We start from the raw sequence: 72089 nt of genomic DNA on the forward strand, positions 1-72089 counted from the left end.
ATAATCCTGGTTGACAATGATCCGGATTTTTGCTATTGATCCGGGCATTGGGCGGTGGAATTTGAAAAGTTTGGGATTTGTAACGTCTTTCAGTTCATTCCCTCCCACGAATTTGAATTTTTGGGCAGTTACTTTGCTCGATAATCGGACCATAATGATGACTTGATTTAAATATGCTTTATGTGTATATATTAATATACATATATATTTTTTTTTGTAACTGCTGGGATAACCAACCCATGGCTGCCACGTGGCGGGGGTGGTTTCTCTCCCCCTTCTCCTATAAAAGCCGCAACCCCCTTTCTTTCTTCCTTCTTATTTTCATTCTCCCAAATTCTAAAAAACCCAACAGTCTCTTCTTTCTTTTTTCTTATCTTTTCTCTGATTTCTTCTAGCTTTTTCTTTCTGGTTGCTTCTGTCTCCTTCTTGCTAGGCTCCTTTTGATTCTTTTTTGCCTTAGCCCCAATTCGGTCGAAGACAGATCTCCTGGATTGCTGAGAGTTCCCCGGACTCTTCTTGCTCATCATCTTGCTCAAATTCCATCTAAGCCCGGGCTTGTTCATCTCTGTAGAGCCTGATTGCTTCAGCGAGTTCATGGCTTGTTAAGTTAGCCATATGCTCCTCTGCAACTGGAACATTGGTGTACTTGTACTGATTTAGCTCTATGACATTTCTAGCATCCCTGATTAGAGTATGCTGTGTCAGTGGTTGCTCCTGGAAGGTCTCCCTGTCTCCCCCAGGTTCTTGAACTTGAGAGGGGTCTTGATCCTGAATGTGGGTACTGGCGGAGGGCCTACCAGCTGTACTTTTTCCTACTCTTGCCATTACCACAAATGTACAAACAACTGACCAAGATTTGAGGCTACAAATGTGGATCTGAGGTTGCTTTTTTGAAGATTACAAAAAATTTCCAGAATAACAGCAAGCAAATTTTCTGGGTTTTGCTAACGACAATACTAAGCAAGAACAGCAGGCTCTTGAACACAAAAGAAAATATGCAAGCTAAAACAGTTCTGGGTTTTAAAATCACCAAGACTATCAAACCCCAGGCTTCAAGATTACCAAGATTATCAAACCCTAAACAACTAAAACTTAACAAACAAGAGCGGGCTCACACAAACTTGGCCTAAAGCAACAAGCTCATACAAACGTGGCTAAAATGAAAACTCATATTCAAGAAAGGGTTTGGTTGTTTATGTTCTTACAGGTTTGAAAGTGGACTCTCTCAAGAGTTTGCTGATGAAGATGAATCCAGGGGCACCGAGACCCAAGGATGGAGCCCCCTCCTTCTAGCGCCAAATGATAACTCCGGTGAGCGGGCGGCTCCGTCCGACGGCGTTCCTGGACCTTCTATGCGTGGATGGGGTGTAGCTGCTGGTTGGGCGCCTGCAAAACGACACCGGAAGGGGGGTTTGGCTCCCACGGCGCCTCCGGTGTGAGAATGAGAACAGGCTTTGGAGAAGATGAAGGGATATATGTTTATGTAATTTAGAGGCTGCTGTGTATGTGTGTTTATATGTGATGGCTGCTGTATGTTTTTGAGTGTATGAGAGTGTGTGAGTGTAAGAGTAAAAATATTTTCCAACCCCTAAACCCTTCAGCCTTGGGGGTATATATAGTCCCAAGGTAGGGTTTAGGGGTAGTTACCTCTAAATCTGGGCCGTTGGATCTTGGGACCAGAGGACGCCTGACTTGGGTGGATTGCTTACATGTGTCCAGGGGAGGACCACCTCCAGAGCGTCCTAACGGCCCCTGACACGCGCCGTGCTTGTCTGGTGCGCAGGTTGTTGATAGCTGTCATAGTCACGTGCCCGCGTACCTTTATTTGGTGGGTTGTGGGATGTGCATGTGTTTGCTGGGACCCCCCTCACTGTGGTTTTGGCCCCGATCCGGATCCGGGTATGCAGGTGGATCCGGATCCGGGGAGTAGGATAGGCCCGGGCCTGGGCTCCTATGCTTGACTGGCCTGGGAGAGGGGGGTCTTAGCAGGTCGGTTGAGCCTGCCTCCCTTTAGTCCAGGTTGACGCCTATCCGGGTCTCTTATACCCTATCACATATCATTGTTAACTGGCATGTCAGTTTAGTTATTAATAAATAAAAATCGCCATTAAATCCTAGTTTGTCATGTTAAATTTTCGTAGCCACTACTGACTGGTACCCTACTTTCCTTGTCCAACTAGTTTGATTGTTCATTATGTGCATGTTTTAGTTTACTTAATTAATCTTTAGATCTCGTAATTTAAAGTATGCCTCATTTAAATAGTGTTTTACTTCTTGTGATTAAATCCAGTTTGTAGTTTTACTCATTAATTGGTTAATTAAGTACTAGTTAATTAATTTTAATATTCACCTAGTTTTTCTTTAATCATTAATTGTTCATTTAAGTAATAGTTTATTACGTAGCCTTTTCTTTTTATTACTAGTTTTGTTATCTTGGGCTTTTAATCTTTCTACCCCAACTTCTTTTTTGTCAAGGTTAAAATTTAAGTATCACACTATTTCATATTTCTTGTTCATGGCCCATTTAATTCACGAGCCCATGTTCTCTCCTGGCCCATTTCTTAATTCATGTTTTTGTCTAGTACGTAGTGTTAGTAACTAGGAGTCAATTACTTTGAATTAATCCTTGTTCCATTCCCTAAATTGGTAGTTAATTAATATTTTAGGGGTCTTAATTAGCATAGTTAGTTGTCATCATTATCTGTTAAGTTTCCACTTCATCGTTATTATATCTAATTGATGTTTGCAGGGTCTATTAATAATTACTTTAGTAATGTATGTATTTAGATTAATTACTACTTTCAAATAAATCATTGTTTTACTTCTCTGTCCCATCTCCCACACTGTTTCTGCCTTAGATTCAAAATATTAACATGCTTGCTATGCTCTTCTTTATTTACTTCTACTGACAAGCTTAGATCCTAGTTTATTTTATCGTTAGTAACTTTTGTCGTATTTTATTAATTTAAAATAATTTAAAATCCATTTAAAAATCTTTCTTTTAGTTTACCTAAGTTAAAAATTAAGAATTGCGAAAAATATATAGTCCTTGTGGAACGAATCTCAAAATATTAAAACGAAAATTGAGCGCTTGCAATTTAAAATGCATATTTTTGGCACATCAAGTTTTTGGCGCCGCTGCCGGGGACTATAACTATTTTTTGCGCCTTAATTTTTAATTTTTCGAATTAGTTGTACTTGCTCTCTTTGTTTAATTTTTTTTATTAAATTGAAGATTTGGAAAGCTCGTTTGAACTCCGAAAATCGCCGAGGCTCGAAGGAATTTTTGGAAGCTTGCTTGGGTAACCCGTATCTCTCTCTTTTCGTATTTTTCACTAGTTAAAAAAATCACAAAAAAATGAAAATTCAAAAAAAAAATTAGTTAGTTAAATACATAATTGCTGCATCATGCATTTGTTCACCTAGGAGGACCCAAGGTACGTTAAATTTCTTCTTTTATTTAGTTAGGACACGTAGTTTAAAGCATCCATAATTGTTTATCGCTTTTATATCTCGTTGTGTGTTGCATCATTTAAATAAACTTTAAGGGAAAAACCACATCACAAGATAAGGGGAGGGATTTCATCACTCTTTCCTTAGCCCACAACCATTAAATCCATCATTTTGCATATCACAGCCTTTTTAATAAAATTAAGTAGACATTAGCCCCTAGGACTTCGCGCTCAACTAGGAAGAAAACCTGAAACGATCAAATCTCTAAGTATTCATTCTTTCGTGTCTAGGCTAGCGAAAGCTTACCTGGCCATTTAGATTGATGACTAGGCTGGTGTTTAGCCTCTTGGCAATGCTTGCACCTACCTGGCCAATCAAAAAGAATACTTTTAGTTTTGTGAATTTTATTAATATCTTTTTGTTAGGAGCAAGTCTAGAGTTTTTTAGGGAACCATAGATTTAGAATTTTTCTTTCGATTTTTCACCCTTTCTTTTGCGTGTTTTAAATTCTTGCACTTATTTGCTACTTGTTTCCTATCATGTTTATGCGTACTACGTGGATTAGAGATAATTCCTCTAGGTTAGTGAGACCAATTCAGCGTACTTCCTCATCGCAATCAGAACCCGTAGAAATTCTTGAACCCGTAGTAAACATGGCAGTTTCTCTTAAGGATCGTTGTTACCCCCGCCCGTTCGGCCCAAACCTTCTTGTATTACTCTTCCACCGGTTAATGGTAATAATTTTGAAATTAAAGGTCATCATATTAGCATGTTACCTAAATTTACCGGGAGTGAAGGTGAGGATCTGTATCTACTCCAGCAATTGACCGAGGATTCCATTAGGCTTAGACTAATCAATTTCGCTCTTAAAGAAAATGCTAAAAAGTGGTTATATAGCCTACCGGTTAATTCTATTTCAACTTGGGAGGGATTCGTAGTAATTTCCTAAAAAAATATTTTCCAAATCATAAGACTACGAGACTTACAAATGAGATTAATCAATTTCATCAAAAGGAAAACGAGTCTTTTTGGAAATATTTTGAAAGATTTAAAAATCTTTTGTCCCAATGTCCCCACCACGGAATAGAAAAGTGGAGACTTTGTAAGATTGTTTACGAGGCCTTAGATAGTTCTACAACTGCGTTGTTAGAGTCTATATGTCAAGGCAAATTCATGGAAAAAGACGAGGATCAGGGTTGGGAATTTTTCGAGAAATTAGCGGAAAAGACCATGTTGTGGGAGTCTATTAGGGAGCCGAATAGGGAGCCTAGTAAGCACAATGAAACACTCGGTTCATTAGCTAACAAAGGCTTGCATTTAGTTGGTAATTTTATAGCAACCAAAGCGAAGTTAGCTACTCTCACTAGAAGATTAGAAACTTTAGAAACCACTAATGCCCCTTCCCAAGCGTCTATGTGTGTGACCTATAACTCTCATAGTCATGGACCTCAAAACTTTTAAGAGTTTGAGCAAGTGAATGCTATGTTTCAACCTAGACCTAGAAATGACCCTTTTGCACCCACATACAATCCCGGGTGGAAGAACCACCCGAATTTCTCATGGACCCAAGGATAAAACTACCAATCTTCTCAACCCACATTTCAAAAGCCTAATCCAAATTCTTACCCCACTTCTAGTCAAAATCCTTATCCAAACCCAATTCAAGCACCCTTGAATCCTCCCGGGTTTAATGATTCAGATAAGAGACTTAATTCCTTAGAAAATAGTATTGAGGTTTTGCTAAAATCTCAAACTAATTTGACTCAATCTCAACAAGCCTTCATGCAAACCATGACCCAAGATAGGAAATTATTGAATTCCATTGCCCAAGCCATATCTATGTTAGAGGTTCAAATGAGTCAATTAGCTAACACGATTTGTGAGCGCGAGAAGAATAAGTTTCCAAGTCAGCCTGAGGTGAATCCTAAATTTCCGCTTAATCAAAGACCTCATTATGTGAACGCCGTCATCTCTCTACGGTTTGGAAATAAAGTGAGAAATCGAGTTGGTGTTGATGCTAATGAAGAAGAGAATTCGAGTCCGGAACTTAATCCCTCACCTTTGAGTCCGAGTATAGATCACTCGAAGCAACCCGAGAATTTCGAGTCTAGCGAAACACCTCATTCGATTGCACCATCTTCGAAACCTAGCCCCGATTCGTCTCACGAAAGAGTCTTTACGCCGAAAGCTCCGTATCCTCAACGACTTATTTCGAACAAATAATCGGCTCAAGTAGACAAGATCTTAGAAGTTTTCAAGCAAGTTAAGGTCAACATTCCTCTTTTAGATGCCATTCAACAAATTCCTTCGTATGCTAAGTTTCTAAAAGAGTTGTGTACTCATAAACGAACCACTCATGTTCCGAAGAAAGCCTTTTTGACATCTCAAGTTAGTTCAATTCTCTCGAATGAAATTCCCGTGAAATATAAGGACCCCGATTGTCCTACTATTTCTTGTATCATAGGCAACACTTTTGTTGACAAAGCTTTACTGACTTAGGTGCTAGTGTGAATCTTCTTCCGTATTCTGTCTACCAAGAATTAGGTCTAGGTGAACTTCAAAAGACCAATGTCACACTTCAATTAGCTGACCGTTCTATCAAAATTCCTAAGGGGATAATTGAAGACGTGTTGATTAAGGTTGGTGATTTTGTTTTTCCCGTTGATTTTATGGTCCTAGAAACTGAACCGGTCAAAAATCCTAAAAATCAAATCCCGATCATTCTATGAAGACCTTTTCTAGCCACATCCAAGGCTTTGATTAATTGTTGGAACGGTTTAATGAAACTAACATTTGGAAATATGACCAGTGATCTCAATATTTTTCATGTCGGAAATCAACCCAATGACTATTTTGACTAACACATGGAAATTAATTTAATTGATAAAATGCTTGATCATGAAACCATGAGTGTCGATGATGCTCTTGAGTTTTGCTTAAATCATTTTGGTCAAAATTGGGTTGATTCCGATTACACTAATGAGGTCAATAAGATGTTAGAGTCCACCATTCCTATAACTAACCAAGAGCTTGAACCACTCCCTTTGTCCCTTTATTAAGCTAGTGAACCAGTTGAGCCAAGTCCACCAGAATTAGAACTCAAACCTCTTCCTAACACTCTTAAGTACAAGTTTCTTGGTCCTAATAAATCTTTTCCCGTCATAATTGCGTCTAATTTGACCCCATCTCAAGAAGAGGAACTTTTAAGTGTGCTTAAAGAGAATAAGGAAGCCATAGGTTGGAGTATTTCTGATATTAAAGGAATTAGTCCGGCAATTGTCTAACATAGGATTCACTTGGTTGATGATGCTAAACCAGTTAGGGAGCCACAAAGGAGGTTGAACCCAACTTTGATGGAAGTTGTTAGGAAGGAAATTCTTAAGTTCCTAGATAATGGGATCATCTTTCCCATTTCTGATAGCTCGTGGGTGAGTCTGATTCAAGTAGTACCTAAGAAATCGGGTATTACTGTAGTGACCAACGAGAATGACGAGCAAGTTCCCACTCGTGTTCAATCTGGTTGGAGAGTGTCTATAGATTATAGGAAACTCAATTCTGCCACTAGAAAAGATCACTTTCCTTTACCATTCATCGATCAAATGTTAGAAAGGTTAGCGGGTCATTCCTATTATTATTTCCTAGATGGTTTTTCCGGCTATTTTCAAATCTCTATTGCTCCTGAAGATTAAGAAAAGACCACGTTCACATGTCCTTTTGGAACGTTCGCTTATCGTTGTCTAGCTTTTCGTTTGACCACGACCCCTGCTACATTTCAACGATGCATGATGAGTATTTTTTTCGATATGGTAGGTGAATTCCTAGAAATTTTCATAGATGACTTTTCCATCTTTGGTTCTTCTTTTCATCAGTGTCTAAACCACTTTGACCTAGTTTTGAAAAGGTGTAAAAAAGCGAACCTCATTCTTAATTGGGAAAAATGTCATTTCATGGTTAAAGAAGGAATCGTCCTTGGTCATAAAATCTCGGAAAAGGGAATTGAAGTTGATAAAGCTAAAATTGATCTCATTGTTAGTCTCCCTCCACCAAAATTGGTCAAAGCAATTCGCTCATTTTTAGGACATGCGGGTTTTTACAGGCGTTTCATTAAGGATTTTAGTAAAAAGGCAAGACCCTTGACCACTCTTCTTTCCAAAGATGTCAAATTCGAGTTCAATAGTGATTGTTTACAATCTTTTGAACACCTTAAGAAGTAATTGACTTCATCCCCGATAATTAAATCTCCCGACTGGAATGAGCCTTTTGAGTTTATGTGTGATGCCTCCGACTATGCAGTTGGGGCAGTTTTAGGGCAACGAATCAATAAGATACCTCATGTTATATACTACGCTAGCAAGACCTTAAATGATGCCCAACTTAATTACTCAACTGTAATATCCCATATTTTCAAATATTATTATTATTATTATTTGGAATTATTTATGTGATTTTATGTGAATTTTGGTGAATTATCTGATAATTGGAATTGATGTTTGGGTGTTTATATGTGACATTAATTGAATATTTGAATTTTTATATGTCCAGAATAAAATATAGATAATTGTGATATTTTCCTGGTAATTTTTGGATTGTTATATGATTTTATAATGATTTATGTATTTATTAATTATTTTCTGAATAATTACAAAATTATTTTATAAAGCTGGGAATCGTCCAACTTCAACCGTTTTTACGTTTTTACAACCCGAAACTCTTCCGAAAACTCCTTCCTACCTAATCTGGTAATTCCGGACATTTTCCGTGTTTTGACTTTTTCGATCCGGATTACGGTTTGACCCGTGCGCGGCCCGGCGCAAGATTTTTGATACGATAGTTATTTTGATAAATCAATAAAACTCGTATTCTCGAGTGACGGGATATTTTATATTATTTTCGTATATAGTGTTTTATGAAAAGCCCGGTTTTAATGATTATCCAATTCTGGTATATTAGGTCACACACACTGTAGAACGGGGTTGAATACAGTGTTTAGCACAATCAAATCGAATATATGAACTCAAGTAACAGAAAACAAATTTTATTCAATACAATAGACTCTGTTACAATATGGAACTGTCCTCTCTCAGTGATGAATAAATTATCACGAGAGCTGCTAGAGTTACAAAGAATAATAACTTCGATAATCGTAACACTTATAGTGTAAACTCCATGCCTGTGTTTATATACTACACAGTTACAAGATAATATTATAATTGATATGGAATATAATTCTGCTTCCTAAAATATATCAACTAGTTATCTTTTCTTCCAAGTATTCTATTCTTCATAGAATTCTTTCTTCATGCATATTTATTTCTGTCTTAGTCTCGATCTTTTTCCTTTCAATCAGTCGCCTGCCTTATCTAAAGTCATCTCAAGTCCTGATATTATCTCCTGATAAATATCTTCTGATCACTTAAGTTTTGATAACTTAAGTTCTGATATCTTAAGTTCCGTCTTCAGTATAAGTGCTGATTTCCAGTTAAGTATTGATTTGTCCTGTTAGGTAAGATCTGAAAACTAAATACAAATCATATTACACATGACATTATCAAATATATCTAACAATCTCCCCCAATTTGTAAATTAGCATAATATACAAGTTTAACAGATATTTGATGATGTTAAAAACATTAAGTACAAATGCATGAGAATTTGACTAGATAACTACAACTTACAGTCCTTTCAGCTTTACCATCTATAACTTCTGATAACAGCTTCAGTCTGTATATACTTCAAAATTTAAGCAGTTGTAGATTGTTGGATATAGAAGGAGTTCAAGATTAAAGATAGATTCATCTATGATAACAATGCAGAGGATGATAACTCAACATAGACAGGACTTGCAAATAATCCTATATCCATTGAAACTAGTACGAAGATAGAAGACTTGACATATACACAATGATCTGGAAAGCTACAGTGAAGAAGTCGTCAACAGAAGTTCGAAGGTAGTTCATTAATATGTTCATTCATCGAAGGAATAAGGTTGAAGATATTCGAAGTAGCAATATGGATTGGTGTGAAGGTTATAAGGGTTTCAGTGAAGCTGATTTGATATGGTAGAAGACTTGACAGTGAATTGTATAGTCTATAGTACGAAGGCCTGAGAGTGGAACTAGTCGTTTGTGAACTAGACCATTGCACTAGGCGTCAATGATCCGTGAAAGGAAACTAAATACTATCATTCGAAAGACTGTCAAGTGAGATTCGTATTCAAGAAAACTGTTTGAAGATTGAAGATGAAGCTCAGAAGACAGGAAGACATGAAGTGGTATGACTCAGGGATTGCACAGATCAAGTTTGAGAATGTATAAGAAGTCAAGTACAAGTTCAAAAGGGATTCAAGTCAATATTCCAGGAGTTGTTGGTCAAGCAAATAGCATGTATAAAGATTTGGCCAAGTAAGGAACACTCTAGGAGTAAAATTCGACTACTAGAAGCCAAATGTGGTCCACTAGTCGATTTCTATAGCTACTAGTCGAATTGTGCAAATCATAAATGTTTCTAAGGCAAGATTCAAGCAAAAATCGACTACCATATTCTACTAGTCGATTTTAGCATCCTAAATATCGACTAGTAGCAACTTGGTGTTTTAATCTAAGTCAAATCCCTACCTTGCAATAAAAATCGACTTCTGCTCTATTCAACTTCTAGAAAATCGACTTGTGGAGTAACTTGAAAGCTACTAGTCGATTTCCTTGAGTAAAAATCGACTAGTAGAGTGTTTGAGTAGAAATTCTAGTCAACTCTCCTCTTGGAACATGATTCGACTTCCAGTAATTCAAGGAAACTTTAATTTGACTTGTGGATTTCGACTACTGCACATATTCAGATCTATTTACTTGGACGAGAGCTTGCCACGTCTCCAAGTCTATTCACCTACCTATATCTATCAGTTCAACAGTGAATTGAATAAGCAATCACAATCAGAAACAGTAGCGTTGCTCTCGCTCTTTGGAGATTCGTTCTATCAAATCATCAATTTTCGAAGTGAAGTGCTGCTGAATTTTATACAGAATTCTAGTCTTACATAGGAACACTCAAAAGCATTAAAGCCTTGTATTGATAGCTTGTATCTGATAGGTTATATAGCTTTTTAGAGTGATAGCGATACACACATTTGATAAGTTATCTTTTATAGTGTGTAGAGTTATTGTTGCTTTGTTTATGTTTGTAACAAAGTTTGTAAGCAACCCACTCGGAGATTTTTCTTAATAATATAAGATCAATCCCCCGAAGCTCTTGTGTTTGTGTTTGTTTTTCATATTATCTTTATCCGCTGCGAATTTATTTGAAAAACGAACGATAATACATTCACCCCCCCTCTGTATTAACCTAGTGGACCTAATAATTGATATCAGAGCTTGTTGATCGATATACGGATCAGATCCTTTAGGTTAGGAAGTTTTGTGTTGGATTTTGGTTGAACGGAGACTGGGATAGCTTCTGGTTGTGTAGATTGGATTTCTGTTGATTGGTTGTGTTGTGTGACTGATTGGATAGTTGCAGTTTGAGACCTCATATTGCAAAAATTTTACAGATCTGTAAAAATGAGTTTTCAAAAGATTGGCGGTCTTAAGCTTCCGAAATTCGATAAGGCAAACTACAATCTATGGAAGAAGAGGATGCTTCTTTATCTCAGAGCTGCAGATCACAGATACATTAAGGTCATCGAGAAAGGACCATTTGTATTTGAGATAGAGGATCCAAATGATGATGAGAAGAGAATTCCTAAGAATCCAAATGACTACACTGAGAAGGATATTGAATTGGATAGTCTGGATGCCAAGGTGCAGCACTTGTTGATGGAATCCATGAATGATGACATGAGCCATCAAATTGTTATGTGTGAAAATGCTAAGCATATGTGGCAAACCATAGAGTTGTTAATGGAAGGAACGGAAGACGTTAGAGAAAACAAGCTTGATATTCTGACTACCTAGTACGAGGCATTCAAATCTCTCCCAGGCGAAAACATAACTTCGGTCTTTGAAATATTGAACAAGTTGATAAATGAATTGAACATCTACGGGAAGAGATATGAACAGAAAGAGATAAACAGGAAGTTTATGTTGAAATTGCCCACTCATCTCATAAGTAAAGGAGATTCAGTTCGTGAGCGCTTGGACTTCAAGACTATGTCTCTGGACAAGTTATACGGAAAGATGAAGACTCATGAAGTGGAATTGGAACAGAAAAAGATTATATATAGAAGTGGTGAAGTGGACGTGAAGAATGCTGAGTTACTGAAGACAACTACTCTTGTAGCTAGTAAACACAGGGACTTGGACATAACTGCTGAAAAGCCAAAGACAAATGATCAAGTGCTTTGTGATGCTGAAGTTGATGATGGAAATCTCTCTGGAGATCCAAGGGATTATTATACAATGGAAGAGTTGCAAGATGTGAAGGATCCCACCATGGCCAACATGGCAGCTATGTTTGGAAACCTGAGATTCAGGAGGAAACAAGCCTTCAGGGGATCTGGTAGCAGCAACAGGGGTCAGAAATCTCCATCATATTCAGACTCAGGCTACAAGATAGGGATGGTGGATAGAAAGAATGTCAAGTGTTTCAACTGTGGAGAAATGGGACACTTTGCCACTAAATGAAGAAGGAGTCAACAGGCAAGAGACAAAGGAAAGGTTTATCAAAGGAAAGATTCTGGAGGTTCAAAGAAGTATCCAGTGAAGTCTTACATAGCTGAGGGTAGAAGTTGGGATAATACTGATGATGAGGAAGAGCAGTTTGGAAATCTGGCACTCATGGCTGACACTCCATACTCTTCCAGACATGTAATCCTTTGCTCCTACTCACCTCCATTTCATACTGAAAATCTATGTGAGAATGAACACTGCCTTGCTTTTTGAAAGTCTATCACTATACCTGCTGCATCTTCATTTGATAGTATAAAATTTGAATGCACTGAGAAAGCATGCATTTATAGATATAATTCCATAAATCTGAGCTATTATCACTGTATAGTCTCCTTGAAAAATGCTAATGGTACTGTAGGTGACTTGAAAGAAAAGGTAAAGAAACTACAGGAAGAACTTGATAAGCTAGTTCTTGAGAAAGTTAATGTTGAAGACATTAGGCAAAAACATCACTATCTAGAACTTAAGGCTAATAATCATGTTGAGACCATTGCTCAGAGAGATGAGAAGATAAAGGAATTAGAAGCTAAGTTACAAGCGTATGCCAATTCTGCTAATCTTGCGAAGGAACTCGTATCTAGCCAAGTTGTAAGTGGTAAACTTGGAATTGGGCTAGATTATAATGAGCTTAGAAAATCAAGTAAGAAACGTGTGGTGGAAAATGAAAAAGTTGAAAAAGTAAATAATCCACCTGATACACCACACGTTCTGAAAATGCTAAGGAACCTTTGTACAAGAAAGCATCTTCTGATCCCTTTGATGAGGATAGACTATTCATTGAACATGAGTAGCTTGTTGAGGACCTAAATGAATTAAAAGATAAAAAGGAAAAGGAACCTAGTAAGTCAGCTGACTCAGATAGTGAAACATCTAAGGGTGGACTAGGTTTTAGTTCCAAAACTAAAAGAAGTAGGAATAGAAATGGCAGGATAGGAGGCAATGGCCCTAGAAAGTTATGCAACAATTATGGATCTGCTGGTCATCTTACTCATGCTTGTAGGAAGGCTAAGGTAGATAATGTTAAGAGTGTTAATATGCATAAAATGTCTAGCATGCCTAAATCTCCTAAGTGCAATAATTCTGTTTACATGCCATGTGTTGTTAATTTCATGAACACTTATCTTGATTCCACACACTCGCACAATTCATCGTATAATCATGATATGCATGTACACACACACTGGTAAGTCTAAGACTATCAGCCCTCCTAAGGTTAGGAAAGAGGCACCTGTCACCAAGCCCAGAAGCAAGTCTGCTAGTGCTTCTGTAAGTGACAAAGGGACAGTCAAAGACAATGCACATCATACTAAGCCTGTCAATTCTGTGAAGCAGAATGTTAAATATTCAAATGCTTCTAAGTTCCCTGGACCCAACTTAGTTAGGGTACCAAAGAAAACTTAATCTCTTTTATTTTCAGGGCATTAAGCAGAAGAAGGTCATTTGGATTTTGGACAGTGGATGTTCGAGGCATATGACTGGAGATAGAGCCCTGCTATCAAAGGTGGTTGAGAAAGCTGGCCCGAAAGTTATTTGGAGATGACAGCAAATGTAACACCCCCAAATCCGGGGTCGGGGATCCGGGTTATCACGAGTTCCGTTTCCCTTAATAACACCCAATCTTAATAATTAGTCAACTACTCTGTACTGTGACCCCACAATAAACACACACCACACGTTATAGTCTCAGAGATGATCATCCAAAAAAAAAAATAATCACAAGTCATTTTATTCCATAATTATCTGCCAATACACCTTAAAAGGTTTTCTGAATAAATTTACATTTTCTTTGCCATTATTACAATTCATAAATATACATAAATCTGGTACATCAAAAGTTGAAGCCTAGTCTATTGGTAGTTCCCACCTCAGCTACAGCGACTTCAATGCCTATAGGAAGCTGCGGAACGTTTCCTATCTGCTCGCGAATTGGGAGCTTGGTCATGTTCGTCTTGTCTATCTGATGTTGTGTGATAAAAGAAGAAAGCAAGGGTGAGCAGCAAGCCCACCAAAATAATATATATAATTATTAATAATATATGAGCCTTCTCATAGTACTCATGAAAATCTTGGTAAAAAGAAATGAACCAAGTTGATATCTTAATGCGATGAAGTCACAAAATATTAAGTATATATATATATATACATATATACTTTTCAAAATATTGGAAGTCCTCTTCCATGCATAATACACACAGAGTACCAGTGTATAACTTGTATAAAAATATCGTTGCAAGGTGATCTCATATATCTAACCTTGTCTCAATGTTTTTCTGAAAAACTTTGTCATGCATAAGATAATCATTTACTAGATATAAGTTTAAAAGATGAAGTTACAAGATACTCCAATATACTTATATCTTTTCCAAATACTACTTGAACTACCACCGTTCAAGTTATAATTAGTTTCAAAAGTTCATCACATAGATGAGACTACAAGACCAGATTTGAATAGATTAAATCTTTTAAAATATCATCAAAATACAATGAAGTTACGAGATACTTCATTTGATGCAAACATCATTTTGAAAACTTGACCCTGCCAACACTCAACAATCGCCCAACCGTAGCCTTTCTATCGAAGTGCTCTGGGTAGTGTTGCAGAAATATCCAATTGGATGATGAACTCATTACGGGAGTTTGCTGCGCCAGGAAGACCACTTACGATGATCAGTCGTAGTAGTGCAACCCCACCATTTTCTACATGTAGAGGAGAACCTGTCGGATTTACTTGTCAACCGAACACTGAACTCCTAAGGAATGGACCGCCTTAGCGGAACTTCCAGGCCATTTGGGCCATATAATAAGGCTGGGCCGGCGCCACTCGACCACTTACGCCACTCCTAGTTCAGATGAAATCCATGACTCTGAAACGTAAAGCTCGTCCCCACTTTCCCCAAGTAGAAACTTGTTGATACGGCTCCACCAAGAAGTCGTATCTAGTTGGAAAGCAAAACTCACCGATATTTCCCAGGCGATGCCTGTTAATGGATTAACTTGTTCCAAGAATTTTACTTCCTGAGTGTTGGGTAAGTAATCAATTCATTTAACAAAACAGCAACCTTGTTGCGAATATAAAACACACCACAGAGCCGGATCCCTCAGGTTTTGAGCGAGTATTTAAATCCCCTTCGAAAGGAGGATCTTAAATATAAAAATGAGTTTTGGGATCCGCTCTAACTTTTTTAAAAATCATTTTGAAGACTCGCAAAACCTTTTTAAGAATGTTTGGAGTGATGCTGATTTAACAAAATAAATCAGTCCCAATATATTAGAAAATATCTGAATATTATTATTTAAATAATATTCCCATAAAGAATAATTGAGGTAGAAGTTGGAAAACTTATACTTGAAATGAATAGTAAATAATCAAAGATTTACTTATACGAAAGTAATATCTTTATTTGAATATCAAAAGTAAGTTTGATTATCGAACATTATTCTTTAATAAAATAAAGAATATTAATAAATAATAAGCGGAGTCATAATACCTCGAATGAATATTATAAATAATATTCATTAAAAATAAAGGAGTCATACATATATATTTAAAATCTACTCGGGATCCTCGACTCCCGGTTTTAGAAAATGTTTTCACCTTTGGGTCCCTATACTAAGGGTATATGGAAATTACCGCTATTTCTCTAGCATAGGTATTATCAACTGAACCAACAGATATATATATGGAAAGAATACGAAACAGGCATGCATATATATACCATATCAGCATGCTTCAATATATCGCAAAATTTGCTAATTAACCAACATGCATCTATCACAAGATAATGCATATACATATATACATCACAACAACAGTATAACGGGTAGAAAACTTGCCTGAGTGCTCCCGGATAGACTTAAGCTTAGAGTGGGTCCGATAACCTATGAACAACAACATAAGTCGGAATTAAACCCCGGTCGCTTAAGAAACTAGACTTTAACCATTTAGAGTCCTAACGTTCGCTTTCGCGCTTACTGATTCCCTTAAGTCACTCGAGTACCCTCGGCTCCACTATTTTTAATAATTTAACCATTACGAGTTTTAAGGTGATTCCTTCGCGAGTGTCTTACCAACTGCCTAACACTCTTACCATAATTTATTCCTACTCCAATTAGTCCTTTAAGGTCTTTAACCAAGGTTTCAAGGTAAGGCGAAGGGAAATGTTTCATTCGCGAAACGCCGTTACTTAAAACGGTCGTTTCTCCTAAACCGTACATCGGAATCAAACGAACTACATATCAAAACGAAGCTCGTAACATGAACTATCTAAAAATGGCAATGGTCAAACAGTGAATTCAAGGGTTCTGATGTTATGAACAAAAGCAGTCTAAAGTAAATCGGACATTATGACGGCTATGCTTACGCGATTTCCCAATTTTAAACCATTCAAAAACCATCACAATTCAACCTCAATCCATTCATACAACCAAAGTCCATCCTTATCACATCATAACAGCCCCAATCAATTCAATACTAACATTTATACTTATGCCTAAGCTTAAATTTAACTATACTTAAGTTCTTTTAACCAAAACAACAAGATTAACCATTCCATTTCACTACCACTCCAACCCAAACTCTAAACCACAAGCATTAAGCTACTATATCACCATAATAATCAAAATCATCTTATTATACATAGGAATCTAGGGTTTGGAGATGATATACCTTCCTTGAAGTGGTGGGAGTAGCTAGGAAGCCTTAAGAAGCTTTGAGAAGTCTTAGGGATGCTTGGATCTTAAAGGAAAACAAGAAAAATTCAAGTTAAAAACTTCGAAATCACTATTCATTATCTTCTTCATTGATTTATTGAAGAAGATTGAGAAAGAATTGAAGGCTTAAACTCATGATATAGCCATAACTATGCATAAGGATGATTAGGGAATTATCTTACCAATTTAGGAGGCTTGGATCTTGGATTTTGAAAATTCTTGCCTTTGAAATAGTAAAAAGCCGAGAGCAAGCTTTTGTTGAAGAGAAAGAAATGATTTTGTGTTTTGATGAAAATGATTTGTTTGGCTTGGTTGATTTGGTTTTGTTTTTGTTTTAGTTAATTACCTTTTTAGCCTTGAACTTTGTGTGGTTCTAATTCAACCACATCTCCTTCCTTCCCATGTCATGCTTATGTCATGCTATGATGTCATCTTTCCCTCCTTGTCCTCTTCTCATTGGTTGGTTGACATCATCCTCTCTAATCCCTTTAAATAATTCCCTAATTGTTTGCCTAATGACCGCTGATCTGTTATACAGTTCGCTTAACTTTCGTTTTCGTTTATCGTTTGAGGGATCATACCCGGGATCTTATTACTTAGGTTCCCTTAACCTTTCTCAATATATTATATTCCTTTTATGATCCTCTCTTATAATCCTTTAATTTAAATCCTTTTTATCATGTTACCTTATACTCAATTCTTTCCGTATCTAGTGGATTTCCGGGAAAAATCAAAGTGTTCGGTATTGGATTCTGACGATCTTTACATACACTTATATACCATATAGAGTGCCAATAAAATCTCAAAATATCCATAAAAGAACCCCTACCTAGTGTGGCATGAAAAGTTTTCTCATTCATCAAAAACACTATTCATAAGGGTTTCAAAAATTTTCCAAAAATTGGGGTTATTACAGTCTCCCCTCCTTAAAAGGATTCCGTCCCGGAATCAGATAGAAAATGAATAGGGATACTCTATTAGCATTGCACTTTCTAACTCTCGAGTAAATTTTCCCACATTGGGCTCCTACCACCAAAAATCTGCCTAGTTTGATAACCCTTCTCCTAAGCACTTGTTCCTTTTTACTCTATAACCCTTCCTGGTTGCTCCATATAGGTTACGTCGGGTTGCGTGTCTATGTGCTCATATGCCCCTATTTGTCTAGCATCCGAATTACACTTCCTTAACATTGATACGTGAAACACGTTATGACTTGCTACATGTTCTGGGGTAAGGCTAGCTCATATGCTAACTTCCCAATACTTCTTAATATATCCAAGGGTCCAGCAATTGGTGGACTTAGCTTTCCTTTCTTTCTGAATCTCATTAACCCCTTCCAAGGGAATACCTATAACAACACTAGGTCCCCTACTTCCCATTCCTTGTCCTTTCGTGTCAAATCAACATACTTCTTATGTCCATCTTGGGCTACTACCAGCCGTCCTCTGATTAAATCTATTAAATCCTTGGTCCTTTGGACCACTACCGGCCTGAGCATCTTGCGCTCTGCAACTTCATCCTAACATAAGGGAGATCGACATTGTCTTCCCTCAAGGATCTCATAAGGCGACATCTCGATAATGACATATGATCTATTGTCGTAAGATAACTTAATCCGCGTTAAGTGATCATTCCAAATTCTTTCAAGTCTATTGCACAGACTCTTATTATAGCTTTTAGCATTAAAGCTTTTGCTTCTTAATACCCATTCTTTTCCAGTTCGTAATCGCTACTACCTTCCGTTCCTAATATTACACTGGTTATACTTTTGCCCATTAGCATTCTATAACCCTTTTAATAATCGCGTCAACCTTAGTATCACGAATGTGTTTCCATTCCGAATACCACCAAAATTTTACTACTCCTTTTTCAGCTGTTTCTATCTTCGAAAGTTTAATCCTTCATATAGAAGTAAAAGAATTTATTGAGAGATCACTATGATCATGAACACTTGTTATATCGCATAGCTAGTACAGAAGGTGGCCAGCCTTTAGTACTTGACAAGCAATTAAACAATAGATGGTATCCTACTAGGCTTCAATCACACAGTTAGATAGTCATTCGGCAATACCTCCCCTTCTGGAAGGGTTGTTCTTCTCAGCTTATATGAAATGAAAAGAAGAGAAAAGAACGAATTGAAGAGAATTGTATATACGTAAAAAAAAAATTATTGCCATAAAATATCTGGCTTGGAATCTACCTCTGAACTATAGAGGTCTGTCATAGGAGAACAAAACATATATGTATTTATATCAACATCAAGTATTATAGCATCGTATTTCACATGCCTAAATATTTTTGCTATTCCGTCCATCATTCTATGGACCCATGCTCTCCCTCGAGCTTATACACAATCACCTTTGAAACTCCCTCGATATCGAAAATCGAACCTGGGATCTCATTCTAGACATCATCGTTACTAGAATTCTATGCTTGCACCGCAACCTTCCTCATATAATAATACGACTCTCTATTGATAAGAAGGAATAAATATTCAATAGGTGGATACTCTACTTAATTAGTCTATCAATGATAACTTATACACTACCACGACCCGATTAGTGGTACTTAATCTCAACATCCATTCCAATACAACTCTCACGGTTGTACTCAGCTCATTACTCGCAGAATCATTGCTGCATTACTATGGTCCACTACTGACCTACTGTTGTCATTCACGTTCCATAAAATCTTAATATCTAACCATACGGAGTCCATACATGTCGTATAGAATACTTCTAAGGAGGTAACATGATCACCGTTCATGATTCATGAAGAACACTCCTGAACTTGACGTACATATGACATGAAGCAGATAAAATTGCAGAAGAGTTTCAATCAAAGCAACGATAGCAGGTTAATACCATTCTTAATCATATGCCTTCAATAGAAGACTTAACTCAAATGTTCGTTTAGTCCTTTTTGAAACATGGTCCTGGATCATTCTCAAGATAGGACCTTCTAAGATAGATAGCCCGCTTATGGCGATTATACGAATTAAACCTTTACCAAACTACTATTACGGTTGGGTATTGCACAGTCATCAGAAGGAATGTCAATCTTCCAAACCATAATACAACCTTCACGGCTTTAACCCTTATTACTGTATTCCTCTGGCACAAGTGCCTATAATTATCCTCTTACCTTTAAGGTGTCGGCCACCTCTTTGGCCTTTCCTGATAGTAAAATTTCCTTACAGTCAATGTCATTTTAACCACCTCCAATAAATTTTCTACCTCATTTCAATCACTGCTTATGTGAAAATGCTTTTCTTTAATATCTGATGAGTAAATAAAAAAAATATCACCATTTTTCCATAAGTTATTGCCTCAATCTTTAGAGGTTAATCACTGTCACGACTGACTCTCAATCATACTTAGAATATCTTTTATCTTAGGTCCTAATTACCCTGAACAATTTCGACCTTTACTGGTTCGATCCATACTTTCTCGTGGTTTAACACGTGCCCCACTTGGCATCATTATAATTACGTCATATTTCCTTTATTAACATTTTTATTCTTGAGAACTTTGAATATTACCTTTTTCCTTGTAAAACCTCTAAGGTTATTCTTAAATTCTTCATCCGGTACTCCCTAGGTACAGGGTATATCAAAATACCATTTACTAATACTAGAACCATTGTCTATATACTTCTAAAAATTTCTCCACTGATCCTTAAAGGTTGTTATTACCTTAATCCTTTCCAATTCATACTGTCAAAACTCATGATGTCCCTATTAAGGGTGAAATGCCAACCTTTATGCATTCCCCTAGGATTCGTTTTAAGTTACCGATGTTCTATCCTTAATTCCACCTTTAAAAGGTACCTGCATCCTTCCATGGATAAATCAAGTCATATATCCCTGATAAGGGTGTCTTATTCAATCATTCCCACCTCGATAGTATATGCCTAATTTTCACAATAACATCTGTATTCAAAATGAGGTCAATCAATATGTCCTCCAAAAGATAACAACGGTTATCCGCTTTTCTTGCCTAATTTGGTAACGATAACAAGGATGTTCTGGAAGATATTGGTCGTGTTCAACGCGAACTTCTTCTTAATAATTCCTTACTTACTTTTGTTGTTTATCTCAACAGTCATCTCAATGTTGGGATATCTTTCATACCTGGCGTCTCCCTTTCTGGGTATCATGCCACCGGTCTTACACTTCACCTTCTTGAAAGTCACTTCCTTCATCCAATTTTCCTAATTTCTTACTTCCTTGTCTCCTCAGTCTATCCGTGTCTCATTATTTATCCTTCGAACTATCTCAAGGTTTCCTCGAATCCTCCCAACTTAAAGGGGATAAAATATACATAACTTTTATGCCTTCAACCATCAACTTTAACTCATAGTGAATCACCCTCATCCTGACGATTACATACTTTTCTATTTCTATTGCTACGAGTCTTTAGGGTTTCCTCATACCCAACTCCCGGTTTTAGAAAATGTTTTCACCTTTGGGTCCCTATACTAAGGGTATATGCAAATTACCGTTATTCTCAAGCATAGGTATTATCAACTGAACCAACAGATATATATATATGGCAAGAATACGAAACAGGCATGCATATATATACCATATCAGCATGCTTCAATATATCACAAAATTTGCTAATTAACCAACATGCATCTATCACAAGATAATGCATATACATATATACATCACAACAACAGTATAACGGGTAGAAAACTTGCCTGAGTGCTCCCGGATTGACTTAAGCTTAGAGTGGGTCCGATAACCTATGAACAACAACATAAGTCGGAATTAAACCCCGGTCGCTTAAGAAACTAGACTTTAACTATTTAGAGTCCTAACGTTCGCTTTCGCGCTTACTGATTCCCTTAAGTCACTCGAGTATCCTCGGCTCCACCATTTTTAATAATTTAACCATTACGAGTTTTAAGGCGATTCCTTCGCGAGTGTCTTACCAACTGCCTAACACTCTTACCATAATTGATACCTACTCCAATTAGTCCTTTAAGGTCTTTAACCAAGGTTTCAAGGTAAGGCGAGGGGAAATGTTTCGTTCGCGAAACGCCATTAATTAAAACGGTCGTTTCTCCTAAACCGTACATCAGAATCAAACGAACTACATATCAAAACGAAGCTCGTAACATGAACTATCTAAACATGGCAATGGTCAAACAGTGATTTCAAGGGTTCTGATGTTATGAACAAAAGCAATCTAAAGTACATCGGATATTACGACGGCTATGCTTACGCGATTTCCCAATTTTAAACCATTCAAAAACCATCACAATTCAACCTCAATCCATTCATACAACCAAAGTCCATCCTTATCACATCATAACAGCCCCAATCAATTCAATACTAACATTTATACTTATGCCTAAGCTTGAATTTAACTATACTTAAGTTTTTTTAACCAAAACAACAAGATTCACCATTCCATTTCACTACCACTCCAACCCAAACTCTAAACCACAAGCATTAAGCTACTATATCACCATAATAATCAAAATCATCTTATTATACATAGGAATCTAGGGTTTGGAGATGATATACCTTCCTTGAAGTGGTGGGAGTAGCTAGGAAGCCTTAAGAAGCTTTGAGAAGTCTTAGGGATGCTTGGATCTTAAAGGAAAACAAGAAAAATTCAAGTTAAAAACTTTGAAATCACTATTCATTGTCTTCTTCATTGATTTATTGAAGAATATTGAGAAAGAATTGAAGGCTTAAACTCATGATATAGCCATAACTATGCATAAGGATGATTAGGGAATTATCTTACCAATTTAGGAGGCTTGGATCTTGGATTTTGAAAATTCTTGCCTTTGAAATAGTAAAAAGCCGAGAGCAAGCTTTTGTTGAAGAGAAAGAAATGATTTTGTGTTTTGATGAAAATGATTTGTTTGGCTTGGTTGATTTGGTTTTGTTTTTGTTTTAGTTAATTACCTTTTTAGCCTTGAACTTTGTGTGGTTCTAATTCAACCACATCTCCTTCCTTCCCATGTCATGCTTATGTCATGCTATGATGTCATCTTTCCCTCCTTGTCCTCTTCTCATTGGTTGGGTGACATCATCCTCTCTAATCCCTTTAAATAATTCCCTAATTGTTTGCCTAACGACCGCTGATCTGTTATACGGTTCGCTTAACTTTCATTTTCGTTTATCGTTTGAGGGATCATACCCGGGATCTTATTACTTAGGTTCCCTTAACCTTTCTCAATATATTATATTCCTTTTATGATCCTCTCTTATAATCCTTTAATTTAAATCCTTTTTATCCTGTTACCTTATACTCAATTATTTCCGTATCTAGTGGATTTCCGGGAAAAATCAAAGTGTTCGGTATTGGATTCTGACGATCTTTACATACACTTATATACCATATAGAGTGCCAATAAAATCTCAGAATATCCATAAAAGAACCCCTACCTAGTGTGGCATGAAAATTTTTCTCATTCAGCAAAAACACTATTCATAAGGGTTTCAAAAATTTTCCAAAAATTGGGGTTATTACAGCAAAGGTTATACAACGGGATATGGCTGGTTGGAAATTGGAAATGTCATCATTGAAGATATTTCTCTGGTTGAAGGTCTGATGCATAATCTCCTCAGCATAAGCCAATTCTGTGATAAAGGCTGTGAAGTTTTGTTCAAGAAGGAGAGGTGTTTGATCTCTAATCAGAAGAATCAGAAGCTTACTCTCAATAGAGTGAGAAAGGGTGATTTGTTTGTAGCTGACTAAAATTCTGCTAGAGATGGTAAAGTTATGTGCTTCTATAGTAAAGCTTCTCCAGACGACAGTTGGTTATGGCATAAGAAGCTCTCCCACTTAAACTTCAAGATCATGAATTCTTTGGTTAAGAGGGAATTGGTGAGAGGTATGCCCGAGATGGAATTTTGTCCTGAAGGACTTTGTGAAGCATGTGAGAAGGGAAAGTCAAAGAGAGCATTATATAAGAAGAAGATAGTTTCTGACATTGCTGAGCCCTTATAACTTCTGCATATGGATTTGTTCGGACCAGTCAATGTAATGTCTATGTCGAGAAAAAAATATTGCTTAGTGATTGTTGATGACTATTCCAGATACATCTGGGTGTTATTCTTACATTTAAAGGATGAAGCAGCTCAAATGATCATTGATCACATCAACAAGATTGAGTTAGAAGCTGGCGTGCCTGTAAGATGCATAAGATCAGATAATGGCACAGAATTCAGAAATGCAAAGTTGAATGATTTCTGTGTGGAGAAAGGCATCTCGAGACAGTATTCAACACCAAGGACTCCTCAACAGAATGGAGTGGTAGAAAGAAAGAATCGTACGTTGGCTGAGGCTGCAAGGACAATGCTGAATGAAGCCAATCTTCCTACGTATTTATGGGCTGAAACTGTTAGCACTACGTGTTATACTCAGAATCGAACCCTGATCAACAAGATGTTTGAAAAGACACCATATGAGTTAATGGCCAACAAGAAACCATCCGTGAGTTACTTTCATGTGTTTGGAGGAAAATGATATGTGCTAAAGGACGATGAGCATCTTGGTAAATTTGATGCCAAAGCTGAAGAAGGTATTTTCCTAGGCTATTAATTGGAGTCTAAGGCATACAGGGTGTTTGTGATTGATGATAACAAAGTTGTGGAAAGCCTTAATACTTTTGATGACACCAAGCTCCCGAGTATTCAGAAGGAAGATAGTAATGATCACTTAAGTGTGGAAGATCTTTCTGATGATGAAGACGAACCTGAGTTTGTTCCAAATAGAGATAGCAATGGAGATGATCATCACAATGATCATAATGGTGATTCAGATTCTGATAGAAATGGTGGAGATGGTTCAGATTTGAATGGCAATAGTGGTAACACAATTGTGCATAGTGAGACAGTTTCTGGAACCAATCTTCAAGTGTCAGATTCTATAGATCAAGATGGCAGCAACTCAGGGGGAGCAGAACAAGAAAGAGGATCTGCTAGTCGAACTCAACAGAATGTTAATCAAGCTGAATCATCAAGGGAAAATCTGCCTAGAGCTGTAAAGTAGAGTAGATCTCATTCTGAAGATCTCATTATTGGTAATGCTGGAGCAAAAGTTCAGTTAAGAAGAGCTGCTGCTAATGAATGTCTATTTTCTGGGTTTCTTTCTCAAATGGAACCAAAGAAAGTAGATGAAACTCTTGGAGATCCTCATTGGGTGATTGCTATGCAAGATGAGCTCAATCAATTTGAAAGACAGAAAGTGTGGAAGCTTGTACACAGTCCAAAAGATAAATCTGTTATTGGCACTAAGTGGGTATTCAGGAACAAGCTGGATGAAGATGGAATTGTAACAAGGAACAAGGCGAGACTGGTTGCTAAGGGTTATTCTCAAGAAGAAGGTATTGACTATGATGAGACCTTTGCACCAGTGGCTAGACTTGAAGCCATCAGAATGTTCTTAGCATTTGTTGCTCATTCAAACTTCGAGGTTTATCAAATGGATGTAAAAAGTGCTTTTTTGAATGGTGAGCTTGAAGAAGAGGTCTATGTGGAGCAACCTCCTGGTTTCACAGACCCTGAATTTGAAGATTTTGTGTATCTTCTCTTCAAGGCTCTTTATGGTCTAAAGCAAGCGCCTAGAACATGGTATGACACTCTCTCTGAATTTCTACTTGAGAATGGTTTCATTAGAGGTGTCATAGATAAGGCTCTATTTCATAAAAAGCATAAAAATGATACCATACTTGTGCAAGTTTATGTTGATGATATTATATTTGGGTCTACGAATGATGCACTTTGTGCAAGGTTTGCTAAGCTTATGCAGAGTAGGTATCAGATGAGCATGATGGGTGAGTTGAATTTCTTCCTTGGACTTCAAGTAAGCCAGAAGCCAGATGATATCTTCATTTGTCAAATGAAGTACATCAGGGATCTTCTGAAGAAATATCAGATGGAAGATTCAACACCTGCCAAAACTCCTATGGCAACTGCCACAAAACTTGATCAAGACGAGTCTGGTAAAAAGGTGGACATCACTCACTATAGCGGCATGATTGGATCTCTTCTCTACTTGACTGCAAGTCATCTAGATATAATGTTTGTAACATGCTTGTGTGCGAGGTTCCAAGTTGATCCGAAAGAGTCACATATGATAGCTGTCAAGAGGATCTTTAGGTATTTGAAGGGTACATCGAATCAGGGTATCTGGTATCCTAAAGACACGGGCTTTGATCTCATTGGCTATACGGATTCTGACTATGCTGGTTGTAAGATTGATCGGAAGAGTACTTCAGGAAGCTGTCAGTTTCTTGGAAGAAGATTGGTTTCTTGGTTTAGCAAGAAGCAGCATTCGGTTTCTACATCTACTGATGAGGCTGAGTATATTGCTGTTGGATGTTGCTGTTCTCAAATTCTATGGATGAGAAGCCAACTCTGAGACTATGGACTTGAGTTGAATCATATTCCTATCTATTACGACAGCACAAGTGCCATAACAATCTCAAACAATCCTGTTCAGCACTCGAGGACCAAATATATTGATATAAGGTATCATTTCATAAGAGAGCACATAGTGAATGGTACTGTGGAACTAATTTTTGTTCCCACAGCTGATCAAATTATGGACATTTTCACTAAGCCACTTAATGAAGCTACTTTTAGCAAGTTGGTTAGTGAAATTGGCATGTTAAACTTGTCCACTTAAAATGGAAGTTAACATATTATGTAATTTGATTGGGATAAATTTTACAAATCCTATGATGATGCTTTGAGGCCTTGTAAATTTTATTTACCTATATTCATTATCCATGGATTGAAGCAAATTGATTATCACATATTTTGTATGCTTGTATGCTTAGTGATAATTGGATTTGAGATTTTGATGCTAATTGATTACCATGATCTTACATGTTACATGTTATGTGGTAATTGAGTTAGTTTATCTGGAGCTTTGTATGTACTTGAGATAGGTTAGCACCCCTTCTCTGAAATTTATTCCTAGCATGAATTGTGTTTAATTGTCTTAAATCATAATGTTTATTTGTCCTGTATGTATTAGTTTATCTGGAGCTTTGTATGTACTTGAGATAGGTTAGCACCCCTTCTCTGAAATTTATTCCTAGCATGAATTGTGTTTAATTATCTTAAATCATAATGTTTATTTGTCCTGTATGTATGCACGCTCTTGCTCTGATATATAAAATATTTATGCATGTGTACATACTTGACAAACTACTTGACAAAATATGATTGCTATATGCTAGATAACCCTTTATATTGGTTTAGAACTAAATTGAGTAGAGTATTTCTTCCATCTTTATCACATGTTTCATCCATGTGGCTCTGATACATTCTCTAGAAAGACTTATTCTACTTACTCAATTCTAAATCAATACATGATGCTATTTACCATTGCTACTAACTTTGTTACTATTTAAGTCTTGCGCTGAATATCCAAGCACGGAAAGCAGCTAAGGTAAAGTTCAGGTATGACCAATCTTTCAGAATGTACTTCAAGTTAAAACACCACACAATCACATACTGAATGATCTCTGGTAGTAGATCCTATCATGTGTTCTCTGTGGTTACTTCTAAGGTATCATTCCTTGATCCTTAAGCATTCTGAAACTTTTTGGATTATTCCTAAGGCCCAGTGCTAGTATTCTGAAACTTATAACTGCCCCCAGTGGCTTAGGAAGCTGACTATGAGCCTATCAAACCAATAGGTTCTGATCAAAGTCATAGAACCAAACACTCCTCAAACAGAATTTATCCAAAGCTTTTGCTCTGATACATGAAAACCACATGATCAGTTGCATTATGAACCTTGATAACTGGAGTTGAGTTGAGTGAGGAGGATAGTGCCAAGCAGCACCACATAAGGAAGGAAAGGTCAACCCTACAGCTCTGTCTCTCACAAAGTAGTGGAGTATTCAAATCCTGAGACAACTGTAAAGCCCATTTATATTCTCTCAAAAGAATATAAAGCTGAAAAGGCAATGAAACTGTTACTAGAAGCATTCTCTCAACATATAATATTTTCATTGAAAATTCGCCTGTCAGCCAGGGCATCTGAATGAGAGTCACTACCTTACCTCAAATATTTCAATGCACGTGTGAGTTTCACACACAAGGAATGTTTTGACGGAGCAAGTTTATCAAACCATCTCAAGGTCACTGATAGAACTTGAGATTTAATTTTAATTAAATCTGAGATCCATATGGATTCTAACTCTGATGAGATTCTGGTACTCTGGTTTATCCTAAGACCATTATCTATGATTCATGTCTAAGTGACATAAGAAGAAATCATTGATCCCTAATGGCATATCATTGATCACTGGTTATCTTCCCAGAATTTAAATCTAGATATGATTTTGGCTAAGTCAAAATAGAAACTTGTAAATGAGGACTCAGATATCAACTAACGAGTTTATAAGGTATGCTTCTTCATAGAAGTTGAGGGATATCAGGAATTCTGCCACTTTATAGAATCCTAATTTCCCCTCTCAGAAGGAATATTTATGAATCTCTTGACTGAGAGTTTTCATCCTTGAAGATGGAAGGCAACTTTTCTACGAAAAGGATTTTCTTGCAGGTACATTCATTGTTGGACTTCTGGAGCTCTGAGTGGAGTGAAACACTTGTGAGGATGAGTTCAAACACTTGAGTGTAGAGTGGAGTGAAACACACTGTGAGGACACTAAACAGAAATCACACACTTGCACTGTGAGGAAATTTGTAGCACCTGTTCTTATTCTAGCTTGGTTTTGTTTGTAACATTCTCAAGAATATTGTGATGATCTGGGGTTGAGGACTTTTTCTGTATGAGGTTCTCTCCTGGTTCTGGTTATGGAATTTTGTTTCTTTGAGAGATATAAGGAAGCTGGAAGGGAATTTTTGGTGATATAAGGGTAGTTCTTTTCTTGAGTTGAGAATCCTGGAACTTCTTTTCTCTCTGAATTGTACTTGGTGGGAGATTTAGTTGAGTTGAAGGATTACTCAACTAAGGGGGAAAATAAATATGGCATAACACAAAAAAACTGGTGGATATCCTTATTCAACTAAGGGGGAGCAACCTTATTCAACTTAAAAGAAGACTGGATAGGTCACCTAAGATATTTTTCCTGCCTACTCATGTTGATTATCTAAGGGGGAGAAATACGGAGATTTTGAAGACGTATCTTTTGCATTTCTACTAAAGGGAGAGAAGATGTTGTTCTCTGCTGGAGCTGAATGAGTATGAGTGTAGAAGATATAAGATAGTATTATTTCCAAGTCCAGGACATCAATGTTGAAAGCTGATTGAAGATTTTTGGTTATGGTTAGTTGAGTTATCCTCCAAATTGATACTTCTCTAGTATAAATTTGACTGTCATGTTTAACAGCCAAATAGGGGGAGATTGTTGGATATAGAAGGAGTTGAAGATTAAAGATAGATTCATCTATGACAACAATGCAGAGGATGATAACTCAACATAGACAGGACTTGCAAATAATCCTATATCCATTGAAACCAGTACGAAGATAGAAGACTCGACATATACACAACGATCTGGAAAGCTACAGTGAAGAAGTCGTCAACAGAAGTTCGAAGGAAGTTCATTAATATGTTCATTCATCGAAGGAATAAGGTTGAAGATATTCAAAGTAGCAATCTGGATTGGTGTGAAGGTCATAAGGGTTTCAGTAAAGCTGATTTGATATGGTAGAAGACTTGACAATGAATTGTATAGTCTATAGTACGAAGGCCTGAGAGCAGAACTAGTCATCTGTGAACCAGACCATTGCACTAGGCGTTAGTGATCCGTGAAAGGAAACTAAGTATTATCATTCGAAAGACTGTCAAGTGAGATTCGTATTCAAGAAAACTGTTCGAAGATTGAAGACGAAGCTCAGAAGAGAGGAAGACATGAATTGGTATGACTCAGGGATTGCATAGATCATGTTTGAGAATGTATAAGAAGTCAAGTACAAGTTCAAAAGGGATTCAAGTCAACATTCCAGGAGTTGTTGGTCAAGCAAATAGCATGTATAAAGATTTGGCCAAGTAAGGAACACTCTAGGAGTAAAATTCAACTACTAGAAGTCAAATGTGGTCCACTAGTCGATTTCTATAGCTACTAGTCGAATTGTGCAAATCAGAAATGTTTCTAAGGCAAGATTCAAGCAAAAATTGACTACCATATTCTACTAGTCGATTTTAGCATCCTAAAAATCGACTAGTAGCTACTTGGTGTTTTAATCTAAGTCAAATCGCTACCTTGCAATGAAAATCGACTTCTGCTCTTTTCAACTTCTAGAAAATCGATTTGTGGAGTAAATTGAAAGCTACTAGTCGATTTCCTTGAGTAAAAATCGACTAGTAGAGTGTTTGAGTAGAAATTTTAGTCAACTCTCCTCTTAGAACATGATTCGACTTCCAGTAATTCAAGGCAACTTTAATTCGACTTGTGGATTTTGACTACTGCACATATTCAGATCTATTTACTTGGACGAGAGCTTGCCACGTCTCCAAGTCTATTCACCTACCTATATCTATCAGTTCAACAGTGAATTGAATAAGCAATCACAATCAGAAACAATAGCATTGCTCTCGCTCTTTGGAGATTCGTTCTATCAAATCATCAATTTGCGAAGTGAAGTGCTGCTGAATTTTATACAAAATTCTAGTCTTATATAGGAACACTCAAAAGCATTAAAGCCTTGTATTGATAGCTTGTATCCGATAGGTTATATTGCTTTTTAGAGTGATAGCGATACACACATTTGATAAGTTATCTTTTGTAGTGTGTAGAGTTATTGTTGTGTTGTTTACGTTTATAACAAAGTTTGTAAGTAACCCACTCAGAGATTTTTCTTAATAATATAAGATCAATCCCCCAAATCTCTTGTGTTTGTGTTTGTTTTTCATAGTATCTTTATCCGCTGCGAATTTATTTGAAAAACGAACGATAATACATTCACCCCCCTCTGTATTAACCTAGTGGACCTAACATAGATCTTTGACTTGGCTTCAATTTCTGACCTTTTTGATTTCAGGAGTTGTCCTGAGATAGTTCTTCAACAAACATCTCTCAGCATATTAAGTTCACTGACCATCCTCCTTTTAGCATTTATCAATTCAGCTGTATCTTCTCCAGTTTGAAAAATAGCTGCTCTGAGATCATTTATCTTAGCTTTTCTTATCTCCTGATCTAGTCTAATCAGATATGCCTTGTCAGACTCTAGATTGAATTCGACAGCCTTATAAACCAGAAAAGTAGTTATAATCTTAGCAGAATTAGGCTTCATATCAACAATATCACCTTTGTGATCTCTGTACTTGAGACGGTATGTGCTGTCAGACTTTACCGAATAAAGCTTCTTCTGTCTTTGAATTTGAGACTTTAAATACCCTGCAGTACTATCTGTTAATCTGTCTTTCACTTGAAGTAGGAATAGAACATGTTCCAGTTCCTCAAAATACTTTAGTGGTATAGCATTCTGCTTAATCTGGTATACCCTTCCATCTGTCATAAAATATAACAAGATATGTTCTTTCAAGAAGGTATGGTAAACCATTTGTACAGATTCAAGTCAATTCAATCTTTCAGGAGTTGCTCCAACACCTGGTTCACTTAAGGAAGTTGGATCATTGGTAGTGTTGTGTACTCTTCTTTCATCAGAACTACCCAATCCAGATATATCTCTTGCTTCTTTTCCTGTAACAACTCTTGTTTCAAAACCACTTGTTGCAGTCTTCAAAGGTTGAACCTGTTTTAGCTTTGGTGAATCCTGGTAGGAGTATCTTTGAAGGTTTAACATGAGCAATGTCAGAGGTTTCCTTTTTCTTATCTTCTGATATCAAGCCAACTTGAGCTAAGTCAGAGGTTGCTTGCTTCACTGTCATATCAGAACTTACTAAATATTGACTCTGAACAACATGAGCCATGTCAGAGGTTGTTTGAAAAATCTTCTTATGCATCAGAGTAAGATTAGCATCTTCTTCATCATCGGTTATTTCTTCATCCATGACTGGCATATAAACCTTTACAGGTTCATCAACTTTTTCTTTGCCCTTGGCCCTTGGATCAATTTCCATTTGTGATTTGGCTTTGGTTGCCTCAGAACCTGATCTTTCCTTTATCACAACACCCTTAGGTTTTGGAAATTTCTTTTCAATAACAGAAGCTTTAGATTTTGTCTTGACACCTTCTGCTTTGAGTCTAGCTTCTTCTTCCTTTAGACTCTCAAAGTGCATTCCATGATTTTCTTTAAGAAATAACTCCCTTGAAATTTCTTCATCAAGTTCCAGATGTTCACCAGAACTTATCCTTTTACTAGTATCAGAACTTATTCTTCTCCCAGTATCAAAACTTGTTCCTTGACTTGTAATTCTAGCTTTACTTGATGAAAATCCTTTGCCTTGACCTTGACCTCTACCCTTATCAGAGTTTCCCTGGTCATCATTTCCATCATCCTTTCCTTTCAGTGTCTGAATAGATTTGCATTTGGACTTAATCACTTTCTCCCCCTTTTTGGCATTAGCAGGTAAAAGAAGAGAGACAAGAAATTCCATTGAGGATTGGATCTCATTGAGTTGATGTTGGTCAGAAGCTTGATTCTTCAGAATTTCTTCAATTTGAGTTTGTTACTTCTCCTGAGTTTTCTCAATGTAGGCAATTCTGTCAAATGCTGGCTTGAAAAATCTGTTCTTTTCAAGTTTCACATTCATATCTTGCTGGATCAAGTTTTCTTGAATTTTATTCACCTTGTCATGAGTTATTGAGTGTTGACCTTGAAGGTGCCTTGTACTCAATGCAGTAACTCTCAGTTGTGCCTTGAAATCATCATTTATCAGCATTTCATCAGCTTTTGCAAGATGCTCAGCAAGAATCTTTTCAGAAGGAACAAAACTAACTGAGTTCCATTCTTTAGTCCACTCCTTTCCTCTAGGAGTTTCACTCCAAGGTACCGGTGCTTCCCCTATAACAAATTTCTTGACTAAATCAGCTTTATTAACTGTTTGTTGAGGTGCATGTCCTGATGGACCAGCTGCATCAGCATCTAAATTAGCAGCAGCTTCACCAGTAGTTTCTTCATTAGCAGCATCAGAACTTGTAGAACCTGCAGTATCAGCATCCTATGGTAAAACAGCAGTATGTGAGGCTATAGAGGCTTCAACATCATCCTCTAAATTCTGATCTGTAGCCAGGTTCTGATCAACATCCAAAATTGATTTTGTTGGTGGAGTGAGTTGAATTGGTGAAGCTTCCAAGTACAAAACCTCAAGCACAATCAAGTTATAAATATCAATTTCAGCACTTGTACCTGGTTCTTCAGTATGTACTGGATCAACTATAGGTGATATAGGAGGTGTAGGTATTTTAGCTTGAGCAGTTTCATGTTGTGCAGAAGGAAGTGATTCAATAACAATAGGTTCTGTTGAGATCAGAGATTCCTGATCCCCTTTCTTAGCTTCTTCAACTACATCCTCTGAATCTGACTCAACTATGTCCCTGTGAGCTCTCTGTTTCTTTAACTTCTTCAAAGGTGGAGACACTGTAGGAGCTTTATCATCAGAATTTAACTTTCTAAGCCTTTTGAGGGGCCTAGAACTCCCAGTTACAGTATCTTTCTGAGAAGAAACCTTCTCAGCTTGTACAACAACAGGTTCTGATATTGGAACCTGTTCCTCAGTTGTTTCCTTAAATCAACAGAATTTAATCAAAACATTCATCACAAAATAAAATTAAAAGTCGATGAAGTAAAGATTAATAACTTGCAATTAAACATGTACAGTCACATAATTTGAGAAACAAAGAACAAATCTTGCAATTAAAAAAAATTCATTGATATATCAGATGATTACATTCGATGAAATATATCAATTATATGCAAATATTACAAGATAGTCATATTCTACAATTCCTAACATCAACAGCCTTAGTCCTTGTCTAAGAAGACCTAACGACTAACTCCTTCTGCTGCTGACGAAGAGCACTGCAAGACGGATGATCCGTTCTTGCTGACGGAGAGCTTCTCTCATTTCCTCTTCCAACCTATCAAGATGGAGGTGATACTCCATTGATAAGAACAAGAGTTCTATGTGAACCTCTTGTGAAACTGAGTTCCAAAGCTCATCAGGAATGGCGGTGACATGCCACTCATGTTGCCATTCATCACAACTCAACTCGATGTTAAAGGTTTCATAGTTCAGAAACATGTTGAAACGAACCATTTTTGTTGATATGAATAAAAAGAGAGTGAGTTTGTGAGAAAATGAAAGATATTTTGGCTGGAATGAATGGTCGGTTTAAATATCTAATAGAACTCCAAGGGACGCGAGAGCTGGTTAAACTTGACAAGTAAAAGTAATGATCCCTCGACTCCCTAGACTGAAGTGTAATAATAACAGTCAGTAAAAGATCTAAAGCCAGAGTTGATGGGCACGGGATATGATAATAATTATTGTGCGCATGCAGGTTTTCAAGACATACACGCTAACCCCTAACCCATAATGATTATAACTGTTTTATCTCACATTAACCAATATTCTGTAAAAATATTATCGTTCAAGTAATGACCAAAAATAAACCAAATAAATAAATACTGTCACGTTAGCATCAGAACTTAATAATTATCAGGATTTAAAAGTCATCAAAATATGGCTCCTTAACTCGAAAAGTGAATGTGTATTCCTGTAATTCTTCACACAAATACTGATATGGTTTCATCAGAACTTAATCATCAGAACTTCCATTAGAACTTGTTCTCAGAATTTATACAAACTGACACATAGACTGTTCATCTAAAACAACGTTGATCACCACAGTAATTTTCATCATTCATATGGAGTGTAAGTGTGTGCATTAAGCTAAATATCAGACAAAGAGTAAAGTCTGATTCACTTCAGTACATCTTAGAAATAAGGCATAACTAATAACTTTGCTTAAAATCTGTCATTATTCTAAAGTTTACTTTAGAATGAGTTCATGCATGAGTCCACCTCAACTGTTTTGTGCTCATTTTATGCATCTTTTTGAAATTCTATTTTACAGTGGCTTCTCAGTGTAAGTGAGTCACGACTGCTTATCAGAATTTATGTTGTTATCAGAGTATTTCTCCAGTAATCAGAGAGTGTGAAAAGTCACCAAGAAAATTTTTATTTTGCTTTTCTAATGCATATTACTTAATACCAGCAATGCACTTGGATCTTCCCTTCCACATTTTTACTCTAGATCTCAAAGGAGTACCTAATTTTTATTTCTTTTCTTTTTCTTTTGATAAGTGAGGCTTATCAGCATTTAGTACATCCACCAGATTTACTAACATCAGAACTTAACAGATAAGAAGCACTATTCTAGTTTTTGACTTAGTAATAAGATACGCAAAGTAAACTTAACTAAGCTCAATATCAGAATTTGCTTGTGTTAAAAGATTTCAACATAAATAATTACTTCAAACATGGGATCTTTAGTATATTAAAGACTACTAGGTCAGCATCTAGCACAGTTATCCTCATTGGATTGAATAGTCTTAGAAACATTCATATCACTATCAGAGTTTAGAAATTCACATCAGACAACAATCAGCACTTAATCAAATTTTTAATTTAAGCGCAGAATACACAAAGATAGTAATATCTGTAGATACTGATCATGAAGTCTGATGTATCAGAACATAAACTAAGCAGATTTAGAGAAAGAACCTGAAATCATTCCAAGTTCATTTACCAATCTTGTAAAAGTAGCTTCACACAGTGGTTTTGTGAAGATATCTGCTAGTTGTTGATCTGTTGGAACAAAATGTAATCCCACTGTACCTTCATCCACATATTCCCTTATGAAGTGGTACATAATGCTGATGTACTTTGTCATTGAGTGCTGAACTGAATTACCTGTCATAGCAATAGCACTTTGATTATCACAGTAAATAGGGATTTTAGAAAATTCTAACCCATAATCCAGTAACTGATTCTTCATCCAAAGAATCTGTGCACAACAGTTTCCTGCAGCAATGTATTCTGCTTCTGCAGTTGATGTGGAAATTGACTTCTGTTTCTTGCTAAACCAAGAAACCAATCTGCCTCCAAGAAATTGGCAGCTTCTACTTGTGCTTTTCCTGTCAATTTTGCATCCCGCAAAATCTGCATCTGAGTAACCTATTAGCTTAAAGCCTGATTCTCTAGGATACCATAATCCCAGATCAGCTGTACCCATAAGGTACTTGAAAATTCTTTTCACAGCTATTAAGTGAGGTTCTTTTGGATCTGCTTGAAATCTTGCACAAAGACAGGTAGCATACATGATATCAGGTCTACTTGCAGTTAGATAGAGTAGAGAGCCCATCATACCTCTGTAATCAGTAATATCTACTGATTTACCAGTATCCTTATACAACTTTGTTGTAGTGGCCATAGGATTGGATGCACTTGAATAATCTTGCATTCCAAATTTCTTCAACAAATTTCTGGTATATTTAGATTGACAAATAAAAGTTCCTTCTTCATTCTGCTTGACTTGAAGGCCCAGAAAATAGTTAAGTTCTCCCATCATACTCATTTGATATCTTGACTGCATCAGCTTGGCAAACTTCTTACAAAGTCTGTCATTTGTAGAACCAAAAATGATATCATCAACATGTATTTGCACCAAAAGTAAGTCATTTCCATGGTTGAGGTAGAATAGTGTTTTGTCAATAGTTCCTCTGTTAAATGCACTTTCCAGAAGAAACTGAGCTAAAGTCTCATACCATGCTCTTGGAGCTTGCTTAAGGCCATAAAGTGCTTTATCAAGCCTGTAGACATGATTGGGAATTTTGGGATCTACAAAGCCTGGAGGTTGTTCAACATATACTTCCTCTCCCAATTCTCCATTAAGAAAAGCACTTTTCACATCCATTTGAAAGATTTTAAACTTCTTGTAAGCAGCATAAGCCAAAAATATCCTTATGGCTTCCAATCTAGCAACTGGTGCAAATGTTTCATCATAATCAATTCCCTCCTGTTGAGAGTATCCTTTTGCAACCAGTCTTGCTTTGTTCCTTGTAATTATGCCATCACTGTCAGTTTTGTTTCTGAACACCCACTTTGTACCAACAACTGATCTGTTCCTTGGTCTTGGCACTAGGGTCCAGACTTTATTTCTTTCAAATTCATTTAACTCTTCCGGCATTGCTTGCACCCAATCAGCATCTTGAAGAGCTTCTTCCACTTTCTTTGGTTCAGTCTGAGAAAGAAAAGAATGATAAAGACATTCATTTGATGTAGATGTTCTAGTTCTGAGACCTGCATCTGGATTTCCAATAATTAAGTCAGGTGTATATGCTTTAGTCCACTTCCTTGCAGATGGAAGGTTTTCTCTAGAACCGGATGCTCCCCCATGATCCATGTTGTCTTCATCAACATTTTCTGATGCTCCCCCTGAAATTATGCTCTCTAAGTTGGATCCTTCATTATTTGAGTTTCCAGAAATATCAGAACATGAGTTTCCAGAATTATCAGAACTTGGCCCATCAGAACTTGAAGAGCTTTTTGTAGGTTCTGATGCTTCTTGAGATGTGGTTGGATCTTCAGTATGCTCCCCCTGCACAGGTGCATTTTCCTTAGGCGTAGTCACCACAGTTTAAATGACATCAGAGTTTAATCCATCAGAGTTTGCAGTATCAGGATTTAGATTGTCAGGATTTAAAACTTCATTTTCGAATCTCAGCTGATCATGATCATTGAAATCTTCAAGTCCAGTAATTTTCTTATCATCAAAAGAGACATTGATAGATTTCATGACAACCCTTGTTCTTAAATATATAGTTCTTGCGGAACGAATCTTAAATTATTAAAACGAAAATTGTGCGCTTGCAATTTAAAATGTATATTTTTGGCACATCAAAATATTTTGTAAAATATGAAAATATAAATCCGATTGGATTAACTTCCGAACTTTCAATAATTCATCTTCGTAAAATTATTCGATTTTTATAACAATACTTGTTTATATTGATTTTGACGATAATTGATCTAACTTTGAGCGGAATTAGCGGGATTTGGTTTCACGGTCAAAATTCACAGAATTTTAAAATAATATAAAATAATTCGGGTTCGGGTTCGGTCTTCGGACATAATTGGGTTCCATTAAACTATATCAGAGGCTCCCTAAAATCTAAGGTTTATATGAAATAAAGAGATTGATTCAAACACTGCTATAGAAGTTACAAAATTGATTCACACGATAAGTGCTGATAAAACAAAAATAGATAAATTAAAGTAGAAACCTACGAAATGGTTACACAATTTGAGTCGCGCAATAAACAATGAAATCACGTTATTTAGCTGAAATATTGATCTGAAAACCTCCAAAGGCAATCTGAAAACCTCCAAAGAATCACATGATAAACTCTGGGTAACACTTAAATTAATTAGCTAAACTAGTTTCCGATGGCAGGAGGGGGTTTTGTTGTGATTTTGGATTTTTATAAAATAGACGACTGATGAAATAAAGAAGGAAGAGGAGAAGGGCATCTTTGTAATGCGAGAAGAAGAATTTATTGGTAAGTGTTCAGTGTTGATGACTCCCAACACCTTAGAAGCCTCAAAAGAAGGCGTAGCCTAAAGCTTTATTCAAATTTCACTATAATCTATCATCTTTCTTTAGCCATATTTATCTTCCTCTTAATTATATTCCCCTCCCCCCCCCCCTACTTTTTTTCTTTAATTTTTATTCATCATTTGATTCCTTTGTACAACTCAAGAATATTTTACAGTCCAGCTTCACAATTTGCCTCGATTTTAGGTCCCTCCTCCAACTATATAATACCCCCTCACTCCCTCATCAAACTTATAAGATCACATTTTCCATTTTATCTATCATCTCCTCCATTTCTCGCTTCTTGTTTTTTTTTTTTAGCATTATCCGTTTACTTTCATGTTCCAAGGTAATTTAATTAGTTAGCTACTCTATCATATATATGTATTTTTTTTTCATCAACACATATATAATCACACATGCATGCATGATAATTACCAATACGTATGATTGCAGGAAACATGAACAGGCCAGGAGATTGGAACTGCAGGTCATGCCAGCACCTCAACTTCCAGAGGAGAGACTCGTGCCAGCGTTGTGGTGAGCCAAGGCATGGCAGCATTGACAGAGGTGTCATAGACTTTGGATTCGGAGCAGGCTCTGGAATGAGGAACACAGGCTTGTCGCCTTTTGGACTCACCGGTCCTGATGTCAGGCCTGGTGACTGGTACTGTAATATTGGAAACTGTGGTGCTCACAATTTTGCAAGCCGCTCTAGCTGTTTCAAATGTGGTGCTTTCAAGGATGAAACAGGCGGCGGAGGAGGATTTGATGCAGGTGGTGACATTTCTCGCGGAAGAGGTTTTGGGAGTATTAATGGGGGAAGTGGTAGCAGCGGACGCTCTGCATGGAAGTCCGGTGATTGGATTTGTACCAGGTTTAGCTGAAAACTTAAAATTTATAGGTAAGTTTCAAATGAAAAATTTTGAGCCGGATAAATTTGTGCAAGCTGCAGGTTAGGCTGTAATGAACACAACTTTGCTAGTAGAATGGAATGTTTCAGATGCAATGCTCCTAGGGAGCCTGGCAGCAGATCTCCATATTAGCCACATAACATCTCCATGATATATTTTGGTAAGTTCACATCTTCAAATCACTGCAAGACATCATTCATATATTTGAGTGTTTTCACAAATTTTACATAACTTGTCCTTTTCATTTCCATGCAAAGTATATCTAAAGAAATCATTAATTTTCTCCAGGTAAGCTCAAATTCATGAAAGTGAGAAGATCAAGTAGCTCAGTATTCAAGATGCATGAAATCTGAGTCATCCCTTTTTGGCCCTAAGTAGCCCAGCCCCATCAATCTCTTTTCTTTTTCTTTACTCTTTTATCTTTTACTTTGTATGCCTTTTATAGTCCTTACTCATAAGGGCTTTTTCATTTTTATGCTTTTCTAATGGACTATGTTTCTGATATTGAATTAGATCTGACTTCGTTGTTTTGTTAGATCTTTTAATATAAATTCCTAAACAAATGTTCTTAAGGAATTTCAATGATTTCACTTATAAATTAGGGCAAGTGCTTCACATGTTATAGTTTTATATATAATTAAATTACTATTTTTTTAGTGTACATGAGTATTATACAAATAATTTCAAATCGGATATGGGCGTTTCACCAAAAACTGATTGAATATGAATTTTAGATTCAGAAATACTGAACACATAAAAAAAACAGAACACTCCGCCAAACAAACACCTGCAATAACATATCAGTCTACTTAAGCCAACTACATTTTTTAGTTTGCATGAGATGGTCTGGTGCAGCACATATATGTAACTAAAAGAGCAAGCCAGGTTCAAATTCGTGTTTAAAGAACACCAGTGTCTGAATATATGGTCCACAAACAACACAACACAATACAACACAAACCTACCCTCCCTCACACACACACACACACACACCTTTTACAGGTTAGATGCTCTTGGAAAGAAAATATTCTTGATTAGGGCCCTATGTATTTGAATGCTAATGTAGATAACGGAATGATAATGATTTAGAATTTCAGTGCAAGTAGGTAGGGAATGAATTATGTGCTTAATGAGAATGCGATTTTCATTTCAACCATACATAGAACATTCTGGTTCCCTGTAACCAGGTTGATATCGTCTGAACCAAACCAAACCAAACCAAACGGCAGCAAAAAGCATCAACAGCCCCAAAAAGGACAATGTTTCTTTCTACTCCCTCTCTGCCACTAAGCATTTCTCAGTTCCTTCCTAATTAGGTGCCTGCAATAAAAAGTATCAGCCAAATCCCCAAGGCCATATACTGGGCTGTAAACCTGCAGGCGAAACTAAATGAGCTGAGATATGCACTTCCCGTTTCCACCTCAAAAAATAGACTTGTTGAAAAATTTGGTTGAAACTTTGAACCATGATGCCACAATGCCACTTGTTCTTCATAGATTTATACACATTCAAAACATTTTAAATTACATAATACTAGTACCATCTATCTAAGCATAACTTGTGAAAATTTTATGCTCACTACCATCAATATTTTATGTTAGTATATCCAAAATTAATAGGAAAGATAATCAAATATTCAATATCGTTCACCGGTCTACCCATCGTGCATGTTCACAATTTTGTTCATAAACCTATTTCACGGGGATGTTCATGAATTTATAACAAAAGACTTCTTATCTACAGTCTTTTGAGTCTCTATGCAAGTTTACTCTGAGTCAAAAACCTACCCTGCTCTTAGAACTTTTACAAGAATCAAAGTTTAGACGCACTAAAACTCAATTTGTTCATAGATTAAAAGTGAAGCTCAATTAGAGAAGAGCCAAACGTAGTTGAATAGTGCATACCGAACAAACAAGTAAAAATATGACAATATTTTTATTTTATTTTTTGTCAAGCAAAAATATGACACTATTACTTTCATTAGTGTAAAATGTAAATCATCAGTCCAGAAATATACTATCTTACATTTGTCCTCATAAGAGGAGAGTATGTTGGGGAGACCCCGACTATAGTCATGGACAATAAGGAACACAAAATCATCCTTACTGACAAGGATCAAATATCACTGTCCTTCCAAACACTACTCATTTGTTATGTATGCGACACATAAACCAGATGTCTCTACAGAAGCTTTGCATTATATGCATGAAATAAATTGGAAAAATATTCTTAGTAAGTCCTTTATTAATGGTACATACATGCACGTGTTGGGTATAATATATCACTACGTACAAGAATTGGACAGTTATATAACCAGGAATAAATAAGAAAGGAAATTAACCAGATTACCAAACAAAACACGAAGACAAACAACAAAATATAATCAGTAACTAAATTGACTAAGAGAGAATAGATCACTTAGTTGTAACAGAAGTCTAAACAAAGAGAAATCTGAGAAAAACTATCAAAAACTGAGACGCCTAGACTTCGAGAAGTCTAGATGGTTCTTGAAGTGATTATTGTCCCACTTACGTTGTGATAGGTTCCACAATATCGCTTTCATGATACAACACCATAGAGCAATGTGTCCACATTCTTGTTAAACTCAGCAGCGACCTGTAACTCAGTTCGCCCAGAAAATCTATGTAGAAAATTGTATGTATGTGGAGAGAATAGAGAGAGAAGTATCAGCTAGGGTTTCACAAGTCTTTGTGTTCACTATATCTTTTTATAACATTTAGTTCTGTATAGAAGACAAAACAAAACGTAAACGAAGATATTACATTAATTAATATAAATATTCTAGCTTAATATGCATTTAATATAATATATCTCAGAATCATAAACGTAACAATAAGTATCAGTATGTCAAATCCTGATACAGACAACTCATCAGTATTTACCCATAGCAAATCCTGTTTCAGGCGTCAGGATTTATTCAACCTCAGCAAATTCGGATCCAGGTGTCAGGATTTATTCAAGCTCAACAAATCCTGAACGCGTCAGGATTTATTCAGCCTCAACAAATCCTAATCCAGGAATCGTGTTAGGTCCCAATATGTTTGTAGAAGGGGGGGTTGAATACAAACTATACCGTTTAATCGAATTTAATGCGGAATAAAAAAGTGAAACAAAATTTAAAGTTAAATAAAACTATTATTAAACTTGAAAGGTGTTACAACAACGGTATCGTTTACAAGGGATTAATCTCAAATAAATTATCACAAATCTATAATAAACTCGACATGAACTTTTTCTATTTTTTCAATAAAAAGATCAAATGCTAAAAATAATTTGAGATTAAGTTCTAGGGATTTTGATCCGCTAGATAGTTACAAAAGAACAAGAGAATGATTTCTAGTGGTTTGGATTTAACTTTAATAGCTAGAAATTAATGATCTTGAATTCAACAGTTGAAGATGAAATGTTTTGTGCAGCTCTGTTCTTTTTTTGTTCTTGAGTAGTTGAGTGTAATGTTAAATATTGAATGTCTGCTGCTCTCGTCTTTAATAATTCAATCACCAGAATCCACTTGAACTGGCAAGACAATCGGTATGACAATTGCTTGAACTGGCATGACAATCTGTTGAACTAGCATGACAATCGGCATGACAATCTGTTGAACTAGCATGACAATCGGTATGACAATCACTTTAACTATCATGACAATCGGTATGACAATCTCCTGAACTAGCATGACAATCAGTATGACAATCCGATTGTCATACCAGTTCAATTGATTGTCATGCTGAATTAATATTGAATATAAATTCAAAATCAATTCTGAAAATTCATAATATTAATTCAGAATTAATTAATCAATAAATTAATTTTTGCAGATATAATTTATTTTCTTAATTAAATTATATGACTTAATTAATTAATAGAGAATTAATACTACTCTTGAACAACAACCACTCTTCTGAAAATCTTCTGAAAATCACTGAAAATTATGAATCAATTCCACCACTTCAATGTTGACACTCGATGTACTATCTGGTTCATGAGTGACTAACTTCCGTGATGTTTCTTCATGTCTTGACTTTGATAACTTGATTTTCTTCAGATTAAATCCCTGTAATTATCTGATACCCTGACAAGATCTCTACCACTTGATTAAATCCACAATCTTGATTTATATCACTGAGGCTTGATTAATTTCTTGAACTTCTTCCAGTGAAGTAATTCCTCAAGTCTGTAGATGAACATTGTTTTTGAATCCTTTGACAGATGTTACTTTGAGAGATCTGTTTGACGATAGATCCACTATTTACTTGTTACATTCTTATTTGAGTTGAGTTAAATCCTCGAATAAACAAATAGGCTATGACATATGCCTTTCAATCTCCCCCTATTTGTTTGTTAAACAATAACAACAAATATGTAGAGGATAACTCAACTAACAAATAAGAAAAAGATATAAACAGAAATGCAAAGTAAATAGTAGAAAAGTTCTGGATTATGTTTAACATTTTCCAAATTCCAAATAGATGTTCCTCTAGACTGAACATATCTTCAAGTAGTTTCATCCTCATTTCCTTGGTTCTTCAAATCTCTTCCAGATAATACTTCTCAGTCTTGAAGTAATTATCAGCAGTTTCTTTTGTACAACTATATTTCCTGTTGAGAATCGCATATCTCTCTTGCTTCTCCCCCTATGAGAATCAACTGCTTAAGGGAGATCACCTTCGTTTACCACATCTCCCGTACAATAGGATCCGCAGATAAAAACCAATGGTACTCCCCTTTTTGGAAAACAGCTTCTTCCCTTATGAAGAATAATGATGAACCAAACCACTTCTTCTGATCACTTTTTCTTCCTCCCTGCTATTTCTCCCCTTTGTTGAGGAGTCCTCCAAATTATTACTTAAGCTTTTATCTCCCCCTTAGAGAAGGAATGTATGCCGTTGTCTGAAGGAGTTCTCATATTCCACTTGGTTGGAAAGGAAATAACAAGTAGTTTTTCTTTCTTCCTCACTGTGAGTGTGTGATTCTGTTTAGTGTACCTCACATGTGTTTCACTCTTCTCCCCACTCGTGTTTACACTCATTCTCACAAGTGTATCACTCCTCTCATAGCACCAAAATTTAGCTGTACCTACAAGGAAAATCACCTTAGCCATCCTTAAGGAGGTCATTAATGGTGCAATGGAAGTTCGCAAATCCCCATCCTCGTTAAACTCGTCAGATGAATCTGAGTCATAATCTACAAGTTACTAGTTTCCCTATTTAGGGTTCCAGATTTGAACTCTGGGAAGGTAAACAATGATCCAAAAAATTTAGCATAAAGATCAAAGTTCCCTTCTAATGTCCGTGAAGACATTTCCTTGTGACTCATCAGGTAATATCTAATTATTGTCAACAAGTTGCCGATCTGCGCCTATGTCAGATCCACTATCCGCAGATGCATCCAGGGGATTTAATCCTGGGGAGGTAGACACTGACCACTGACATATGGCTACTGGATCAGCATCCTCTCCTAACACCTATAAAGACAATTGGTCCATTAAAGAACCTTGAACAATCGAATCTGACCTTAAAATGGTCGAAACTCTTGTTTTTGTCAACTCCTCCTTTGTGTGTGTAACCTTTCCTTGTGCATCAAGAATTGTTTATGTTTGAGGTGGTGACACTACATCGGATACCCTGGCCAACAGGAAAATTTCAATAGATGCACCCTGTTGAGAGGATGAATCTAGTAACTGTTTTTATGCCTTTTCAGCCATTACATCTTTTTGAGAAGATGTATGGGGGCTAACAGTTGTCTCGGTTTAAATACTACTCATCTTTGTAGGAGACATAGCTGCTGGGTTGACTTCAGAACCTTCCTTATGTGGTGCACTAAGGCACTATCTACCTCACGCTCATTCATACTTCATTTAAGTGGTAAGAGAGTGTTGGTTGGTTTTGTTTCTGTGTTTGTCTTTACAGTCTGGGATAGAAGTTGTGGGTTTTTAACCTCATAACTGTCAATGAAAGAAGGCCATTGGAGGCTGAACCTGTATCACAAAACATATGGCAATAGAGATAAAATGTACTTAAGATCTATAATGAATGAAAATTATACATTTAATCTTTTGAGAGAAATGATGTACAATAGTGATTTCAAAAGATTTTAATGAATTAAGAAATCACTAATGTAGAAAGAAGTTTGATTTTCTCCTAAAACTGTTCGAGTGCACAAGTCTGTTTGTAGACCAACATATAACATTATCATTATATCACTGCACATATAAAATAATATGTTTGTGCCTAGTGATAAGAGAGTTATTATATGACGACTCTACTAGTTCATATTAAACTGTAACTTTAGTTAGAGTGCCATACCATGTCCTTGACGATTGCTTGAGTAGTACACTAGTTCATACCAACCTGAAGTGAGATTGTGAAGAAGAGATTGCATAGTCCAATAGATCTGCAACTGCAAAGTCCATGAACTATGGTGCATTGACTTCCTCTTTCGACTCACCAACCAGGAGTGCACTTGTACACATCTTCAATGATAATATTTCCAGCTTGCAAACAGCCATATCCCTCAGTTAAATCTTTGATGTTATCTCCAAAGGTAACCACTGGGCCAGCTTTCTCAACCATATTTGATAGCAGGGCTCTATCTTCGGTCATATGTCTTGATGATCCGCTGTCAAGAATCCACACTACCGGTTCCACCTGTTTAATGCCCTGCAATACAAATGGATTAGACCTTCTTCGGAACCCAAACTTGGTTGGGTCCGACATACTTGTAGTATTGGCCTTTATCAGGAAAAACAACATTCTTAACTTTTATGTTCTCAACTTTCTCAACGACTGGACATTTGACCTTGTAAACAGCCTTAACAAATTTCTGTTTAGGCTTAGGCACAAATGTCTCCTTTCTATCCTTATGAGGACTAGCAGTCTTAGACCTATCATGCTTCCTATTATTCACATGCTGACGAGGAGTAGTCTTATCACTAGAAACATGCTTACCATTAAAATAAGCATACATCAAATTAAAAGCACAAGACATACAATTAGGAACATCACATACTTTATGAGAGGGATTAACAACAGGCAAATTATGCATGGTAGATATGGCATTTTTGTTATCCAACTCATGTGTGTCTGAGTTAGTCTCAGTTGCTTTCACAACTTTGACTGGAACTTTCAACACACTTGTCTTGGAAACAACCTTCTCATTACCAAGATCTTCAACACGTATTTCTTCTTGAATAATAAAGGAGATCTCATCAAATGGTTCAGCAATTGATCCTTTATAGAGGGGTTTATCAACACCATTAAGCACATGTGGTACTTCCCTACCTTTAGCACAGACATGAGGAGGGGAGTTTATGCCTAATTCTCCAATAGCAACATTGTAATCAAAACCTATTCCAGATGTTTTATTAATAGCTTGCTTATTTGTAATAACCCCAATTTTTGGAAATTTTTGAAACCCTTATGAATAGTGTTTTTGCTGAATGGGAAAACTTTTCATGCCACACTATGTAGGGGTTCTGGTATGGATATTCTGAGATTTTATTAGTACTTTATATGGGATATAAGTGTATGTAAAGATCATCAGAATCCAAATTCCGAACACTTTGATTTTCCCGGAAATCCACTAGATACGGAAAGAATTGAGTATAAGGTAACAGGATAAAAAGGATTTAAATTAAAGGATTATAAGAGAGGATCATAAAAGGAATATAATATATTGAGAAAGGTTAAGGGAACCTAAGTAATAAGATCTCGGGTATGATCCCTCAAACGATAAACGAAAACGAAAGTTAAGCGAACCGTATAACAGATCAGCGGTCATTAGGCAAACAATTAGGAAGTTAATCAAAGGGATTAGAGAGGATGATGTCACCCAACCAATGAGAAGAGGACAAGGAGGGAAAGATGACATCATAGCATGACATAAGCATGACATGGGAAGGAAGGAAATGTGGTGGAATATTAACCACACAAAATCAAAGTTAAAAAGGTAATTAACTAAAACAAAAACAAAACCAAATCAACCAAGCCAAACAAATCATTTTCATCAAAACACAAAATCATTTCTTTCTCTTCAACAAAAGCTTGCTCTCGGCTTTTTACTATTTCAAAGGCAAGAAAATTCAAAACTCAAGATCAAGGCTTCCTAAATTGGTAAGATAATTCCCTAATCATCCTTATGCATAGTTATGGTTATATCATGAGTTTAAGCCTTCAATTCATTCTCAATCTTCTTCAAATAATCAATGAAGAAGACAATGAATAGTGATTTCAAAGTTTTTAACTTAAATTTTTCTTGTTTTCCTTTAAGATCCAAGCATCCCTAAGACTTCTTAAGGCTTCTTAAGGCTTCCTAGCTACTCCCACCACTTCAAGGAAGGTATATCATCTCCAAACCCTAGATTCCTTTGTATAATAAGATGATTTTGATTATTATGGTGATAAAGTAGCTTAATTCTTGTGGTTTAGAGTTTGGGTTGGAGTGGTAGTGAAATGGAATGGTGAATCTTGTTGTTTTAGTTAAAAGAACTTAAGTATAGTTAAATTCAAGCTTAGGCATAAGTATAAATGTTAATATTGAATTGATTGGGGCTGTTATGATGTGATAAGGATGGACTTTGGTTGTATGAATGGGTTGAGGTTGAATTGTGATGGTTTTTGAATGGTTTAAAATTGGGAAATCGCGTAAATATAGCCGTCGTAATGTTCGATTTACTTTAGACTGCTTTTGTTCATAACATTTGGACCCGAGAACTCCCTGCTAGATTATGACCATTGCCATGCTTAGATAGTTCATGTTACGAGCTTCGTTTTGATATGTAGTTCGTTCGATTCCGATGCACGGTTTAGGAGAAACGACCGTTTCAAGTAACGGCGTTTCGCGAATGAAACTTTTCCCCTCGCCTTACTTTGAAACATAGGTTAAAGACTAAAAAGGGTTAATTAATGCATGAAACAATTATGGTAAGAGTGTTAGGCAGTTCGTAAGACACTCGCGAAGGAATCGCCTTAAAACTCGTAATGGTTAATTTATTAAAAATGGTGGAGCCGAGGGTACTCGAGTGACTTAAGAGAATCAGTGAGCGCAAAACGAGCGTTAGAGTCTAAGTTGGTTAAAGTATAGATTTACAAGTGACTTTGGTTTAATTCCAACTTACTTGTTGTTTATAGGTTACCAGACTCGTCCCGAGCCTTTTATCACCCCCAGTCGTTCAGGCAAGTTTTCTACCCGTTATACTGTTGTTGTGATGTATACACTTGTATATGCATTATCTTGTAATAGATGCATGATGGTTATATTAGCAAATTCTTGCGATATATTGTAGCATGTGATATGGTACATATGCATGCCTGTTTCGTATTCTTGCCATATATATCTGTTGGTTCAGTTGATAATACCTATGCTAGAGAATAGCGGTAATTTGCATATACCCTTAGTATAGGGACCAAAGGTGTAAACATTTTCTAAAACCGGGAGTCGAGGATCCCGAGTAGATTATATATATATATATATATATATATTTTATATATATATATATATATTATATATATATATGGTTATAGTTTTTAAAACTATTAATCGAATAAGGTTTATTCGATAATTTTATTTTATTAATGAATATTATCTTGAATATTCATTCGAGGACTTATGACTCCTTTATATTATTTATTGAATATTACTTGAATATTCATTCGAGGATGTATGACTCCGTTATTTTATTTAATGAATATTAATTATAATATTCATTCGAGGTATTATGACTCCGCTTATTATTTAATAATATTCTTTAATTTATTAAAGAATAATGTTTCGATAATCAAACTTATTTTCGATTATTCAAATAAAGATAGTACTTTTGTATAAGTATATCCTTGATTATTTAATTTTCATTCAAGTAAGAGTTTTAAAACTTCTACTTCAATTATTTTTATAAAGATTATTCTTTATGGAAATATTATTTAAATAATAATATCCAGGTATTTCTTTTTATTGAGACTGATTTACTTTATTAAATCAGCATTATCCCAAACACTCTTTAAAGTGTTTTCGAGTCTTTAAAATGATTTTTAAAAGTTAGAGCGGATCCCAAAACTCATTTTTATATTTAAGATCCTCCTTTCGAAGGGGATTTAAATACTCGCTCAAAACCTGAGGGATCCGGCTCTCTAGTGTGTTTTATATTCGCAACAAGGTTGCTGTCTTGATAAAAGAGTTTTTGATTACTTACCCAATACTCGGGAAGTAAAATTCTTGGAACAAGTTAATCCATTAACAGGCATCGCCTGGGAAATATCGGTGAGTTTTCCTTTCCAACTAGATACGACTTCTTGGTGGAGCCGTATCAACAAGTTTCTACTTGGGGAAAGTGGGGACGAGCTTTACGTTTCAGAGTCATGGATTTCATCTGAACTAGGAGTGGCGTAAGTGGCCGCGTAGCGCCGGCCCAGCCGTATTATTATATTGGCCCAAATGGCCTGGAAGTTCCGCTAAGGCGGTCCATTCCTTAGGAGTTCAGTGTTCGGTTGACAAGTAAATCCGACAGGTTCTCCTCTACATGTAGAAAATGGTGGGGTTGTACTACTACGACTGATCATCGTAAGTGGTCTTCCTGGCGCGGCAAACTCCCGTAATGAGTTCATCATCCATTTGGATAATTCTGCAACCCTACCCGTAGCATTTCGATCGAAAGGCTACTAATGGGTGGTTGCCGAAGCATTGACAGGGTCAAACAGTTTATTGGTGTATCCATTGAATGAAGTATCTCGTAACTTCATTTCTTTTCAAAATATTTCAAAGATCAAATATTTTCAAGTTTATTTGTGGTCTCATCTATGGGATGACCTCGTGAATCTTATTATACTTTGAACAGTAGTAGTTCAAGTAGATTTCTAAAAATGGTATAAGTATAGTGAAGTAATTGGTAACTTCATCTTCTTTTAAAACTTATATCTAGTAAGTAATTATCTTACACATGATAAAAGATTCTAGTAAGTATCCATTTAGATACTTGTATTATTGTTATCGCTATATATTATCTTGCGAGCTGTAAGGCTCACTCTTGCTTTATTTCTTCATCACACAACAACAGTTAGGAAAGATGGCCAGACTCCAGCAGACCCAGCGCAAGCGCGTGGGAAGCGTCTCGCGTCTTCCCGTTGATGTTGTAGCTGCTATAGCTGCAGAGGTAGATCTATTAGTAGATCAGGCATTCTACTTTTGAGAATTAATTATGTATAATTATAACTTGTGGCAGATAATGGCAATTAACTGTAAATTTATCAAGTAATCATTTTGGGTTGTAATAACTTTTAATTATGGATTCAAGGACTTGTACTTATTTCAATTTCATCTATGAGACTATAACAGGTTGTGGTGTGTGTTAGTGTGGGGTCACAGCATAAGGTTATTTATTAATTAAGTGAAGTGATATTGTGGAAAGAAAGACCGTGACGACCCGGATCCCTGACCCCGGATCTGGGGGTGTTACAGAAGTGGTATCAGAGCTAAGCGTTATAAACCTCAGAGATGATGTGACGTTAAGATAATAAGTTCACTAAGATAATAAGAACTCTTGCCAAGTTCATAGTCGGGCTACCTAACGTAGTACTGACAGTTAAAACCCTTATGGGAACCCTTATAAATAGCGTGATAGAAGCGTAGTTCGTGATCGTATATGGTAGCGGGACTCCGAACCCTGAGGTTGAGGAGTAACAACGCGATGATGTTTTATTACTAATTGGAGATGGGATTGTGGATCCGATAGAGTGTCCTAACGCAGGACCGGATGATGTTGATATTGAGGATGTAGCGGTTGAGGATGTTGTCCTAGAAGGGATTGTTGCTGAGGAGGATCCCGTGAAGGATCCTGACAAGAATGAATAAAGGACCACTAAGGAATTGATGACCATGGTTAGGTCGACTACCAGAGGTAGGATTGGTCGATCACTACCGGAGGTTCGTTCAAGTTTGTAAAGATAGTAGCCCCCTTTAATGCGGCTTTCTCGTAAGACTAAGAAGTTCGAATGGACAGAGAAATGCGAGAACAACTTTTAAGAACCGAAGCAAAGGTTGGTGACGTTCCCTATGTTGGCGTTGCCGGATGGAAAATGAGATTTTGTGAAGTGTAGTGACGCTTCGCATAAGGAATTAGGGTGCTTCTTATACAGCACAGCAAGGTAATCGCGTACGCGTCAAGACAATTAAGGGAATATAAAATTCGATATCCCCACCCATGAGCTTGGGCTCGTGGCAATGGTTTTGCCCTAAATATTGGAGGCACTACTTGTATGGAGAGAAGTGCGAGATTCACAAACCATAGGAGCTCTAGTACATTTTCACGCAGAAAGAGCTCAACATGCGCCAAATGAGGTGGTTAGAGCTAATCAAGAATTATGATTGGGAGATTCTGTATCATTCGGGGAAAGCCCATATGGTGGCTGATGCCCTTAGTAAAAAGGAGAGACTCAAGATGATCATGTCTTTGAGAGAGTTTATAAGAGATTTTGAGAAAATGGAAATAGAAGTGAAGGTAACCGGAGCCGGTACCGAAAAGCTGTTTGAGATTGCAATACAGACCGAATTTTTGGAAAAGAACATATTGTGCTAGAAAAAAGTGATGAATGAAGGCAGAGAGTCAATGACTGGAGAAGAGATCCACACCGAGAAAGATGATAAGGGGATAGTGAGGTGTTCCTACAGAAATTGGGTTCCAAAAGTTCAAGAGCTTAAGGATGAGAACCTAGATGAGGCCATAGTTTGAGGAATAAGATTTAGGGCAAACCCTGAATGTGATAGTCAGGGAGGTTGCCATCAAGAAAGAAAGAACCCATAACATAATAGAGTGGAAAACAAGGTTTTTAATGTATAAGATAACCCCGATTATGGGAGAAGGTTGAAACATTTCATACTAAGGAAACAGAAAGTCGAGTAAGGAAAGGAGACCCGAGATGGTACTCCTATACGAAAATTTATGGACCAGTCTAGACAGAACTTAGACTATTATCCCCAACCACCACCCTGAGGAAACAATGCGGTGAGAAATTCTTTCAGGACCTTTAAGTCGCTAAGCTCTCAGAGTTCCAAGGAACAAGCTGACCCAGTCGAGGCAAGAGCCTGGCTAAAGGAAATACAGGAATCATTTGAGATTCTAAATGATTGACTAATCACAAAAGACTATTTTGTCACTTACCCTCCTAAGAGAGAGGCCACCCGCTGGTGAAAGGCCAAGGAAGGCACGGAGCAAGAGATTATAATAAACTAATTTAAGTTCAGACAATTATTTTCGGGAAAGTACTTCCCAAGGTTATGGAGGTAGTGTAAAAGCTTTGGAGCTAGAACAAAAGCGGATGAGTATGATGAATTATGAATCTAAGTTGTAAAAGTTATCAAGATTCGTTCTGAGGACACGAATCCAGAATGACGGGATATTTGAAATCAATGCTTATGTTGTGTTGGTTCATGAAATAATGATAAGAGAAAGAAAAATAAAAAGAAACTGAAGTGGAAAGGAATATAAAGGCAATAGAGTTTGAGGAATGATAAGGAAGTTGGGTATGAGGAAACCCTAAAGACTCGTAGCAATAGAAATAGATAAGTATGTAATCGTCAGGATGAGGGTGATTCACCATGAGTTAAATTGATGGTTGAAGGCATAAGAGATAAATATATTTTATCCCCTGTAAGTTGGGAGGATTTGAGAAAACCTTGAGATAGTTCGAAGGATAAATATTGAGACGCGGATAGACTGAGGAGACAAGGAAGTAAGAAATTAGGAAAATTGGATGAAGGAAGTGACCTTCAAGAATGTGAAGTGTAAGACCGGTGGCTTGATACCCAGGAAGGGAGACGCCATGTATGAAAGATATCCCAACATTGAGATGACTGTTGAGATAAACAACCAAAGTAAATAAGGATTTATTAAGAAGAAGTTCACGTTGAACATGACCAATATCTTCCAGATCATCCATGTGATCATTACCAAATCAGGAAAGAAAAGCGGATAACCATTTTTATCTTTTGGAGGCCATGTGGATTGACCTTAACTTGAATAAGGATGCTATTGTGAAATTCAGTATAGACTATCGAGGTGGAAATGATTGAATAAGATACCCTTATCAGGGATATATGACTTTATTTATCCATGGAAGGATGCTTGTACCTTTTTAAAGGTGGAATTAAGGATAGAATATCAGTAACTTAAAACGAATCCTAGGGGAATGCATAAAGGTTGGCATTTCACCCTTAATAGGGATAGTATGAGTTTTGACGGTATGAATTGGAAAGGATTAAGGTAATAACAACCTTTAAGGATCAGTGGAGAAATTTTTCAGAAGTATATAGATAATGGTTCTAGTAGTAGTAAATGGTATTTTGATATGCCCTGTATCTAGGGAATACAGGAGGAACGATTGAAGGATAACCTTAGAGGTTTTACAAGGAGAAAGGTAATATTCAAAATTCTCAAGAATAGAAATGTTGATAAAGGAAATATGACGTAATTATAATGATGCCAAGTGGGGCACGTGTTAAACCGCGAGAAAGTATGGATCGAACCAGTAATGGTCGAAATTGTTCAGGGCAATTAGGACTTAAGATAAAAGATGTTCTAATTATGATTGAGAGTCAGTCGTGACAGTGATTAACCTCTAAAGACTGAGGCAATAACTTATGGAAAAATGGTGATATTTTTTTTTCTCACCAGATTTTAAGGAAAACATCTTCACATAAGCAGTGATTGAAATGAGGTAGAAAATTTATTTGGAGGTGGTTAAAATGACATTGACTGTAAGGAAATTTTACTATCAGGAAATGCCAAAGTGGTGGCCGACACTTTAAGTGTAAGAGGACAATTACAGGCGCTCGTGCCAGAGGAATACATTGATAATGGTTGAAGCCGTAAAGGTTGTATTATGGTTTGAAAGATTGACATTCCTTCTGATGACTGTGCAATACCCAACCGTAATAGTAGTTTGGTAAAGGTTTAATTTGTGTAATCGCCATGAGCGGGCTATTTATCTTAGAAGATACTATCTTGAGATAAGCCATGACCATTTTTCAAAAAACAAGGACTAGACGAACCCTTGAGTTAAGTCTTCTATTTAAGGCATACGATTAAGAATGGTATTTACCTGCTATCGTTGCTTTGACTGAAACTCTTCCGCAATTTTATCTACTTCATGTCATGAAAGTACGTCAGATTTTGGAGTGTTCTTCATGAATTATGATTGGTGGTTATGTTAACTCCTTAGAAGTATTTTATACGACATATATGGACTCCGTATGGTTAGATATTAAGATTTCATGGAAAGTGAATGATGATAGTAGGTCAGTGGTGGACCATAGTAATGCAGCAATGATTCTGCGAGTAATGAGCTGATTACAACCGTGAGAGTTGTATTGGAATGGATGTGAGATTGAGTACCACTAATTGGGTCGTGGTGGCATATAAGTTATCATTGATAGACTAATTAAGTAGAGTATCTACCTATTGAATATTTATTCCCTCTTATGAAAAGAGAGTCGTATTACTATATGAGGAAGGTTGCGGTGCAAGCATAGGATTCTAGTAACGATGATGTCTAGAATGAGATCCCAGATTCGATTTTCGATATCGAGGGAGTTTCAAAGGTGATTGTGTATAAGCTCGAGGAAGAGCATGGGTCCCTAGAATGATGGACGGAATAGCAAAAAATATTTAAGCAAGCAAAATGTGATGCGATAATACTTGATATTGATATAAATACATATATGTTTTGTTCTACTATGACAAACCTCTATAGTTCAGAGGTAGGTTCTAAGCCAGATATTTTGTGGCAGTATATTTTTTTTTCATATATACAATTCTCTTCAATTCGTTCTTTTCTCTTCTTTTCATTTCATATAAACTGAGAAGAACAACCCTTCCAGAAGGGGAGGTATTGCCGAATGACTATCTATCTGTGTGATAGAAGCCGAGTAGGATACCAACTATTGTTTAATTGCTTGTCAAGTACTAAAGGCTGGCCACCTTCTGTACTAACTATGCAATAGAACAAGTGTTCATGATCATAGTGATCTCTCAATAAATTCCTTTACTTCTATATGATTGATCAAACTTCCAAAGATAGAAGCAGCTGAAAAAGGAGTAGTAAAGTTGTGGTAGTATTCGGAATGGAAACACATTCGTGATATTAAGGTTGACGTGGTTATTAAAAGGTTATAGAACGCTAACGAGCAGAATTATAACCAGTATAATATTAGGAACGGAAGGTAGTAGCGATTACGAACTGGAAAAGAATGGGTATTGAGAAGCAAAAGCTCTAATGCTAAAAGTTATAATGAGAGTCTGTGCAATAGACTTGAAAGAAATTGGAATGATCACTTAACACGGATTGAGTTTCTTACGACAATAGATCATATGTCAGGTATCGAGATGTCGTCTTATGAGATTTTTGAGGGAAGAAAATGTCGATCCCCCTTAGGTTAGGATGAAGTTGTAGAGCGCAAGATGCTCGGACCCGCAGTAGTCCAAAGGACCAAGGATATAATAGACCTAATCAGAGGACGGCTGGTAGTAGCCCAAGATGGACATAAGAAGTATGTTGATTTGACACGAAAGGACAAGGAATAGGAAGTAGGGGACCTAGTGTTGTTATAGGTATCTCCTTGGAAAGGAAGGATGAGGTTCGGAAAGAAATGAAACCTAAGTCCACGAATTGTTGGACCCTTGGATATATTAAGACGTATTGGGAAGATAGCATATGAGCTAGCCCTAAGCTCGAACATGTAGCAGGTCGTAACGTGTTTCACGTATCAATATTAAGGAAGTGTAATTCAGATGCCAGATAAATAGGGGCATATGAGCGCATAGACATGCAACCCGACGTAACCTATATGGAGCAACCAGGAAGGGTTATAGAGTGAAAAGGAACAAGTGCTTAGGAGAAGGATTATCAAACTAGGCAGAGTTTGGTGGTGGGACCACAATGTGGGAAAATTTACTCGAGAGTTAGAAAGTGCAATGCTAAGAGAGTATCCCTATTCATTTTCTATCTGATTCCGGGACGGAATCCTTTTAAGGAGGGGAGACTGTAATAACCCCAATTTTTGGAAATTTTTGAAACCCTTATGAATAGTGTTTTTGCTGAATGGGAAAACTTTTCATGCCACACTATATAGGGGTTCTGGTATGGATATTCTGAGATTTTATTAGTACTTTATATGGGATATAAGTGTATGTAAAGATCGTCAGAATCCATATTCTGAACACTTTGATTTTCCCGAAAATCCACTAGATACGGAAAGAATTGAGTATAAGGTAACAGGATAAAAAGGATTTAAATTAAAGGATTATAAGAGAGGATCATAAAAGGAATATAATATATTGAGAAAGGTTAAGGGAACCTAAGTAATAAGATCCCGGGTATGATCCCTCAAACGATAAACGAAAACGAAAGTTAAGCGAACCGTATAACAGATCATCGGTCATTAGGCAAACAATTAGGAAGTTAATCAAAGGGATTAGAGAGGATGATGTCACCCAACCAATGAGAAGAGGACAAGGAGGGAAAGATGACATCACAACATGACATAAGCATGACATAGGAAGGAAGGAAATGTGGTGGAATATTAACCACACAAAATCAAGGTTAAAAAGGTAATTAAATAAAACAAAAACAAAACCAAATCAACCAAGCCAAACAAATCATTTTCATCAAAACACAAAATCATTTCTTTCTCTTCAACAAAAGCTTGCTCTCGGCTTTTTACTATTTCAAAGGCAAGAAAATTCAAAACTCAAGATCAAGGCTTCCTAAATTGGTAAGATAATTCCCTAATCATCCTTATGCATAGTTATGGCTATATCATGAGTTTAAGCCTTCAATTCATTCTCAATATTCTTCAAATAATCAATGAAGAAGACAATGAATAGTGATTTCAAAGTTTTTAACTTGAATTTTTCTTGTTTTCCTTTAAGATCCAAGCATCCCTAAGACTTCTTAAGGCTTCTTAAGGCTTCCTAGCTACTCCCACCACTTCAAGGAAGGTATCTCATCTCCAAACCCTAGATTCCTTTGTATAATAATATGATTTTGATTATTATGGTGATAAAGTAGCTTAAGGCTTGTGGTTTAGAGTTTGGGTTGGAGTGGTAGTGAAATGGAATGGTGAATCTTGTTGTTTTGGTTAAAAGAACTTAAGTATAGTTAAATTCAAGCTTAGGCATAAGTATAAATGTTAATATTGAATTGATTGGGGCTGTTATGATGTGATAAGGATGGACTTTGGTTGTATGAATAGGTTGAGGTTGAATTGTGATGGTTTTTGAATGGTTTAAAATTGGGAAATCGCGTAAACATAGCCGTTGTAATGTCCGATTTACTTTAGACTGCTTTTGTTTATAACATTTGGACCCGAGAACTCCCTGATAGATTATGATCATTGCCATGTTTAGATAGCTCATGTTACGAGCTTCGTTTTGATATGTAGTTCATTCGATTCCGATGCACGGTTTAGGAGAAACGACCGTTTCAAGTAACGGCGTTTCGCGAACGAAACTTTTCCCCTCGCCTTACTTTGAAACATAGGTTAAAGACCAAAAAGCGTGAATTAATGCATGGAACAATTATGGTAAGAGTGTTAGGCAGTTGGTAAGACACTCGCGAAGGAATAGCCTTAAAACTCGTAATGGTTAATTTATTAAAAATGGTGGAGCCGAGGGTACTCGAGTGACTTAAGAGAATCAGTGAGCGCAAAACGAGCGTTAGAGTCTAAGTTGGTTAAAGTATAGATTTACAGGTGACTTTGGTTTAATTCCAACTTACTTGTTGTTTATAGGTTACCAGACTCGTCCCGAGCCTTTTATCACCCCCAGTCGTTCAGGCAAGTTTTCTACCCGTTATACTGTTGTTGTGATGTATACACTTGTATATGCATTATCTTGTAATAGATGCATGCTGGTTATATTAGCAAATTCTTGCGATATATTGTAGCATGTGATATGGTACATATGCATGCCTATTTCGTATTCTTGCCATATATATCTGTTGGTTCAGTTGATAATACCTATGCTAGAGAATAGCGGTAAATTGCATATACCCTTAGTATAGGGACCAAAGGTGAAAACATTTTCTAAAACCGGGAGTCGAGGATCCCGAGTAGATTTTATATATATATATATCTATATATTTATATATATATATATATGGTTATAGTTTTCAAAACTATTAATCGAATAAGGTTTATTCGATAACTTTATTTTATTAATGAATATTATCTTGAATATTCATTCGAGGACTTATGACTCCTTTATATTATTTATTGAATATTACTTGAATATTCATTTGAGGATGTATGACTCCGTTATTTTATTTAATGAATATTAATTATAATATTCATTCGAGGTATTATGACTCCGCTTATTATTTAATAATATTCTTTAATTTATTAAAGAATAATGTTTCGATAATCAAACTTATTTTCGATTATTCAAATAAAGATAGTACTTTTGTATAAGTATATCCTTGATTATTTAATTTTCATTCAAGTAAGAGTTTTAAAACTTCTACTTCAATTATTTTTATAAAGATTATTCTTTATGGAAATATTATTTAAATAATAATATCCAGGTATTTCTTTTTATTTAGACTGATTTACTTTATTAAATCAGCATTATTCCAAACACTCTTTAAAGTATTTTCGAGTCTTTAAAATAATTTTTAAAAGTTAGAGCGGATCCCAAAACTCATTTTTATATTTAAGATCCTCCTTTCGAAGGGGATTTAAATACTCGCTCAAAACCTGAGGGATCCGGCTCTCTGGTGTGTTTTATATTCGCAACAAGGTTGCTGTCTTGATAAAAGAGTTTTTGATTACTTACCCAATACTCGGGAAGTAAAATTCTTGGAACAAGTTAATCCATTAACAGGCATCGCCTGGGAAATATCGGTGAGTTTTCCTTTCCAACTAGATACGACTTCTTGGTGGAGCCGTATCAACAAGTTTCTACTTGGGGAAAGTGGGGACGAGCTTTACGTTTCAGAGTCATGAATTTCATCTGAACTAGGAGTGGCGTAAGTGGCCGAGTAGCGCCGGTCCAGCCGTATTATTATATTGGCCCAAATGGCCTGGAAGTTCCACTAAGGCGGTCCATTCCTTAGGAGTTCAGTGTTCGGTTGACAAGTAAATCCGACAGGTTCTCCTCTACATGTAGAAAATGGTGGGGTTGTACTACTACGACTGATCATCGTAAGTGGTCTTCCTGGCGCGGCAAACTCCCGTAATGAGTTCATCATCCATTTGGATAATTCTGCAACCCTACCCGTAGCATTTCGATCGAAAGGCTACTAATGGGTGGTTGCCGAAACATTGACAAGGTCAAACAGTTTTATTGGTGTATCCATTGAATGAAGTATCTCGTAACTTCATTTCTTTTTAAAATATTTCAAAGATCAAATATTTTCAAGTTTTATTTGTGGTCTCATCTATGGGATGACCTCATGAATCTTATTATACTTTGAACAGTAGTAGTTCAAGTAGATTTCTAAAAATGGTATAAGTATAGTGAAGTAATTGGTAACTTCATCTTCTTTTAAAACTTATATCTAGTAAGTAATTATCTTACACATGATAAAAGATTCTAGTAAGTATCCATTTAGATACTTGTATTATTGTTATCGCTATATATTATCTTGCGAGCTGTAAGGCTCACTCTTGCTTTATTTCTTCATCACACAACAACAGTTAGGAAAGATGGCCAGACTCCAGCCGACCCAGCGCAAGCGCGTGGGAAGCGTCCCGCGTCTTCCCGTTGATGTTGTAGCTGCTATAGCTGCAGAGGTAGATCTGTTGGTAGATCAGGCATTCTACTTTTGAGAATTAATTATGTATAATTATAACTTGTGGCAGATAATGGCAATTAACTGTAAATTTATCAAGTAATCATTTTGGGTTGTAATAACTTTTAATTGTGGATTCAAGGACTTGTACTTATTTCAATTTCATCTCTGAGACTATAACAGGTTGTGGTGTGTGTTAGTGTGGGGTCACAGCATAAGGTTATTTATTAATTAAGTGAAGTGATATTGTGCAAAGAAAGACCGTGACGACCCGGATCCCTGACCCCGGATCTGGGGGTGTTACATTATTGTAGAACTCTTTAGCCTTCGAACAAGAATTAAAGTAAGCTTTAACCTTAGTCTCAAGATCGGTGATCTTGTCTTTGAGAATAGTTTCGAGTTGTCTATAACAGTTAACTCTATTCTCTAGAAAATATACTTGTACTTTTAATTTGTCTTGATTAATGTGCACAATTCTTAATTCAATGACCTCTTTCTCAAGGTCTTTGATCTGTTGAATTAACATTTCATTATCACGACGAGCACAATCTAAGGAACCTCCTAGATGATAAACTAATTCAGCATCAGTAAATTTTACCTATTTTCTTGACGATGAAGTATTTCCATCAATAGGCGTAAGAGCAAGATTCCCATCTTCTTCATCTTCACTATCAGTATCATCCCAGCTTCTTCCCTTTGCCAGATTAGCCCTTTCAGAGTTACTCTTCTGATTTGAATAATAAGAGTTCTTCCTTACTTGCTTTAGCTTCCTGCATTCTGTGGCAAAGTGTCCCAACTCATTGTAGTTAAAGCATCGAATGGTGCTCCAATCAACCATCCCTGTTTTGTATCCACCACTGCTGGTGTTAGAGGATGAAGATCCACCTTTCTGGAATCTGTTGTAGTTGGATTTGTACTTGAACTTGGGATTTCTCTTGAATCTGACATTGGAGAATCTCTTGATAATCTGGGCCATTGACTCATCTTCCAATTGCTCTAGCTCTTCCAAGGAGTAAAAATCATCACCGGATTGATTTGTATTAGGAGGATCATATTCTGCTACTATCACATTTTCCTCAGCCTTGGAAGACTATACCATTCTCTCTGACTGTTGAGATTGTTGTTGTTGACCTTCGGCTACTAGAGCAGTAGACGTGCTGACCACTCTACCTTTCCCGTAGACTTCCTTCTACTGAATCTGCTCCAACTCATAGGTTTTTAACACACCATAGAGCCTTTCCAATGAAATCTCACTCAGATCTCTTGCTTCTCTTATGGCAGTGATTCTATGTTCAAGATGAGTTGGCAGTGTTAAAAGGAACTTTTTGTTGACCTCCCTAATTGAATAATATTTTCCATTTATATTCAGGTTGTTGATCAATGCATTGCACCTCTTAAACACTTCAGTAATTCCTTCTCCTGGATTGGATTTAAAATGTTCATACTCAGAGGTTAGGATCTCTAATGTAATAACTCGAATTTTTGAGACCTTGTAAAACTTTTAATGAATAGTAACCCTGACAGACGGGAAAAACTTTTGAGCCCACACTATGTAGTGCATGAAAAAATGAGTTTCAGAGTTGATATTACGACTATACGTACCAACTGAGTGTATATAAACGTGCTATTAGTTTTCGAAGAAAATGAACTTTGAAAAACGACCGTATTTACGACTTATCGAGGATTACGGGAATCACAATATAATTAAAAGATTAAAATCCTACGGATTTATATTCAAGTAGTATAAATAAAAATATAAGGAATAAATACGAAAGAAATTACTTCACAAACCAATTACGAGTAAGTATTACAGAGAACGTTTAACTAACCAAGCGAACGCGTAAACGATTAAATAAACGTAACACACTAACTAAACCATGGTAAGGAAGTAACCATGGTTATTTCATCAAATAGTGAGCTAACCATAGGATGACCAAGCTAGCTAGCAAAATAGTGTGCTAAGGAAGCTAACCTTGCAGTTTAGCTTGTAACCTAGTAAGCTATTAGGATTTGTCCCTAAGATATGTAACCAAGAATCAACCTAGAATGCTATACTAGGAGAATAAAATCAATTGCAAAGATATCACCTCATCTTCCTAGAAGCAACCTAGCAAAGCATCCAAGAGAAGCAACCAAGAGGAGTATAAATACCCCCCTCATCACTTTGTTCCATTCGGCAATATTGAAGAAAAAGGGGAAATCCAATTCAAAAACTCCAAGTTCTAGCTCTTGTAAAATCACCCAATTAATTCTCAAGCCTCCTAGCAACTAAACTAAGGTAAAAAAAATTCTTTCATCTCTTTTCATCAAGGTTTGATGGGTGGAATAAATTCAAGAAAATCACTAGTGAATAGTGTGAATAGTAACCTCTCTTTGGTTTCTTGATTTTAATGGTGGTTTTAGGTTCTAAAAGTCATACCAAGCACTTCCAAGCCTCCACCATCCTCAAGAACACATCTCAAGATTTCAAGAAAGGTAAAAATCTTTGGCCCAACTTTATTTAAGATTCATTGTTAAGATCCATTCAGTATGTGGTAGTAAACCTAGTATCATGAGTGTTATTGGTGAAATCTTGATGATTAAGTTAAATAGATTTAAGGTTGGTTTTTGTTGCCTCAAGAACATGATGTTCTTGAGATGAGTTTGTGTTTTAAATATGATATGATGATTGTTGGTGGTTGTGTAAAGAGTTAGGGCATAAACGAAACCCCGATCGTAAACGTAACTTCGTTAAAACCAACAAATCGTAACTTAAGTTTCTGCAGAAAGTCCCGAAATTGTAAACTATAGATTCTTGAAAAATAATTTTTTTTAGGATATAAAATGTTATAAGGATCGTTTAGGCACTTAAATCGTTTGATTCCGATTTACGGATCAAAAGTTATGGTCATTTTACTAAAAGTAGTTTACGCGATAAAAACTGCTACGAATTACGAACTTTGAAAATATAAAGGATAAAATTAAAAGTGTTCATAAATCATGAAATTTTTACAGAGAGTAACATGTTGAGTTTACTAACTTCCATAAAATTTCAAGTGAAAATAATGATTTCCCAATTTTATAAAAATGTCGGAGCCGAGACCGCGTGAGTTGAAACCGTAAGAATCCATAAGCGGAGCCGACGGCGATAATAAGAACGAACCTAAGATACTTAGGAAAATGAAGCGACCATAATGTGAATATGACTTAAAGGAATGATAAGGGTAGTATAAGTTGAGAGGGTGCATAATAAGTAGCGCATGAGTGCGAGTTGCCGTATATTAGAAAGGAACCTAACGAAATGAAATATTTTTATGGTTATAGATTTCCGAGCGGAACCTAGAGCATCCTCCACCTCGAGATACCCAGGCAAGTTTACGATCCCAACTCCATTTTTACTGTTGTGTTGTGAAAGGATTGTTTTACTATAATTGCATAAATACCATGCTTTCCATGATACGTAGTTGTTGAAATTTCGCATAATGTAGCGATGTTGTACGATAAAGTATATATCGTGAAATGTTATTTCGCTTTAAGCGTGACGTATTATATAAGACCGAGAGTCGGTCGGGATTTAAGATAAAACCTGGGAATCATTCTGGTGATATTATAGGACGGTTATAAGTCCATAGTAGTACGATTTTAAAGGGACTCATCGTCCACTTACGAAACATTAAAACACCTCGAACTTTTATTAAAACGATTTCCCAACGATCATATTCCCTCAACTATATTTTATTGTTCGAATAATAAATATTATATACTTATTCCTCTATTATGGGAGTAGTATACTCCAACGATTATTTATTTCAAACCCGATTAATCATTATAGATTATTAATTATGTAGACACAAACTAGTTGAGGAATATTATTTTAAATATTCTTTTAAAGAGTAAACTCATTCGAGGTTTAATTATTTATCGATTATCATTTAATTAATTAATATTCTTAAAGGGTTTATTATTGATTTAAAAATCATAGATCCTGATTTAAAATATACTTTCTGATTTCAGAATATCATTCGAATAATTTCAAATTGTCGGTGAATATCATCCCGACTTAATTAATATTTTGAATATAGTTTCAAGGAGAAACTTTTCCTCCTTATTAATTATCTGTTGACAACGGTCAACTCACATCCTTAGTACTTCCTCCGAAATTCTCGGAAGTACGTATATACATATATACACTTATATCTTAGAGAGATAAGCTATTTCTATCAACAAACAAAACGCTTGGGGAACTTCGATGTGGTTCGAGTTCCCGAGATTGATAGAATTCTTTTACAGGAAAAGGGAGGGGTAGACTGGGGTACTATGTGTGCTAGATGGACTACCAAAGGTACCACAGACGAAGGTACTCTGTGTACTCAGGAACTTGTGAAGTATGTGTATACCCGAAAATGGGATACGTAGCCCGAATGCGGCAAGGGTGATAATCGGGATACGAAGGTGTCATCCTTCTACTAGTAGAAAAGGTTACTATTATCGTATTACGACTGATCATCGTATACGGTGGCTCCAACGAGTGTCCTAATCCTTCCAATTGGAATTAAGATGCAATACCGTAACCCAAGCCTAGGTGCTGGGATTACTATTAAGGTATTCGCAGGATATTAAAATCCCTTAAAGAATTGTTTTCATAAGAAGGTGTGTATCACCAAGGAAAACTATTTTCGAATAAAACATAATTATCATATATGATATTATCATACAGTCATTTTCATATTGTACATTATTATGCTGGGCATTATAGCTCACACTTGTTTTCTTAAACTGACACAACACAAGATGAATCAAGATGCCTGTCATGAGAACCACAGCCAAGAAACGGGTAGGAAATGGCCAGTTGTTCCGTAGATTGTATGGTGCTGTACCACAAGTAATCAGAATAAGCTGGATTAGTTTTCAGTTATTTATAGTTCGGCTTATATATAAGTATGACTTATGTAAGGTAAGAAACAAGAAATGTATATTTGGCTGGCGGACTAGCCTTACCTAAAGGTCATTCCCCGGTAAGACTAATTACTTTTGGGTTGTAATAAAATTTCTCTAGTTATGATGGTTCGTTTCCAAGACAATAACCTGTAAGTGTATGTGTGTGATAAGTGTGGGGTCGTGAAGCGTGAGTATTTACATATTGTAGTGTGAGTTGTGTGAGTTTAGATGGCGTGGCTTCCAAGACTCCTGACCCCGGGTTTTGGGGCGCCACAGAAATGGTATCAGAGCCTTAGGTTATCAAATCTTGGAAACGATAGGACATAAAATACGTAGACATAATAATAACAAAATAATCAATTAGAGCTCAAGTCAAGTTCGTCGTCAGGCTACACGGGTAGTCTTGACCGTTTTACCCTCAAGGGAATTCCAACTCTAAGTTAGTAACACCTTGCCTATTGTGTCAGGTACCAGTGGAGCCTAGGAGGGAGGTTGATCCTGTTGATGATGTCATGATTCCTGAGCGTGACCCTATTACCGAGCCAGAGAGCCCACCCATTGATGATTCAGATGATGACCCTACTGAGGATGTCCTAGAAGAGGAGACTAACCTTCCTGTCCCCATAGCTAATGGAGGGATGTAGATATGTACCCTCACCAGGCTATTCGCTCTCCTACACCACCCCCAGGGATCCAGAGCCCTATGCCTTATACTGATGATGATGATGAGGAGGCGATACGTGCACAGTTCCACGAGGTTCATGACATATCCTCTAGCGACCCAGATTCACCTCTACCACCACTGGAGACCATGCATGTAGCCATACACGACTGGATAGTGGGTCAACTTAACGCTAAGATCACTACGGCATCTGCTTGCATTGTAGAGTTACGCCAGGCACTGACAGCTGAGAGAGCCACCCGACTCGGATACGCAGGAGATTTCAGGGCTGCTTTCCCTGCCATAGCCCGTAGAGAGATCGATGAGATCGAGCTCCGTACCAGGGTTCAGATGAGGATGACATCAGTGGGAGGATACATCGTGGTAGTTGATGCAGTGCTGATGATTGCAGGAGCGATGAGGAGGGTGCGTGACCTCACTCGCAGTGATAGTGACTGAGAGACTAGTGACTAGATATAGACCTTGAAGAAGGCTGGGTGACTTGTCACCAATTTTGGTAGGATAGCTAGTAGTAGATAGCGTTCCTAGCCCTTCAGGGTACACGGCTTATGTATTTTCATTTCAGTATTCAAAACAAGTAGTGATAGATTGTAATCAGGCATGTATGAACTCGGCTAGTTGTTTCATCCCCAAGATATAAGTAGGAGATCTTATTAATATATATCTAAGCAGTTATTAAGAAATGATGTCTATATTATTGCACCTTATAAAAACCTGCTAGATAAAAAAATGACATGCTTACATACGAATAAAATAATCCAACTATTATAATTACAACTATGTTGACCAATTTTCAATATCAGAACAATGCCACCCCGTAAAAGAGGAACTAGGGCACAGCCCGCAGAATCTGTTAACCAACAACGAGGTGGACCTGACCCTGTAGTGAATGAGGAAAGTGAAGAAGACCTAGACTATAATGAATATGATGAGGAAGAATATGTAGAAGAAGAGGCTGAGGATACTCATCAGGGAGGGAACCCCATGAATGAATTTATGGAACTGCTAAGAGCAAATCTGAACCAACAGCCTATTTCACCACAGCCACATGTTGCCCAACAGACTGCAGCTACTGCCTTTAGAGCCTTCAAATCTCTCAAACCCCCAGAGTTTCTAGGATCTGCCGACCCTGTTGAAGCACGGGCCTGGCTCAAAGAGATAGAAAAGTCCTTCGAGATACTAGGTGTTGAGGAACGACACAAGACTATTTTCGCTTCTTACATGCTGGAAGGAGAAGCTAACTACTGGTGGGAATCTAAATGAAACCTAGAAACTAATGCTGTAATTCCATGGGATAGATTATCCGATTGTTCTTGGACAAATACTTCCCTAGGTTTATGGAAACCCAGATGGAGATTAGGTTTTTGGAAATTTTTGAAACCCTGATGAATAGTAACTTTTTGCTGATGATGCTGATTAAGAAAAATTATCAGGCCACGATATATAGGAGTACTATTATGGAAATTATAAGATCGTATTAGTATTCCATAAAGTAAATGAGTGTATGTAAATGTCATCAGAATCCAAATTCGAACACTTTGATTTTTCTCGAAAATCAACCAGATCCCGAAAAAATTGAGTATAAGGTAACATGATTAAAAGGATTTAAATTCAAGGATTATAAGAGAGGATCATAAAAGGAATATAAAATATTGAGAAAGGTTTAGGGGAACCCAAGTAATAAGATCCCGGATATGATCCCTCAAACGACAAACGAGAACGAAAGATAAGCGAACCGTATAACAGATAAGTGAACATTAGCCAAGTAATTAAGGATTAATCAAAGAAGTTAGTAGATGATGATGTCATCACACTACAAAGGGAAGACAAGTGTTAAAAAGATGACACAAGCTTGATGACATAAGCATGACAAAGGGATTTTGTTTTGTTGGTTGATTTTGGGCCATGAAAAATTAACCATGGTAAAAAGCTAAACAATTGTCAAGACAAAAAGAGAAGCAACCAAGCATAATTTCATAAAACAAAAAGAAGAGAAGTTGACTTTTTCTTCCAAGAACAAAAGCTCTCGGCCAAAACAAAACCAGGAACTTCAAACTTCCATATGTCCTTCAATACTCACTCAAATGTTGTGATCTATAGCTCGTTGGAAAGGTATTGAGATGGCCTACAACTCTTGTTCACAAGTCTCGTCCAAATAAGCATGGTAAGATCCTCATTTTTACAGCTCTTTCAATCGTACTTTTAGAAACTTCAAAACCTAACTTTGTGTTCTTGATTTCTTTGGAAAGATCAAGCTTGTAGGAGGCTCCCTACAAGCTTTAAGTTACGGTTTAGGAGAAATGACCGTTTTAAGTTACGGTGTTTTGCGAACGAACCTTTACCCCTCGCTTAACTTTGAAACCTTGTATAAGGCCCTTAAGAGACTAATTGGATTACAAAACAATTATGTAAGATTAATTAGTCAGTTGGTAAAGTTCTCGCGAAAGAGTCGCCTTAAAATTCGTAACGATTAATTTATTAAAATTGGTGGAGCTGAGGGTGCGCGAGCGATTAACGCAAATCGTTAAGCGTATAAGTGAACGTTTGGGTCTAAGTGGATAAAAGTCTAGTTTCTTAAGTGACCGTGGTTTAATTCCGGCTTATGTTGTTGTTCATAGGTTACCGGACCCACTCTAAGCTTAAGTCTATCCGAGAACACTCAGGCAAGTTTTCTACCCGTTATACTGTTGTTGTGATGAAAATATATATGCATTATCTTGTGATAAGTGCATGATTGTTATTAGCAAACCTTGCGATATATTGGAGCATGCTTATTTCGTAATCTTGATATATAATTGTTGATTCAAATGCTTATAAGTTGTATAATACCTATGCTAGAGATAAGCAGTAGTTCCGTATACCCTTAGTATAGGGGACCCGAAGGTGAACATTTTTCTAAACCGGGAGTCGATGTTCCCGAGTATAGTATATGTATATATATATAAATAGTTTTCAAAACTATTAATCGAATAAGGTTTATTCGATAACTTTATTTTATTTAATGAATATTATTTTGAATATTCATTCGAGGACTTATGACTTCGCATATTTTACTTAATGAATATTATTTTGAATATTCATTCGAGGACTTATGACTCCGCTTATTTCATTAAATAGTATTCTTTATCTTATTAAAGAATAATATTTCGATAATTCAAACTTATTTTTGATTATTCAAATAAAGATCGTACTTTCGTATTATTTATTATTCATTTCATGTATGAGTTTTAAAACTTCTACTTCAATTATTTTATAGAGATTATCCTTTATGGGAATATTATTTAAATAATAATATTCAGATATTCTCCAACATATCGGGACTGATTTATTTTATTAAAGCAGCATTACTCCAAACATTGTTTAACATGTTTTCGAGTCTTCAAAATGATTTTAAAAGTTAGAGCGGATCCCAAAACTCATTTTCAGATTTAAGATCTTCCTTTCGAAGGGGATTTAAATACTCGCTCAAAACCTAAGGGATCCGGCTCGGTGGTGTATTTTTGGAGCAACGAAGTTGCTAACTTGATAAAAGAGTTTGATTACTTTCCCAACATTCGGTAAGTAAGCCCAATCGAAATGCGTCGGCATAAGCAACATGGGCTCAGTGGGAGTCCATGAAAGTGTAAGTGGCTCAGTGGGAGTCCATCAAATATATAAGTGGCTGAGTGGCAGTCCAGCATAAGGTCCTAATGCGGCCAGGGTGATGACCAGTGGGGGATTCATCCATCTACTAGTAGAAAAGGTGACTTAATTGGTATATTTGCCTGATCAGCAAGATATCAGGTTTATGCCAAAGTTTCTTCTTTCCAAAATTCTTGGGAATGACAACTCTGCTTATACTTCCATAGTAGAAGAGTGTATGAAATATATATATATATATATATATATATATATATATATATCGGGACTAATGAAGTATCTCGTAATTTCATTTCTTTTGAATGATATTTCAAAGATTGAATCTATTCAAGTCTTATCTTGTAGTCTCATCTATGTGATGAACTTTTGAACTGATTATAGCTTGAACGGTGGTAGTTCGAGTAGTATTCAGAAAAGATATAAGTATATTGGAGTATCTTGTAACTCCATTTTTTCAGCTTATATCTAGTTAATGATTATCTTATGCATGACAAAGATTTTCAGAAAAACGTTGAGACAAGGTTAGATATATGAGATCACCTTGCAATGATATTTTTATACAGTGATGAACTGGAACTCTGTGTATATTATACATGTCAGAGGATTTCAAAGATTTTGAAAAGTATATATGTAAATATGTACTGAATATTTTGCGACTTCGTCGCATTAAGATATCAAACTTGGTTCATTTCTTCTTGACCAAGACTTTCATGAGTACTATGAGATTGCTCATATATTGTAAATTATTATACATATTATTTCGGTGGGCTTGTTGCTCACCCTTGCTTTCTTCTTTTATCACACAACAACAGATAAACAAGATGAACATGACCAAGCTCCCAATTCGTGAGCGGATAGGAAATGTTCCGCAGTTTCCTGTAGGCGTTGATGCCGTTGTAGCTGAGGTAGGATCTACCAATAGGCTAGGCTTTCAACTTTTGATGTATCAGACTTATGTATATTTATGAATTGTAATAATGGCAAAGAATATGTAAATTTATTCAGAAACCCTTTTGAGGTGTAATAACTTATAATTTTGGAATAAAATGACTTGTGTTATTTTTGGTATTCATCTTTGAGACTATAACTTATGGTGTGTGTGTGTGTGTGTATATTGTGGGGTCACAGTACGCAGTAGTTGGTTGTTTACTAAGATTAAGTGTTATTAAGGGAAATGGAACTCGTGACAACCCGGATCCCCGACCCCGGATTTGGGGGTGTTACAGAAATGGTATCAGAGCTAAGCGTTATAAACCTCAAAGATGATGCGTCGTTAAAATGATAAGTTTATTGACATAATAAGAACTCTTGCCAAGTTCATAGTCAGACTACCTAACGTAGTACTGATAGTTAAAACCCTTATGGGAACCCTTATAAATATCGTGATAGAAGCGTAGTTCGTTATCGTATATGGTAGCGGGACTCTGAACCCTGAAATTGAGGAGCAACAGCGCGATGATGTTTTATTACTTATTGGAGATCAGATTGTGGGTCCGGTAGAGCATCCTAACGAGGGACAGGATAATGCTCATGTTGAGGATGTAGCCGTTGAGGAGGTTGTCCCAGGAGAGATTGTTGGTTAGGAGGATCCCGAGGAGGATCCTGACAAGATTAATAATTTGATCGCTGAGGAATTGATGACCGTAGACAGGGCGACTATAAGAGATAGGAATTGCCGGTTACTACCGTAGGTTCGTTCAAAATTTTACAAATATCATAGCCCGTTTAACACGGCTTACTCGTAAGACTGAGAATTTTGAATGGACTGAGGAATGTGAGAACAGCTTCCAAGAACTGAAGAAAAGATTGGTACCCTTTTGTTAAATTCCGAAGATGCAAATGTCCTATTTGATTCTGGAGCAACCAAGTCTTTTATATCTCAAGATTTTGCTAAAAAGTTAAAACTTAATGCCATACCCTTACGTGAGATATTACGAGTGGAAATAGCAAACAAAGAAATAATCCCTGTAAATCAAGTACACCCTAAGTGCAAGTTGAAATTAGAAGGGAAGATCTTCGAGGTTGACCTAATCCCATTCGTGTTAGGAGAATTCGATGTAATCTTAGGAATGGATTGATTATCCAGTAACGGAGCGCAAATAGATTGTGAACGGAAGAAAGTAAAGATAAGAGTGCAGAATGAAAAAGAAGTAGTGTTTAAAGGTCAACGACAGAACCAGAAATTTCTAACCATGCTTCAGGCAAAAAGATTGTTAAGGAAAGGTAACAAGGCCTATTTGGATTATGTGATAGATACCAAGAAGAAAGCCCCTAATATACAGGACATACCCATAATAAACGAATTCGAGGATGTATTTCCAGAGAACTTACCAGGATTGCCACCTGACCGAGAAATAGAGTTCGCTATAGAGTTAGCACCAGGAACGACACCAGTATCCAAGACCCCATATAGGCTAGCCCCAGTTGAGATGAAGGAACTAGCTTTTCAACTTCAAGAGTTATTAGATAATGGAATGATAAGGCCCAGTGTGTCGCCATGGGGAGCGCCAGTACTGTTCGTAAAGAAAAAAGGACGGCAGTATGAGATTATGCATAGACTATCGAGAGCTGAATAAGCTGACTATTAAGAATAGGTACCCTCTCCCCAGGATTGATGACCTATTCGATCAACTCAAAGGAGCTATACATTTTTCCAAAATAGATTTAAGAACAGGATATCATCAGTTGAAAATCAAACCAGAAGATAACAAAGACTGCTTTTCGCACTAGGTATGGACACTATGAGTTCTTAGTTATGTCGTTTGGGTTAACCAATGCACCCGCAGTCTTTATGGATTTGATGAAC

The 72089-nt window shown here is 36.5% G+C and overlaps 1 protein-coding gene and 1 non-coding gene across 3 annotated transcripts; one reads left to right on the plus strand and one right to left on the minus strand.

Moving 5' to 3' along the window:
• Positions 1-4431: 4431 nt before the first annotated feature.
• Positions 4432-4538, minus strand: LOC141675885 (small nucleolar RNA R71). Its single transcript, XR_012556513.1, has one exon. It is a non-coding gene; the product is annotated as a small nucleolar RNA R71 (small nucleolar RNA).
• Positions 4539-38264: 33726 nt separating this feature from the next.
• LOC141670797 (RNA-binding protein involved in heterochromatin assembly dri1-like) lies at positions 38265-39762 on the plus strand. Of its 2 annotated transcripts, none has more exons than XM_074476793.1 (4): positions 38265-38301; positions 38793-39213; positions 39292-39410; positions 39539-39762. In XM_074476793.1, the coding sequence occupies exons 1-3, from the start codon at positions 38280-38282 to the stop codon at positions 39380-39382; spliced, it is 534 nt and encodes a 177-aa protein (XP_074332894.1). In that variant the 5' UTR covers positions 38265-38279; the 3' UTR covers positions 39383-39410; positions 39539-39762. The 2 variants fall into 2 exon arrangements, with proteins under 2 accessions (XP_074332894.1, XP_074332896.1); XM_074476795.1 differs by lacking the exon at positions 38265-38301 and adding an exon at positions 38536-38685.
• Positions 39763-72089: the final 32327 nt, after the last annotated feature.

Source organism: Apium graveolens, chromosome 7 (genome assembly GCF_009905375.1).
Source record: "Apium graveolens cultivar Ventura chromosome 7, ASM990537v1, whole genome shotgun sequence".
NCBI lineage: Eukaryota > Viridiplantae > Streptophyta > Magnoliopsida > Apiales > Apiaceae > Apium > Apium graveolens.

Excerpts from the sequence above, each read along its gene's own strand:
- LOC141670797 (XM_074476793.1), top strand. The coding sequence starts at position 38,280 with ATGCGAGAAGAAGAATTTATTG. Across the intron at positions 38,302-38,792 it reads GCGAGAAGAAGAATTTATTG|GAAACATGAACAGGCCAGGA; the intron begins GTAAGTGTTCAG and ends GTATGATTGCAG. Across the intron at positions 39,214-39,291 it reads GGTGATTGGATTTGTACCAG|GTTAGGCTGTAATGAACACA; the intron begins GTTTAGCTGAAA and ends TGCAAGCTGCAG.